The sequence below is a fragment of the Melanotaenia boesemani genome, chromosome 18 (assembly GCF_017639745.1).
Source record: "Melanotaenia boesemani isolate fMelBoe1 chromosome 18, fMelBoe1.pri, whole genome shotgun sequence".
Classification (NCBI taxonomy): Eukaryota; Metazoa; Chordata; class Actinopteri; order Atheriniformes; family Melanotaeniidae; genus Melanotaenia; species Melanotaenia boesemani.
The window spans coordinates 33,428,434-33,500,522 of record NC_055699.1 but is presented as its reverse complement, the minus strand read 5'-3'; the positions used below and the strand labels follow the sequence as shown (position 1 = coordinate 33,500,522).

Here is a 72,089-nt window from a genome sequence, read left to right as displayed (position 1 = left end):
AGGTTGTGGAAGGACTGCTCTACTGAAGTGAGGCTGAGCTGAAGAACAGCTGCTGCAGCTTGTGGAGGGGGGCCGACTGAATACAAAATGGTGTCATCGGCGTACAGGTGGATCCGGGAGCTGCCAGCAGCTTTTGAATGGAGAAAAGGGTGGGGCCCAAAATAGACCCTTGAAGCACACCTTTAGAAATAATGAGTGGTTCTGACATGATATTTTATGCTTTCACCAACTGGGCACGGTCAGAAAGGAAGCTGGAGAACCAGTCACAGCAGGAGATGGACAGATCAATATTGGAGAGCCTTCATAGAAGGATCTTATGGTCAACTGAATCAAAGGCCTTGGCAAGGTCGATAAAGATGGCTAAGCAGACCTGCTTAGAGTCTAGCGCTGTGATGACATCATCCAGGACCTTCACAGTGGCTGTTATACATCCATGGCCAGGCCGAAAGCCAGACTGCAGATCAGACAGAATGTGGTTTGAGTCAAGGAAGCAGTTTAGTTGTTTGAGCGCTACCTTCTCCAGGACCTTGACTAAACACGGAAGTATTCAGATGGGTCGGTAGCAGATTGGTTCAGTGCCAGAGCCACCTTTGAAAAGTGGAAAAACCATGGCTGATTTTCAGTCAGAGGGGAGGATAGAGTACTGTAAGGACCTATTAAACAGACTTGTGACAGGTGCTGCAATAATGTGAGCAGCTGCTTTCAGGAACATGGAATGAAGACCATCAAGGCCAGCAGATTTATTTGGATCCAGCTTAGTGAGCTCATCCTGCACTTCCGAGATGGAGAGAGGTGTGAAGGAGAAAGGTGTGTTGCTAAATGGAGAAGGCTGACAATCTAATGAGGCTGAGTCGGCCTCACTTGCTGAAGCCAAGTCTGGACCTGAGACAGGGGAAACTTGGGTTGCATTGACAAAGTGATGGTTGAGAAGTGAAGCCATACGAGCCTTATCAGTAATAACAATGTCATTGAATATCATAGAGATTGGAAGCTGAGGGGAGGCAAGTTTATTCTCCATGATCTTGACGGTTTTCCAGAACTTCCTTGCATCAGAACCGCAGGTGGAAAATTTCTCCTTAAAATGGGAGATTTTAAGGGTCCTGATGGCCTGTGTTGTTTTATTCCTGAATTGCCGAAAGGCAAGCCAGTCAGCCGGAGATTGTGTGGAGCGGGCTTTCTGCCAAAGGGTGTTCTTATGATGGATAAGCTCAGCCAAGTCATGGGAAAACCAGGGGCTATAATGATTCTTGATTCTACATTTTCTCAAAGGAGCATGTTTATTGATAATTAGATTGAATATATCTTTGAAAAAGCACCATGCCTCATCCAGGGAGGGAGCAGAGCCAACTCTATCCGAGGTCACCGCCTCAACATCCTGAAGAAAGGCTTGCATATTAAGATTCTTGAGAGAGCGCTTGGTTACAATGACTGGGGGTCTTTTAACTGAACAGCCAATGCGTACACAGGCAATAGCACAGTGATCGCTTATTTGGCTGAAAACACCAGACTGATAGTTCGATGGGGTGTTGGTGAGAATGAGGTCAATCAGCGTGGAAGATGAGGGAGATTTTAGATTTGGTCTGGTGAGCTCAGATATTAATTGAATAAGGTTTATCTCTGCTTCATCCTCCCTCTCCTTCTCTGATCCCTTCTCCTCCTCCTCTTTCTCCTCCCCCTCCTCTTCCTATTCCTCCTCCTTCTCCCCTATTCCTTCTCCTTCTGTTTCTCCTTTATCTTGCCCTTCTCCTCCTTCTAGTGTTTCTTCTTTTATCTGTTCGCTTCCTCTTTCTCCTTTTCCTGCTCCCCCTTCTTCTCCTCTTCTTTCTCCTCCTCCTCTTCTTACTGTTTCTCCTCTTCCTCCTCCTCCTTCTCCCCCTCCTCTTTCTCCTCCTCCTCCTCTTCCTATTCATTCTCCTCTTCCTCCTCTTGCTCCTTTTCCTCCTTTATCTTACCCTATTCCTCCTTCTACCATTTCCTCTTTTATCTCTCCTTCTCCTCCTCCTCCTTTATTTTACCCTACTCCTCCTTCTACTATTTCCTCATTTATCTCTCCTCTTCCTTCTCCTGCTCCACCACCTCCTCCTCCTCCTCCTGGTCTCTCTGCAGTGCTGGGTCCAGCCAACCCTGCTCCTTTCATCCTGCAGCCGGCTCACCTGACCGGTCAGGTAGGTGCTGACAGTGAGGAACAGGTGAGAGTGGAGGGAACGGACAGATGTTCATTCTACTTTATCCATAAAGATGCTGATCAATGATGAAGATTTCACAACAACTGGAGCTAAATTCATTAAAATAAATCAATAAATCTGGTTTGTAAGAGCTCAGAGGTCAGGTTTAACAAAGTGTTAAATGTAGCAACAGATAAAATTAAATTCAAGTAAATCAACTTGAAACTAAAACAATAATTTAATAAACAACAAACTTGTAGAGCATCAAGCAATAAATGAATGAAGTCGGAAAAGTGACAAAAATAACACTAAGGTAAAAAAACATGGTTTATTTAAAAAGATGAATAATTTGAAACGGTTTTGGTGATAAAGAATCATCTAGTAGCTGGTTAGATGAATCCGATCAAACAGGTGAACATGTCTCCTGTTCCCACTCTTTCCTATAATGGATGAAAGTGTGTATGTGTGTGTGAGCTGGTGGGTGTACGTCACCACAGCAGCTTGTTTTACATCTGTTCTGTGTGTTTGTGTCTACAGGTGAACTCTCTGCCAGTTCTCTGGCTCGTTGATGGGCAGCTAGTGGTCCCTCCTGGATACCTGTAAGTAAAAGACAAATCCTGATCAATGTTTAACATCAGCAGCTGAGCCTCTGTTTGTATGTCCACACCGTCTTCCTGCTGTTAAATGTGTGTGTCTGTCTCTGCAGGATGCCGGTGCACGACCCCCGCCCCGCTGCAACCACCCAGAGCGCCTGCTGCTCACAGTAAGTTTTCAATGGATGCTTTCACTCCAGATCTTCTTTTTTTCTCTCCTGATCTGTGCCAGTGGACCAGGTTTCTGCTTTGTTGCCTCAATATTTGTGTCCCATGGAAAGTTAAGGTTCTTGAGATTGGAAGGATGTATACCGAGGCTATTCAATTCGGTCCTACGAGGGCTGCAATCCAGCAGGTTTTCCACATATCCCTGTTTCAACACACCTGACTCAAATTAATTAGTCATTGTGCAGAACTTGATTGGCTGTTAGATCCATTAATTTGATGCAGTTGTGTTGAAACAGGGATCTATGGAAAAACCTGCTGGATTGTGGCCCTCGTAGGACCGAATTGAATAGCACTGATGTATACCATTCCAGACTAAAATCATAACAACAGATTGATTTTATACGTTTATTTTCGACCAGTCACCAATGCAATTTATCTGGGAAGCCATGCTGTTCCCCAGTAGCAAATGATGCTGTAACAAAAGGGGTCCTGTTACATCAACAAGGGTCCAGTAAAAGTAGTCCAGTGAAATAGTTGGTCCACAACAAGTCTTTTATCCATAAAAACTCGTTGTAACCGAAACCTGAAGGATTTTAAGGTGCACTTTTTCCCTTACTCTGAGTCACAATGGAAACACGAGTTCTCCTCTGACTGGTTTTTATTCTGTTTTGTGGCTGCAGGAAGAGGAAGCGAGATGACCACAGCGCACCGCCATACGTTAAGAAGCCACCCAACGCCTTCATGCTCTTTCTGAAGGAGCAGAGGGTGAGTGTGGTGGCTGAACTTGGCCACACCGGGAGCGCGGCAGTGAACACCATCTTGGGGGAGAGAGTAAGTAAACTTGATCTGCTAAGCATCCTGTGTTGATGCTGGTTTCTGATCTGAGAGGCTGACAGTACTTTGTGGTCTGTCCACAGTGGAAGTCCTTGTCCACCAAGCAGCAGGCCAAGTACTACCAGGAGGCCGACGCAGCGAGGCGCCGCCATGAGCAGCAGCACCCCCAGTGGTCCAACAGGGACAACTACGTACATACGCTGTGCTCAGACATGATCACCTCACTGCACTGATGCTGATGAAACGGTGACAGCAAAGAGTTTCTATCAGCTGGTATCAGAGGAAAAATCAAATGTCTCTTTTTCACTTTTTAGGGCCAGAAGAGGAAGAGGAGGCGTCAGGGGAGCACAGCTCCCAGCAGCTCTGGAGGTAACACAAGACTTCACAGCATGTGTCCCATAGGTCCAAAGGTCCCAGATTGTTAAAACGTTATTGTTGAACAACAGAGACGCACGTTGAAGAAATCAGCTGATTAAAACTTTAAGATGAAGATCACAGTCAGGGTTAGAATTAAAATCTTTCTTGAAGTTGTCTCAGAAGGCTGATGGTGTTTTTGTATTTGTGTTGCAGCTTCCTCTTCTCAGCCTGAGGGAGGGTCTGCAGCACCTGCCTCTGATGTCTGAGGTAAGCCACAGATGTATTGATATGTCTCCCTGGACATACAGAAATTCTCTGTCCACTGCTCATCGGTAGAATTGAGAACAACCTTTTCCCGCTAGTTATCAGCTTTGCTCCGGACCAGGCGGACGGTGAGGAGTTCAATGAGCTGCAGCAACGTCTGAAACAGAACACGAGTTACAATAAACCCGCCGTCTGAAATATTTACTTATTGTAATCTGCTCAACACAGACAGTAGAAAACCATCTGAAATGTTTACTCATAACACACGTATACAATCGGCGCATGTTTAATAAGTTAAACTTACACGTCGTCTCCTTTGTCTGCGGCAGATCTCCTGCCGCTGGATTCTTCATCTTCTGACTTTTAGGAACCTTCCAGCCTCGACGTGAGACGCCTCGTTGTATCGTCCATCAGTAACATCTCCATCAAGCAGAGCATGAACACTACGATCTCTTCGTTCTCCATATTAGCTTACAGTGTTGTTTTGTTTTTAGCGGGTTGTTTTGTTGTTATGTGGCGCTAAAGTTACACGTTACTGTCGCACACGTATGCGTCACATCGGTCCCGCTACCGCCCCCAACTCATGTGCGAATGCAACATGAAACAGTTCCCCTGGAGAAGGTAGTTCCTAGAACTAGGACTGTTATTAGAACAGCATTCTTAGAACTTCTCTGTCCGAATGTGCCTCAGGATTAGTTCTTTAGTTCTCACATCAAACACGTCTCTAGAGCAGCTATCTTTCATTTAGCATGCCATGCCATTTTTATTTATATAGCACTTTTAAAGAGTGCTACACAACAGGTAAAACACAGGACAGAAATAAAACACACTCTACAATTAAAAACTATATAAACACTAAAAACATAGAAGATACAAACAAACTGAACGGACGGTAAAAGTAACGTCAACCTCTCATTGAGTTAAAAGCCAAGGAATAAAAGTGTGATTTCAAACTAGATCTAAAAACATCAACTGAGGAAGCTCGTTCCAGAGCTTCGGGGCCACAACAGAAAACCTTCTCAGTTTCCAGCAACATCTGCTCAGCTGACTGCAGGGAACAAGGAAATGTGTAGGTGCAGCAAGTTGGACAAAGATGAGGGCGCAAAACCATAAAAACAAATAAATAAACTTTAAAATTTACTTTTAAAATGTGAAAACTGAAATTTATCTCAAACATCTGATTGTTTCTTATTTCCAGTCGTTCCCAAAACACTGACAGACTTGCAGTACATAAAATTTCTTGAACTAGAATGGGTGGCAGGGCTTTTAGTTTTCATCCCGCTTTCTGTCTGTCTGGGGACAAAATGCTGACACACTTTCTGTTTTTAAGACAAAACTAAAAGTTTGCGTCCTTGATGAAGCTAATGTGTAATTTATTAACCTGATTGTTAATCAAATGATTGATCATAACATTTAAAATTCACTGAAAGTGTTTAATCATTGATGTTTCTTCTCTCTTGTGGGCAGACGAGTGGCCGTGGTCTTCCAGTGTGGTCCAGAACGTAAACCAGAAGTTCTGGGACAAACAGACTGAAATCCTCCTCAGAGCCTCTTCATCCATTTTTTTCTTTAAATTTCACGATTAACTTTTGTATATAGTTCTGTTTATAGTTCCATGTAAATAGTTCCATTTAAGGTTTAATGTTTGTTTTTCTCTTGTTTTTGTTGCTCTACAGTGCTGACCATCCAACTGTAGAACATCCACCTTACATCTCCACCTGCAGCCAATAACATCAGCTTGTGTTAACATCCACCTCAAGTCTCCATCTGCAGCCAACAACATCGGCTTGTTTTAACATCCACCTCATGTCTCCACCTGCAGCCAACAACATCGGCTTGTGTTAACAGCCACCTCATGTCTCCACCTGCAGCCAACAACATCGGCTTGTTTTAACATCCACCTCATGTCTCCACCTGCAGCCAACAACATCGGCTTGTGTTAACATCCACCTCATGTCTCCACCTGCAGCCAACAACATCGGCTTGTGTTAACATCCACCTCATGTCTCCACCGGCAGCCAACAACAACAGCTTTTTGCCTCCACCTGCAGCCAACAACATCGGCTTGTTTTAACATCCACCTCAAGTCTCCATCTACAGCCAACAACATCGGCTTGTTTTAACATCCACCTCATGTCTCCACCTGCAGCCAACAACATCGGCTTGTGTTAACATCCACCTCATGTCTCCACCTGCAGCCAACAACATCGGCTTGTGTTAACAGCCACCTCATGTCTCCACCTACAGCCAACAACATCGGCTTGTGTTAACATCCACCTCATGTCTCCACCTGCAGCCAACAACATCGACTACCTACCTACACCTGCAGCCAACAACAACGGCTTTCTGCCTCCACCTGCAGCCGACGACATCGGCTTTCTGCCTCCATCTGCAGCCAACAACATCGATGTTCTGCCTCCACCTGCAACCCAAAAACATCGGCTTTCTGCCTCCACCTGCAGCCAGTAACATTGGCTTGATGCCTCCACCTGCAGCCAACAACATCGGCTTTTTGCCTCCACCTGCAGCCAACAACATTGGCTTGTGTTAACATCCACCTCATGTCTCCACCTACAGCCAACAACATCGGCTTGTGTTAACATCCACCTCAAGTCTCCACCTGCAGCCAACAACATCGGCTTACGTTAACATCCACCTCAAGTCTCCACCTGCAGCCAACAACATCGGCTTGTGTTAACAGCCACCTCATGTCTCCACCTGCAGCCAATGACATCTGCTTTCTACCCCCACCTGCAGCCAACAACATCGGCTTGTGTTAACATCCACCTCATGTCTCCACCGGCAGCCAACAACATCAGCTTTTTCCCTCCACCTGCAGCCAACAACATTGGCTTGTTTTAACATCCACCTCATGTCTCCACCTACAGCCAACAACATCGGCTTGTGTTAACATCCACCTCAAGTCTCCACCTGCAGCCAACAACATCGGCTTATGTTAACATCCACCTCAAGTCTCCACCTGCAGCCAACAACATCGGCTTGTGTTAACAGCCAGCTCATGTCTCCACCGGCAGCCAACAACATCAGCTTTTTGCCTCCACCTGCAGCCAACAACATCGGCTTGTTTTAACATCCACCTCATGTCTCCACCTACAGCCAACAACATCGGCTTGTGTTAACAGCCAGCTCATGTCTCCACCGGCAGCAAACAACATCAGCTTTTTGCCTCCACCTGCAGCCAACAACATCGGCTTGTTTTAACATCCACCTCATGTCTCCACCTACAGCCAACAACATCGGCTTGTGTTAACATCCACCTCAAGTCTCCACCTGCAGCCAACAACATCGGCTTGTGTTAACAGCCACCTCATGTCTCCACCGGCAGCCAACAACATCAGCTTTTTGCCTCCACCTGCAGCCAACAACATCGGCTTTTTGCCTCCACCTGCAGCCAACAACATTGGCTTGTGTTAACAGCCACCTCATGTCTCCACCGGCAGCCAACAACATCAGCTTTCTGCCACCACCTGCAGCCAATAACATCGGCTTTTTGCCTCCACCAGCAGCCAACAACATCGGCTTGTGTTAACAGCCACCTCATGTCTCCACCTGCAGCCAATGACATCTGCTTTCTACCCCCACCTGCAGCCAACAACATCGGCTTGTGTTAACAGCCACCTCATGTCTCCACCGGCAGCCAACAACATCAGCTTTTTCCCTCCACCTGCAGCCAACAACATTGGCTTGTTTTAACATCCACCTCATGTCTCCACCTACAGCCAACAACATCGGCTTGTGTTAACATCCACCTCAAGTCTCCACCGGCAGCCAACAACATCGGCTTATGTTAACATCCACCTCAAGTCTCCACCTGCAGCCAACAACATTGGCTTGTTTTAACATCCACCTCATGTCTCCACCTACAGCCAACAACATCGGCTTGTGTTAACATCCACCTCAAGTCTCCACCTGCAGCCAACAACATCGGCTTATGTTAACATCCACCTCAAGTCTCCACCTGCAGCCAACAACATCGGCTTGTGTTAACAGCCACCTCATGTCTCCACCTGCAGCCAATGACATCTGCTTTCTACCCCCACCTGCAGCCAACAACATCGGCTTGTGTTAACATCCACCTCATGTCTCCACCGGCAGCCAACAACATCAGCTTTTTGCCTCCACCTGCAGCCAACAACATCGGCTTTTTTCCTCCACCTGCAGCCAACAACATCGGCTTGTGTTAACAGCCACCTCATGTCTCCACCGGCAGCCAACAACATCGGCTTTCTGCCTCCACCTGCAGCCAATAACATCGGCTTTTTGCCTCCACCTGCAGCCAACAACATCGGCTTGTGTTAACAGCCACCTCATGTCTCCACCTGCAGCCAATAACATCTGCTTTCTACCCCCACCTGCAGCCAACAACATCGGCTTGTGTTAACAGCCACCTCATGTCTCCACCTGCAGCCAACAACATCGACTACCTACCTACACCTGCAGCCAACAACAACGGCTTTCTGCCTCCACCTGCAGCCGACGACATCGGCTTTCTGCCTCCACCTGCAACCCAAAAAATCGGCCTGCTGCCTCCACCTGCAGCCAACAATATCAACTTGCTGTCTCCATCTGCACACAATACCATCGGCTTTCTGCCTCCACCTGCACCCAAAAACATCGGCTTTCTGCCTCCACCTGCAGCCAGTAACATTGGCTTGATGCCTCCACCTGCAGCCAACAACATCGGCTTGATGCCTCCACCTGCAACCAACAACATCGACTACCTACCTCCACCTGCAGCCAACAACATCGGCTACCTGCCTACACCTGCAGCCAACAACATTGGCTTTCTACCCCCACCTGCAGCCAACAACATCGGCTTGCTGCCACCATCTGCATCCAACAACATTGGCTTTCTGCTTCCACCTGCAGCCAACAACATTGGCTTGTGTTAACAGCCACCTCATGTCTCCACCGGCAGCCAACAACATCAGCTTTCTGCCACCACCTGCAGCCAATAACATCGGCTTTTTGCCTCCACCAGCAGCCAACAACATCGGCTTGTGTTAACAGCCACCTCATGTCTCCACCTGCAGCCAATGACATCTGCTTTCTACCCCCACCTGCAGCCAACAACATCGGCTTGTGTTAACAGCCACCTCATGTCTCCACCGGCAGCCAACAACATCAGCTTTTTCCCTCCACCTGCAGCCAACAACATTGGCTTGTTTTAACATCCACCTCATGTCTCCACCTACAGCCAACAACATCGGCTTGTGTTAACATCCACCTCAAGTCTCCACCGGCAGCCAACAACATCGGCTTATGTTAACATCCACCTCAAGTCTCCACCTGCAGCCAACAACATTGGCTTGTTTTAACATCCACCTCATGTCTCCACCTACAGCCAACAACATCGGCTTGTGTTAACATCCACCTCAAGTCTCCACCTGCAGCCAACAACATCGGCTTATGTTAACATCCACCTCAAGTCTCCACCTGCAGCCAACAACATCGGCTTGTGTTAACAGCCACCTCATGTCTCCACCTGCAGCCAATGACATCTGCTTTCTACCCCCACCTGCAGCCAACAACATCGGCTTGTGTTAACATCCACCTCATGTCTCCACCGGCAGCCAACAACATCAGCTTTTTGCCTCCACCTGCAGCCAACAACATCGGCTTTTTTCCTCCACCTGCAGCCAACAACATCGGCTTGTGTTAACAGCCACCTCATGTCTCCACCGGCAGCCAACAACATCGGCTTTCTGCCTCCACCTGCAGCCAATAACATCGGCTTTTTGCCTCCACCTGCAGCCAACAACATCGGCTTGTGTTAACAGCCACCTCATGTCTCCACCTGCAGCCAATAACATCTGCTTTCTACCCCCACCTGCAGCCAACAACATCGGCTTGTGTTAACAGCCACCTCATGTCTCCACCTGCAGCCAACAACATCGACTACCTACCTACACCTGCAGCCAACAACAACGGCTTTCTGCCTCCACCTGCAGCCGACGACATCGGCTTTCTGCCTCCACCTGCAACCCAAAAAATCGGCCTGCTGCCTCCACCTGCAGCCAACAATATCAACTTGCTGTCTCCATCTGCACACAATACCATCGGCTTTCTGCCTCCACCTGCACCCAAAAACATCGGCTTTCTGCCTCCACCTGCAGCCAGTAACATTGGCTTGATGCCTCCACCTGCAGCCAACAACATCGGCTTGATGCCTCCACCTGCAACCAACAACATCGACTACCTACCTCCACCTGCAGCCAACAACATCGGCTACCTGCCTACACCTGCAGCCAACAACATTGGCTTTCTACCCCCACCTGCAGCCAACAACATCGGCTTGCTGCCACCATCTGCATCCAACAACATTGGCTTTCTGCTTCCACCTGCAGCCAACAACGCCTGCTTTCTGCCTCTACTGGCAGACACTACCGTTGCCTTGCTGTCTCCACCTGCAGTCAACAACATCGGCTTTCTACCTCCACCTGCAGCCAACGGCCACACATTTCTGCCTACACCTGCAGACTCTACCATCTGCTTCCTGCCTCCACCTGCAGACTCTATTGTCGCCTTGCTGTCTCCTCATACCTCATAATTACATGTAATTACCATATTACCATGTAATTACCATATTAGCATGTAATTACAAAGTAATTACCATGTAAATACCATTTAATTAAATATAGACATATATACATATATATATACGTAGACATATATACATATATATCTATATATATATATATGTATATATATATATATATATATATATATACATATATACCAGGGTTCAAATCTTGGCTGGGACAACTACCAACACCCAAACAGAGGGCAGTAAATGTGAAGTCATTGATATATTTAAATATACATTTTCATATATATATACTTATATATACATTTTTATATATTTATTTATATATATATTTATATTTATTTATATATTTATACATATATGTCTATGTATAGTTATACTTGTATAGTATACTTGATGTGGAGGAGCAGCGGCTCTACTCTGAGCCCCTCCCGGATCACCGAGCTTCTCACTCTATCTCTAAGGGAGAGACCGACCCGCCTGTCGATCTCCTGCTCCATCCATCCCTCACTCGTGAACAAGACCCCGAGATACGTGAACTCTTGGGGATGGACCCTATCGCAGACCTGGAGAGAGCACTCCACCCTTTTCCGGCTGAGGACAATGGTCTCGGACTTGGAGGTGCTGATTCTCATCCCAGCCTCTTCACACTCGGCTGCGAATCGCTCCAGTGAGAGCTGAAGCTTACGGCCCGGTGCACATGTGGACACTCTTATGTCTGAACAAGGTGTTCGTTATGGACAGTCCATGACGAGCACAGACGTCCAACAACAAAACACCATTCGGATTCAGATCAGGGAGGCCTTTCCTCCCAATCACGCCCCTCCAGGTCTCGCTGTCATTGCCCACGTGAGCATTGAAGTCCCCCAGCGGAACAAGGGAGTCCCCAGAAGGAGTGCTCTCCAACACTCCCCCAAGGACTCCAAAAAGGGTCGGTACTCTGAACTGCTATTTGGTGCATAAGCACAAACAACAGTCAGGACCCGTCCCCCCACCTGAAGGCGGAGGGAGGCTACCCTTTCGTCCACCGGGGTAAACCCCAACGTACAGGCGCCAAGTTGGGGGGCAATGAGCATGCCCACACCTGCTTAGCACCTCTCACCGGGAGCAACTCCAGAATTGAAGAGGGTTCAGCCCCTCTCGAGGGCAGTGGTTCCAGAGCCCAAGCCATGCGTCGAGATGATTCCAACTATATCTAGCCGGAACTGCTCAACCTCGCGCACCAGCTCAGGCTCCTTCCCCGCCAGAGACGTGACATTCCACGTCCCTAAAGCTAGCTTTTGCAGCCAAGGATCAGACCGCCAGGGTCCCCAGCCGCCCAGATCACAATGCACCCAACCCCTATGGCCCCTCCTAAGGGTCATCTGAGCCGCACTTCGTCTGGTCCCTCCCCTAGACACCTGTTTGCCATGGGTGACCCTACCAGGGGCATGAACCCCCGACAACATAGCCGCTAGGATCGTCAGGACGTACAAACTCCTCCACCACGATAAGGTGGCGGCTCATGGACATACATATATACATATATATAAACACATATGTCTATGTATAGAGAAAGAGTGAAAGAGAGAAAATTTCCACCAACAATAAAGAAATAACTTCCTCTCTTTGACGGCCACATGTTGAGCACACCAGTATTACCATTTTTAAATAGTTGTGTTTCAAAGTCTGAAAATGTAAAATTTCTTTTAAGACTGTCACTACTGAACATGTCATTTCTGCTACTAAAAACTTTTTTGTATTTATTAATAAAACAGTCACTACCGTAACAATATAGTAAAGTTGCCCCTGCGACCTGATTGTTTCGGTAATGACAAAATTAATTATGTCAATTATTTTTAACCAAAGAATACTTTAAGTTTTCAAAAATAGAATATTTTTATTTCTGTTTTATGTAGTATTTTCCTTGGGTGAAATGAAACATGAAAATCCCTACCGAAACAGGAAAAGGGGGGACGGAGTGATTAAGAGGGTACAGGGAACAAGTAAGAAATGACCCACTGAAATACCAAGGATATTTTAAAAAGGAAAGAGAAAGAAATCAGAAATGAAAAGAAGGAAAGCTGAAATCCATCAATGAATTATCAGATAGAGAGAAAAGAAGGGTCAGGGCGCAAGGGAGGAAAATACAACAGGATCACCGGAGAGTACGGGAGAGATTGAGAAAATTTGCCTGGCTTCTAGAGATGTGACTGTTATGACCCCTTTTAAAAACTAGGGGAATCGGGGTCAATAACAAAAAAGAACACCAGACTCAAACTAAAAGATATACCAATATTTATTTACAAATCCCAGGTTCAGGCAAATAAAAATATCTATACACATAAAATTAAACAAACAAAAAGTGTCCTAGGTACTATCAGTCCGGTTTTCAATTATCAAACAATTAACAAAACAAATAACAAAAGGTGTCCTTATTTCAAGGTTAACAGTTTACAGCCTAACACAATCTAGAGCTTTTATCTAGACAAAACAACCAAAACAATTAACTTTATAAACAAAAGGTCTTATCTCCAAAATACCAACAAAAGATCTCCTATTGAGACTATACTTAATAAGCACTACAAACTTAAATCGGCTACTCAAAATTATGAGAGCGTCTCTTCTCAATTCACTACAACAAAACACAATCGGGTATCCAAACTAACGAAGGGAAATCTAAAGGCTTTAACCACCAATTTCCACTAACACAGACCAGCGTCTCTCCAACAATCCCAAGGCAAACTGTGGGCCACAATGGATCACAGCTGCCACGAATGAAGCCTCATTCAGTCTTTTAAAGGTCCAGGTGTTCTTGGATTGGTCTTGAGGCAGGAAGTGCGGGAGTGGCAGCGTACAATCCTGACGAAGGAGGGTTGGTCTGCAGACGGAGGAAGAAGCAATCAATCACAAAGGAGGATGGTGGAGAGGGTGTTAACTGGTTTGACAGCCAATGGACAACGTGTTCCTGTACAGCCGGCTTGGCATGAAACACGTTCTCAGGCCAAAGGCCTGGGGACGTGACAGTGACGTTCATGAATGAATCGATTCTTTTGAAGAGCTCTTTTAAATGAACAATGGGAACCGAGTCACAGCTGTGAGCGGTTAATTTGTGAGTTAATTTTCCACACCGCCTTCATCACATTTTGTCTGATGTCCAACACGTTCCATTCATGTGAAGCATCTATGGGCAGAGAGAATTGTTAGGATAGTAGATTTTATATAGGTACATATTTTGATTGTTTGTCATTCTTATATATTGTGAAATTTTGTAAGATATTTTGAGAACAAGCCAGTCTGGCAGCATTGTAGCAGCGTTGCAGCAGTGTGTTGCAGCAGTGTTGCAGCGTGTTGCAGCAGTGTGTTGCAGCAGCGTGTTTTAGCAGAGTGTTGTAGCAGCGTGTTGCAGCAGCGTTGCGGCAGCGTGTTGTATCAGCATGCTGTAGCAGCGGATTGCAGCAGCGTTGCGGCAGCGTGTTGTAGCAGCATGCTGTAGCAGCGTGTTGTAGCAGCGGATTGCAGCAGCGATGCGGCAGCGTGTTGTATCAGCATGCTGTAGCAGCGTGTTGTAGCAGCGTCTTGTATCAGCATGCTGTAGCAGCGGATTGCAGCAGCGTTGCGGCAGCGTGTTGTAGCAGCATGCTGTAGCAGCGTGTTGTAGCAGCGTGTTGTAGCAGCGTGTTGTAACAGCGTTGTAGCAGCGTGTTGTAGCAGCGTCTTGTATCAGCATGCTGTAGCAGCGTGTTGTAGCAGCGGATTGCAGCAGCGTTGCGGCAGCTTGTTGTAGCAGCGTTGCAGCAGCGTGTTGTAGCAGCGTGTTGTAGCAGCGTTGCAGCAGCGTGTTGCAGCAGCGTTGCGTTTTCTTTCGGGCCGCTGGCTTTGATGACAGAAACATGGCGTCCATGTCTCTCTTCCCTGCTGCAGCGGTGCGTCTGACGTGATTGGGAGAGAGCGGGTTTATTAAAATAAAGAGATGTTTTCTGTCTGGAACAGGAAGAAGAAAAAAAAGAACCAACGTTTCTCTTTGTAAAATACATGCAGATGGACAGAACATCGTAATTTTTGGACGGGAAACTTTTTTATTATTATTTTCTTTAATAAATGTGGTTTTAATTTATGCAAGACAGCAAAGGTAAGACATGCTTTCTGACTTTTACAAACGTGCAGCATAAATCGGGTCTTCTTCTGCCTCTGGTTCGGTGAATCTTGGTCATATTAAGATGAAACTTCCAGCTGTGGAATCTGTGAGATGTGAACTTTCTGTCATGATCTGTGGTGTGGGGCTCAGTTTTTCCAGCTGCCCTGAACGCCTCATCTCCACCAGCTCTTGATTAGGGCTGATGCACTACACCTGTACCAAGCCCTATATATACAGCTCTGTGACATCCCTCCAGTGCCAGATCGTCTTGGTTCTTCCCTGCACGTTTCCAGCCTGTATATTCCTGCCTTCCTACCCGCCTGACGTTGACCTGATTTTGGACCTGGATTTTGGTTCTGCCTGCTCCCTGTCTGGTACTCTGCCCTGATTTATTATTTGGATATCTTGGCTTTCTGACCCCTGGATTGTCTTTAGGATTGGATTTTGGATTACGGACTGAACTATCTGCACCCCAAGACAGGACTAGCCATCCCGGCCTCTGTGTCCTCTTATTCTGGGCCCCTGCCAGAAACCTGTATCCCTCCTCTAACCTCTCCTCTGTTCAGCAGCTTTTCCTCCCGCAGTCAACCTCCCGGCGGCCCTTCTCTGTTCACTGGATGAAACATTCTGTGCCCTGTTGGATTCCACTGCTGGTACGTTACCTCATACTCCCTCTTTGAGTTCTCATCAGCAGCCTGCCTTCTAACTGCCGTCTTGTGTGTCCACAGACCCTGAGCAGAGAAAAGCCGGAGCGCACATTTTCAGTATTCATCTCTGTACAATAAATATCTTAAACCCATCCCTGGGAAACTGAGTATTTTTGAGTCCACCCATCCGAAGCATGACACTTTCAGTAGAGGAGCCGTTTGTTCGTGTTCATGCCGTGGGGTGGACACGGGGAGACATCATTTGTGTTTACATATTTTTGGACTTTGTGTGGCTGCTCTTTAAATAATTTGTTGTCTTAATTGTGTTTGTTGGTGATAGAAATGGTTTTACTGAGCTGGTAGCTGAGATTCTGGTCTTTCTGTGGATACCACACGTTTATAGTTACATCTACAGACCTGACGCTACACCCGGAAACGAGATGTTAACCCCTTAACTCCCGGTAGCGGAGACTGAAAATCAAAGTTTAGAGAAATTATATCCAGAAACCTGGATAATGAAGCAGTGAAGGTGCATGGATGGAAGTTATTGTGCATATTGTGAATATTTCTCTCTCCTCACCATCTAGAAGCTGTGAGATTCTCATCCTGCTTTCTGTCTGTTCACCTGATGCTGATATTCATCACATATTGTTCCTTCTGTGTTTAGAAGGAAGCAGCTTCACAGCTTTAAATTCATCCTGCTGACTTTTTACCTTTTAGTTAGTAAATCCTGAACATTTCATCATTCTTTGTCATAAATATGTGATTTTATAAATATATATAAAGAAATATTTTAACTGCTGCTGTTTAAAGAGAAAACTGCTGCTAAACCTGTTTATGTGTTTAGTGCAGGGGTCTGCAGCCTTTCCAATCCAAAGAGCCATTTTTCCCTCAGCCAGCTAAATAAAACTACTTTAGAGACGCAAATGTTACCAGACTTTTCAAAAAGGCCAGTTAATATATATTTTAATGAAGAGCCACCATGTTTGTTATTTTTGAAGAACCACATTTTTATTTCCATTTTTAAGGTTTTAAAATAAAGAAAAACATAAAAACCTTTATAAAATAAGAGGATAGACAGACTTTCTGCTAAGGAATGTAGATATTTGTGGAAAATTATGTAAAAGAAAGGAAAAAACGTCCATGGTTTCCAACCTAATGACAAGAAAGATAGATTTAAAAAAAATATTTTAGCCATGTATTTAGATGCATTGTAGAAGGTCCACACAGCAAATTCAAGAGTGTTAAATTTCTTTTAGAGTGAGGTGTTTGGGATTCATAGTTGATTCCAACACAACTGACTCTGTTGTGGTGAACAAACATGGGGGTATTATCACGGTGCAATAACGATCAATACCCGTGGGTGTTGATTGGAATATCCGGGCATTTGGAAGAATTATTTGACAGGCGCGAAGGAATTAGAAATCAGCCATTTTCTTTCACTCGCTTCAAGCATGCAGATGAGTGGACGGTGGGTATTTAATAAGTTTTGTTTTTGTTATATAGATACTTTAAATAAGTTTGTGCTGGGTAATTATCTCGAATTTTGTGGACAAAACGCGACTCTGTTGTATTATATAAATGTCACTTTAACGTGTTTAGACAAACTGAGATTAAGACAAAAAAAAAAAAAAAACGTTACTCGAAGACAAAAAGGCTAACGTTAAGCTATGTTAAATGTCTGTTTAAGTGACACAGATGGTCGCCACTACTTATAAATACAATCTCGGGCGACACAACAACCTTAAGTTTGACTTTAATGTCGTTTGTCCATGTAATAGATTAACTGTGTCGTGGTCAGTCAAGATCAATTAAGACTTTTCTCCCGCTTATTTCGGCATTTGAATTTGTCGCAGCAGGCATAATTGTGAAAGTTTATGCTGTAATTTAAACCATTTTTGTTTTCAAATTAATTTGATGTCTTGTTTTGACTCGTGGCAAACACCAAGATCAAGAGAATAGCCATTCAAAGTGTCAAGATTCAGGTAAGTGTTTTTAGACACACTACTTATATGTAATTGTGTGTGTGTCTATCTATCTATATATATATATATATATATATATATATATATATATATATATATATTAGGGCTGGACATGTAACGTAACGCGTTAACTCATTAATTAACGCCATTATTTCTTTTTAATCGTGCAGTAATGCAGGTGTTTTTTTTTGTTTTTTTTTTCTTCTTCCGCCCAAACTTCGTGCTCACTGGCCACATGCGGAGACTGTACGTCTGGTCCTGCTGCAGCAGTGCGTCTAATGAGGAGAGAGGGGATTTATTAAAATGGAGTTTTCTGTCTTGTACTGAAATAAGAAAAAAGAACGGACATTTCTTTGTCCAATAAAACCCATGCAAATGAGCAAAAAAAAAAAAAAAAAAAAAAGTGATTTTTGGAGGGCAAACTGTTCCCAAAAGACAATAAGAAACTTTTTACTAAATGTAGTTTTATCTTGGTGGATTTAAGTTTTGAGGCCAGACAACAAAGGTAAGACATTTTTTGACTGTTTTCTTAACATGAAGCATAAATCGGGTCTTCTTCTGCCTCTGGTTCGGTGAATCTTGGTCATAGCGAGATGAAACTTCCAGCTGTGGAATCTGTGAGATGTGAGCTTTCAGTAGAGGAGTCGTTTGTTCATGTTCGTGGTGAGACATCATTTGTGTTTACATATTTTTCGGACTTCGTGTACCTTGTCTTTAGAATTGTTTGTTGTCTTAACTGTGTTTGTTGGTGATAGAAATGGTTTTACTGAGCTGGTAGCTGAGATTCTGGACTTTCTTTGGATATCACACACGTTTATAGTTACATCTACACACCTGACGTTCGACTGTAAAACCGGATGTTAACCCCTTAACATAGCGAAGGGTGCAGGTGCAGAGATGAAGCTAAACAGTCAAGCTAAGAATGCAAAGTTAGAGAATTTCTAGGCCAGAAATCTGGATAATGAAACACTGAAGGTGCATGGATGGAAGTTATTGTGCATATTGTGAATATTTCTTTCTCCTCACCATCTAGAATCTGTGAGATTCTCATCCTGCTTTCTGTCTGTTCACCTGATGCTGATATTCATCACATATTGTTCCTTCTGTGTTTAGAAGGATTTAGTGTTTGTAAACCAAAATTTACTGCATCATGCGCGTAATCGCGTTTTAAACTTTTTATCATTGCCCAGCACTAATATTATATTTAATAACACAAATCTTGAGTTTTTCTCTCAAGACTGCAGACTGAGGACAAGGCACAATTCTGTGTGTGTGTCAGTACGTTAGTTTCACAGGATACAGAGATATCATACTCATCATAAGAGGTGTGAAGAGCAGTATGTAGAATTCCAGACCTGTCAGGCAGAGAGGGAGAGTCTGCCTATCCATCAGCTTCAGTGCCAGTATATTTTGGTCCCTCATATAGCCTTTAAGTTTAGTGAATGTTTTAAGGCGCTTATTTCTCTTCAAATAGGATTGGCATTAAATGTCTTGTTCCTTTCTTTATAGGCTAGTGGAGAGGACAAAATGATTGTAAAGGTGCAGTATCAAAATCGAAGGAAGTATATCAAACTGCAGGCTGCTGATTTAGAAGAATTTGTTTATGAGGGTAAATGTTCCAAACGACAAGTAACTGAACGTAATTGGAACTTCTTGTTTTAATAAAATAATACATGAATTTGCATGTTAATTTGTTCATTATGCTTGTGATATAGTGAAAGACAAGTTCTCCATTCCAATGGACAAAATATGTGTGGAAGATGACTCTGGCACCGAGGTAGATGAAGCTGTGTTTGCTGAACTATGTGCAGTGGAGGGGATCAGCTTTGTCATTAAGAGTGGCCATGGTAAGTATAAAATAAATTTCTTTGCAGTTTTCAGAAATAAATATAAAATTGCTTGAGTTTCTGTCTTGGTTTCGGGTTATTGTTTACATTGCTGGTGTGGGGCTCTGTCGTTAGCACCTTCTCTCTTCAACCAGTTGAGGCCATGACGCGGGTCACACCCACTGTGTACTGCTCAGGGCAAAGCAGATAGAGGCGGTGATTACAATCAAGCAAAGTGTGCTCAGCTGTGTCAGCTCCAGGTACTTTTCCACACATGGTGCGCTGAAGCGTCAGCCTTTGTGTCAGCCCACGTCGGGTTAAGACCACTGAGGGTAAAGACCTACGAGTCTACCTGCGCGAGTCCCCTGAGCAAGGGCACGAGCGTAAACCTCCTCACAACTATATTAACGCACAATGTGCTTCAAACCCATCCCTGTCAGATATGGGTACAGACCAAGGCGTGTCACCTATAGACACCGCAATCCGCAAAACCTGTCCTTTCCAATGGCATGCACATCAGCCACACCCTCTGTTACCTTTGGTCTCTGGAATTGTCAGTCCGCAGTTAACAAAACAGAATTTATCAGTTCATTGATAAATCTCTCTGACATTCAGGTCCTAGCCCTGACTGAAACCTGGATCCGTCCAGAAAACACAGCTACACCAGCTGCCCTTTCTGTCAATGCAGAATTTACCCAAACACCTCGCTCAGCTGGACGAGGAGGTGGAACGGGCATTCTTATTTCTAAAAAGTGGAACTTAACTTCTGTCCGTCCTATGGCTAACTGCTCATCACTTGAGTATCACGCAGTAAAGGTCTCTACACCCATCACTGCATACATTCTGGTCATTTACCGCCCTCCGGGTGGCAGTATAGCTGAGTTTGTCTCTGAAATGGACATGATTCTCTCTGACATTCCTGATGATGGCACACCACTAATTGTCATGGGAGACATGAACATTCACATTGACAAACCACAGGCAACTGACTTTCTGGCTCTTATCTACTCTTTCAATCTCAAACTGGTACAGACTCCTCCAACACACAAAGCTGGCAATACTCTTGACTTGGTGCTGACCAGAAACTGCTTCACAGCCGACCTGTCTGTCACCCCACTGCACCTCTCTGACCACTTCCTGGTTAAATTCTCTGTCTTCCTTCCTCATGTCACTCAAGCGGCTCCAAAAATGGTGTCCTACCGCAGAAACTTGAGATCCCTCAGACCTACACAGCTGTCTGATGAGGTTTACTCTACCCTCCCTTCACACTCAGACTTCTCCTTACTGTCTGTTAATGAGGCTACAGAAACACTCTGCTCCTCTCTCGCCTCCTCTCTGGACAAACTCTGTCCTCTGGTGTCAAAACCAGCCAGACAAAACCCTCCCAGTCCATGGCTCACAGAGGCTCTAAGGGATCACAGAGCCGGACTCAGGGCGGCTGAAAGAAAGTGGCGCAAATCAAAAGAGCACACTGACTTGTCTGAGTACCAGCAAAAACTTGAAACTTTCACATCCAGCCTAAAGGCAGCCAAGATAGCCTTTTATCAGAACAGGATCCGCAATGCTCCCAACACACGACAACTGTTCATGGCGTTTAACTCTCTTCTATCTCCACCACCTGCTCAGCCTCCCACTATGCTGACTGCAGAAATGTTTGCTTCCTACTTCACTGAAAAGGTTGCTACCATCAGCAACCAATTCACTGAGCCTGACCAACTCAGCCTTACCAAACCAGCTACTGGTGCCTCACTCTGCTCTTTCCGCTGTCTGAATGAGGACGAAGTCTCTAAACTTCTAGTCAGCTCAAAACCCACAACCTGTCCTCTTGATCCTGTTCCCTCTGACATCCTGCAGAGCATTTTACCTACAGTCAAATCTGCAGTAACTCATATTATCAACTCCTCTCTTAAATCCGGTGTCTTTCCTTCTGCCTTCAAGCAAGCTCGGGTTCCCCGCTGCTGAAGAAACCCACACTCAACCCAGCCCAGGTTGAAAACTACCGGCCAGTCTCATTGCTTCCATTCATGTCTAAACTACTAGAGCGTGCCGTCTTCAGTCAGGTCTCACAGTTCCTCCAAGACAACAACCTGTTAGATCCATATCAATCTGGATATAGGCAAGGTCACTCTACTGAAACTGCTCTCCTGTCAGTTACTGATTCCTTACGGCTTGCCAGATCCACTGGTCAATCCTCAGTCCTTATACTGCTGGACCTGTCGGCTGCCTTTGACACGGTCAACCATCATTTACTGTTCTCCAAACTCTTGGAGCTTGGCATCTCAGGATCTGTCCTCTCGTGGTTTACATCCTACCTCACAGGGAGATCATTCAAAGTATCTTGGCGAGGGGGCGTGTCCAGATCACATGGGCTGACAACAGGGGTGCCTCAGGGCTCGGTGCTCGGCCCTCTTCTCTTTTCCCTATACACCTCCTCACTCGGTGCAGTCATTAGCTCTCATGGTTTCTCCTACCACTGCTATGCAGATGACACTCAGCTTTTCCTTTCTTTCCCACCTGATGACACAACTGTCTCAATGCGAATATCAGCATGCCTTGCTGATATCTCTGCATGGATGAAGGATCGCCACCTTCAGCTAAATCTGTCCAAGACTGAGCTTATTGTCTTTCCAGCCAGTCCTTCTTTACCACCACAGATAAGTGTGCAGCTTGACTCAATCACACTAGTGCCTACATCTTATACCAGGAATCTTGGTGTCATGGTAGACAACCAGCTGACCTTTAAGGACCATGTTGCCTCGGTTTCCCGGTCTTGCCGATTTGCTCTCTACAACATCAGGAGGATCAGACCCTACCTGACTGAACACACGACCCAGCTCCTGGTCCAGGCTCTGGTCATTTCACGCATTGACTACTGCAACTCCTTACTGGCTGGCCTGCCTGCATGCTCAGTTAAACCTCTGCAGATGATCCAGAACGCAGCAGCACGTCTGGTCTTCAACCAGCCCAAAAGAGCTCATGTCACTCCACTGCTAATTGCTCTTCACTGGCTTCCAGTTGCAGCACGCATCAGATTCAAAGCTCTGCTTCTGGCTTACAAAACAATAACCCAAACGGCTCCGGTCTACCTTCACTCCTTAATCCAGAGCTACACTCCCTCTCCACAGTTACGCTCTGCCAGTGAAAGACGCCTAGTGCTCCCACCACAACGTGGCGCAAAATCAGTAGCTAGACTCTTCTCCTCTGTTGTTCCCCGGTGGTGGAACGATCTACCAAACTCCGTCCGATCCGCAGAGTCCGTATCCACTTTTAAGACCAAGCTAAAGACTCAGTTGTTTAAGGAGCATTTCCACATTTAGCTTAACTAAATGAGTCAGAAAGATTTGTCCAGCTTTTTGGCTCAACCAAGTACTGAAGAAGCTGCTTCACTTATGCCCAAGTTGATATTGTGTGATGAAATCGTGATCCTGTATTTAAATAAAATGACTAAAAAAAAAAAAAAAAAATTATATGCACTGCACTAGCACTACATGACAGCACCTGGGTCCAACTGGACTCAAAAGCGGTCTGACTATCACTTAATTATGACGTCCCATCTTGTTTGAATTCATGCTTGTGTTGTTCTTCCTCTCAAATGTAAGTCGCTTTGGATAAAAGCGTCTGCTAAATGACTGTAGAATAGAAAATTATATTTTTATATATATCATCTCCCTTCGGAGAGAAGGGAGATGATTGCTTAACGTTATGTTACGTGACACAAACATTTCAGAGGGCGGGTGCAGCTCTTACAGCTCGTGTGTGTCCAGAGGATGATGCAACATTTTATTTCAAACAGTCAAAGTCCACAGATAGTTTCCTACATCGTTCAATAAGCCTGCAGGCTGCTCTGATCTGGTGTCTGCTGCCCGGCATCTGAGTTTCGTTGTCACGGTTACCAACTACTGTTTAGTCGGCGCAATAATTTACAACAATAAGTCTGTTTGACCAGAACGTCTTTCATAGGGACACCTTCCAGCCAATCAGAATCGAATATTCGCCCAGTCACCCAGTATTATCGGCGTCACTGAATTGTATTGTATCAAGTTCTGGGGAACATTTGCCATGAAAATAAAATTGTGTTGAAAAGACAGTTGGTAATTTTTTAACAAATAACCTTTTTTGTCAAGTATATTTCAGGTTTGTAAGGAACAGCATATTTTGTCTGGTATACAGCAAAGAAGTCTGTTTGATTCAAGGTCTACCCACTACTAGTACTACTCTGCTACTCTGTTGTAGCATGTGTGTAGTGCATATGTTTGTCTTAATGAGATTTCATTGTCTAAATAAAGGGAAAATAATATTTACAATTTCTAAAAAAAAGAAATGACCAATATTTGAAATTTCAACAACTATGCTACAAAAACATATTTTTGCTTTTTAAATTCAGGCTCATCTGAGACATCACTTCCATCCACACCTCTATCCTCCTCCAGTGGGAGCTTGCCATCTGTGTCCAGTGGTTGCAGTGACAGTGAGACCTATAAACAACCCAAGTGATGAGAAGTGGAGAGCTCATCAGCCAGAGATGTAAGTTTTACTTATTACCTCTAGTTTGTGTCATGTATAAAACATCCATCCATCCATTATCTTGACCGCTTATTCCATTTCGGGTCGTGGGTGAGCTGGAGCCTATCCCAGCATTTTAACAGGTGAGAGGCAGGGTACACCCTGGACAGGTCTGTATAAAACATTAGTCATCATAATTATGTGCCAAGTTTTTTTATTTTTTTTATTTGGGTTTTTAATTTGGCCAAAGCAAAAACGAACACTTTGAAAGCTAAATATTACATTTACTTAATACGTTTTTTAATCTTGATGTTTATGAGTTTGTAGCTTAACAAATTAAATTATTCTGATTCCTTTGCAAATGGATTCCTTTTGTACTAATTTTTCATATTGAAATAAATGTCAGATCGTTTTGTTTAAAACTATAACAGTTGACATTTAACTATTCAGCTGATAAAGGGGATACTTGAGGCAAAACCAGGAGGTTCAACAGTACTACAAGAATATGATGAAACTGGGACACTGAGTGACAGCAGACGAAGGCAGATGGTCAACGTTCTTACAGCACACATGGTTGAGAGTGAAGGGTATGTTTTGGGAAAACCAACAAATTTTGTTCAAATTCATTGTTAGTGATCATTAAATATTTCATCTAGATTAAAAGGCTTTGGGAATCAGTTTGGGACTTTTAATCCATAGGACTGTTGCCAGACTAAAAAAGGAACAGTGATAACTTTAATGAGCTTAGATGAAAGTATCAATTAATTAAATCATTTAATTGCTGCTTTTTTTGTTTGTCTCCTAACCTTTATTTAAAAAGATCATTGTCTTTGCAGGAGAGTCCCTCAGCGAGTCACCAAAGAGAATTATGCACTTGGAATTGTCACCTTGTTCCCTTCATTAAGAGATCCTTTCTCCAGCAAATAATATGTAAGTGCACCATTTGTCTTTATCATAACTTCTAAAATCAATTTGTAATCAGACATTTTGATTTGGCTATGATACTGTAATTAATCTGTGTTCCACAAAGATTCTATTATATAGCATTGTTCATTCAACTTTTATTCTTTCACTTATTTTGGATGTTGTGTGCACTTCTTGTATGCTAAGAGGTATCTCTGACATTAAGTCTAACCTTATAATCTAATGAGGCAGGAACCAAAAGTTGGGTGTACCTCAAAATTTAACACAATACAGTTCTATGCAGTTACAAAATTCTGCACCCATAATGACCAAAATTTTATACATTTTTCTAACAGGTTGTAAAACACGTGTTATGGTTAAGTCAGAATTTATTGTAAGGACTTGAATTATGACAATGTAGTTTTGGCTATTGTAGTCACTTCGTGTAGCAACTAGGTAAGGGACATGGTATCTTTCAAAGACTGAATTGAAACAAATATTTCTCTGTCCTTTGCAAGGAACATTTTTATGATGGACAAAGTGGCTCTGGATTTCTGGCATGGCGACTCAAGACGATTCAAAGGAAGACTAAGTTCATATTTAAGGAACCAAAAACACAGACAGCAGTTGGAGGTGATCCAGAACAGCAGAGAGACCTTCCTCAGATTGATGATCAGCTGGATGAAAGGCATTGTGAAGAGGCCATATCCTTGATGAACCACACCAATGACAAAAGGGTCATTTTCCAGAAGATGAAGGAGACCTTTGAGTATCGACAGTGCCTCATCCACAATCCCGATAGATCACATACTGTGCTATCAGTGTTTCCAAGGCTGCTGGATACTAAAGGACTGGTACATAGTAGCAAATGTTCTAGCAAATGAAACGTCAGAGCTGTAAGTTGAACCAAAAAGTTTGTCAATTTCTCAATTGCCGCAGATACTTCAAGACTTTACTCTCCTATTTGGACCAGAAACGGCAGCTAAACTGCTTGAAAAGTGGCAGACTTCCTTCAGAGGAAAGGTGATCAGAGAAGCAGAGAGCCTTACTACCACCCCGCTACTCCAGAGTTTGTTGACGTCTGCGAAGAGCCAATATACTGAGAAGTCTTCAGAGGATCACCAAGGTATTCCACTACAGCCTAAATTACTCTTAAATGTAAGATTCATTTGTCTTGTGCTCAAGAGTATTGGTTGTTGAGTTACAAGACAAGTCAGGAGTAAGTTTACCTGTTTAAGTCTGGAGTGAAATTAGACATTGTCTTATAGACCAAATGTACCGTAATACTTGTGTTAATTATATTCACTGACCAATAAATTGAATTTTAAAAGAAAATGGGAATTAAACAGGATTTTTTCATTGCAGAGTGGGACAGTGACATGTCATCTTTACTGCTACTCCTTCATATCCTACCACCTCAGCATACCAGAAAGAAAACACAGAAAATCAGCGCAGCTCAGGCCATGGACCATCTGATTGTATTTCACAAGGTATGTACCAGTTCATGGCTTTCTGCTTTTGTGTTTTGTTAGTGAAATGTGTAATGGAGATGCAAAACTGTACAATGGTAAACTGATATGTAACTTTCCACACAGTCCTGTAGAAGCTTGGAAGAGTACCTACAGAAGGATAAACATTGCCAGCCGTACCTTCTTGCCTCTGGAACTTGCAAGCAAGCAGTCAGCGCTTACTACATTGTGATGGACAAGAAACTCATTCCCTGCCAGGGAACTACATCATTGGCAGCCTTTGATGAGCTCTTTAAAGTGCACTTCACATTCAGTGTAAGCTATGACAACTCTCTGAACAACATGTACACATTCCTGCAAACAGCAGTCTATGGGATTGATGTTGACAGTACGAAAGCAAGTCCCAGAGTAAAGGAGTTGAGAGCCAAGTTCATGAATGCAAGCTAAGAGCTGCGTCTCTAAAACAATGTATACATGCTACACCTGTAGGTTATTGCACTGTGCACATAGTGCATTTTTTGAACTTTTGTTTTCATTGTTCAGATGTTTGTGAAGAGAAACCAAAGCTAAAAGAGAAAGCTAAAAACCATCTTGAAAAATGTACAGGTGTCACATTTGTAGATCATTGCATGATGCACCCAGTGCATTAATTCAACATTTAAAGTTTTTTCATGGGTTATATCCTGGCAAAAATTTTGTTGTTTTTTGTGCTCAAGAAGGGTGTTCATTGGAGTTTAAAAGTTATGCAGGTTTTAGAAAGCATTTAAATAGTTGTCATAGTACAGGGAACATGGCCTCAGACAGTGAAGTTGATATCCAACTACCACATCCGTCAGAATTGAATGGACAAAACTCACATGAATACACTTCTGATATGGACTTGGCTCAGCCTTCAACATCTTCTATGTCAAATGATCAGGCAAAAAACATGTGTGCTTCAATTGTAGCAAAATTGCAAGGTGGGGGTGTTGCAAACAGTGTTGTGTTGTCAGTAGTTGAAAGCATGGAGGAGTATGTCAATGAAGTTCATTCCAATCTTAAAGAACAAGTACTGAGTGCAGTACCAGCTGATAATCCCAGCAGAAGTTCAGTGGAAGAAATATTTAATAATACTTTTAATCCATTCAGTGAGTTGAACACAAACACAAAATGGACTAAATATTTTAGTGAAAAATGGGGTGTTGTTGAACCAGCTGAGATTCATTTAGGAGTAAGATATGATTTGAGAAGAAACAAAGTATCTGGAATATATGAGCAGGTACCAGTAAATGACACTTTCATTTATATACCACTCTTAAAAACTTTAGAGTTTATTTTCAAGAATGAAACTATATACTGCCACTTTAATAAACATGATGCTCTAAGTGACTTGTATCAAGATTTTTGTGATGGAAAATACTATAAAAATCATCCGTTATATTCGAAATCAAAAGATGCATTGCAGATCCAAGTATATTACGATGATTTTGAAACGTCAAACCCACTAGGATCCAAACGAAGCATCCATAAACTTGGTTGTGTATATTTTTCCCTCCGCAATTTACCACCATGGGCAAACTCATCTCTGATGAATATCCATCTCGTTTCTTTGTTCCATTCCCAAGATGCAAAAAAATATGGTATAGACAAAATACTTGATCCTTTTGTAAATGATGTAAAGTTATTAGAGCATACTGGAATGAAAGTGTCATTTTCTGAACAACCTCTCTATGGTACTATTGCACAAGTAACAGGTGACAATTTAGGTTTGAACTCTATCCTGGGTTTTGTGGAATCCTTCAGTGCTAAATACTACTGCAGAACATGACTTATTGATGGTGCATCGGCTCAGTCAGTCTTCAGCGAAAATGATCCACGAATTACATTGCGTACAAAAATAATCAGTGAGGAACATTATAATTACCTTGTTGATAATCCAAGGGAAAATTCTTGTTTTGGGATTAAGCGCAATAGTATATTTAATTCATTGTCATACTTCAGTGTTTCAGATAACCATGTCTTTGACATAATGCATGACATCTTAGAAGGTGTAGCACAGTGTGAAATACGATTATTATTTGAATATTTAAACAAAAACCTTATTTCTCATGAAAACATACTCCAGCGTGTATATGCATTCAATTATGGCTTCATGGATAAAAAGAATCATCCAGCACAAGTAAACCTGTACTGTACAGGCAGTGGTATTGGGCTCAATGCCATCCAAACTTTATGCCTCATTCGAAACATCCTGTTGCAAATATTTTATAAGCATTTTGATTCATTTACTCATTTAAGCATTCTTATTCATTTATTCATTTACATTTTATCCTTAGATTTTAGTAACATGCATTAGGCTCTGCTTTTAATTAATAGAACTACATTATATAGTGGTGCTGAGGTGAAAACAGCTTAATTATTACTATTCCTTCACAGCTCACAGATAATGCATTCACAAACAGGACACAAACTCATATAGGGTTACTGAGTTCAATACTGAGAAAAGAGCTAAGAACTAGCGGCCTTGACAATGTTCTGGATGGCCAGTAGGGAGTAATCGTAAATATTGTTGCATCTCTTTGCTTATCTATTCACTCCTAGCAGAACGGAATGCACAGTAACTCAGAGAAATTAGTAAGAAGGTAACCTTTGTGAGAAACTGTGAGAAACTGTGAGAAAAGGTAGAAAAGGGGAGTCAGCGCAAAGAAGCAGACAGATAACAGGGCAGAGCATAGTATCTTTTTCCTTTCAGCTCTGATGCACCTCAGACGGAGGACCTGGAGGAATCAAATTCCCGGAAGAAGGAAGGACCACCTTGCAAAATACACATTCACATGAAAGCGCACCACATGCACGCACATAGCCACAATGCTTTGTATCAGTATAAATGAGGAGGATAATTTAGTTAGGCGGGTCTTTTGGCTTAACCGAAGGGTCCCGACACTTTGTGTATTAGTTGACTAGAAGCTAAGCTAACAGGCCTCCTTCTCGAGAAGATATGTATTGTTTTCTTATTACTGGCTTAACAAAGAATTGTCAATTCTACTCAAACTCTGGTGTTTTTGCCTTCTTTTAAAAATGTGGATTTTTGAACACTCTTCCTTCTGATTTACAGGTGGTTAATAAATCTTTAAAGCCAACAAAGAATATTTTAAAACTTCAATCCCTTTAATATTTGGTGATGTTGTTCCAGAAGATGACAAAAATTGGCATTTATTGTCACTTCTACTGCATATAATCAACATAGTAATTTCCCCATGTGTTACAGAAGGAATGACGGTATTTTTAAAACATCTTATTGAAGAGCATCATAAATTATTTACAGAACTATATCCTGAAAACAGTTTGATCCCAAAACATCACTTTATGATCCATTACCCTGGGTGCATTCGCAAAATTGGTCCTATAGTACATTTTTGGAGTATGAGATATGAAGCCAAACATAAATTCTTTAAGTCCAGCTTGAAAAACTTTAAGAATATAACAAAGTCCCTTGCCAAAAAGCACCAGATGGCTGTTGCCTATCATTGGGAATCATTGTCTGCCCGAGGTGTTGAGTGTGGGCCAATCAAATCCAAAAAACTGACTGACGCTGAAAATGGTGTTTTAATTTCTGAGTATTTTAGGATTGATATGTTAAGTGAAGTAAGTTTTACCACTTGGGTTAAACATAAAGGTGTTGAATATCATACTGGCCTTGTAGTTTGCACAGATCTTATTGATGCGATGCCAGTATTTTGTAGAATTGTTCAAATTTTTCTAAAGAATGAAACCTTTTTTTTGGTATCTCAAATGGAGACTGTATTTGTTGAGCATTTCCATGCCTTCCATGTTATTGATACTTATAACATGTCATTTGTCAGACCAGGTCACTTAAGATACTATAAGTCTTTTGATGTCCAAATGTCTTATGGTACAGACTTTTTTTCTTATGTTGTTCCAAATGGCTGTTTTGTGTAGGTCAAATGTTATGCTACCTCATGTTTAGGCTGTATTTTGCAAGAGCATTTAGCATTTTTTTTTAATGCCCTTGTTATGTCATGGTAAAAATTAAAACCAGATTTTGTTTTTGCAGTACCTTTTGACTAATTATTGCACATAGATTCCAACAAGGTCATATGCACAACATAAATACATTTTGTGTGTGTATGCACATATACACACACTTCTAAAAGTGTTGTTTTAACACTTATGGAGTGAATGATTAATACTGTATAATTAACCCCAGTTGGTGAACAATTAACACGGATTTGGTGTTCTTGTTACCTATATTGATGTCAAAGATTAACACTACAAGAGTTTGTTATTAACACTAACTTAGTGTTGTTATTGTGAACACTTTGAAAAGTGTTAATTTAACACTTTTCAGTGGTTCCCATATAAACCCTGGGAAAGTGTTAAATTTTACTCTGAGGGTGTTAAATTTGGCATTTCGAATTTGCTGTGCAGAGAGACACAGCTCCAGAGTTGCAGGTTGGAAACCCCTGATGTCGTGTTTGTAAACCAAAACTTACTGCATTTTCTTTTTATAGCTGTAGGCCTTTTTTTAAAGGAAAGACATTTTGCGCGTAACAATGCGATTAATCGCAGCATGTCATGCGATTAATCATGATTAAAAATTTTAATCGTTGCCCAGCACTAATTTTAATACCAGCCAACATTTTGTGGTTATGATTGTTTAGGTGTATTTCTAATTTCACCTATAAAAAAATTCTGAACACAATATAATCAAATTTAGAAATTTTACAAAGAAAGATCATGATTAAATCCTAAAATATTGACTCAAATTTATTTGGTTTTAAAAAACCTTATAAATAAATTGTAGAAAAATAGTTTGTACAGGGGAAGATTAAACAAAAAATGTAAAAGTAAAAATAAGAACAAAGACTTTTGTTCTGAATAAAAATAAAAATTTTGGTAGCAAGAAAATTTGGGACAGTTGAGTTATTATGACATAGTAATACACTGAAAATCCTAAATTAAAATTGAATGTTCTTTTACTAAATATGTATCCCTTAGATATATAGTAGAAGTTTTCATAAAATAGAATACAAATTTTAAAGAAATTCCGACTCTGAACTTGACCCAATTCGGTAGAATGAACCTGCTATTCCACTTCATTGTATCTCTTATTACAAGGCCTTATGTGTCAATTACTATAAGCCCCTTATGTTTGTTTGTTTTCTTTTCCTTCATGTGTTATTTTATATAGTTCTCTTCATCTAAGTCTATATTTGCATATTGTATTTCAAGTCTGTGATTTCCCAAGGAGACTTTGTACCATTGTTCTTTGTGAAAAAAAAATTCCGAAACTTCATTTCCGACATTAGTTAAAAAAAAATAAAAAGAAAGAAAGAAAAAAAAAAGAAAAGAAAAGAAAAAAAAATCCAACATTCGTGACGTCTTCACTTTCAGGCCCAACGGTTGGTCGTTGAATCAGGTCACGTGGTGTTCCATGTCACTGCTCATTGGCTGCAGTTTTAAATCTCCTCGTCGTGATTGGCCAGAAGTGTCGCTCTCTCATTGGTTCATTTCGCGAAGCCTGAACTTTAAAGCCGTTGCTTTCTGTAGCTGCTGCACCGAGAAAGAAAGCAAAGATCGGGATATTATCACAGGTGAGAGGGGAATTATTCCACCGCGTTCTTGGGTTTAATGTGAGCAACATACAACGATGTTTACGTTGTGACAGCTGCGTCCAATTACGCCGACTGATTTCCGGTCATAGTCAGCTGTGGTCACCGACTTGTTTAATGCTCAGTTTAATTAGAAATAAAGTAAGACCAACGCATTGATGCTCAGCTAATGTGAATTCCTGTTTGGAAGCAAGCTGCTGCGATGTTAGGAGTAGATGGCGATGCGCAGCTGCAGTGCTGCGTGACGGTGGAGCACCTGAACAGCTGCGGGCAGGCCACTCGGAGGCAGGTGGTCCGCAAAGCCTCCGTCATCCTGGGCCGCAACGAGTTCCACGAGATTATCCTCCGAGTGCACGACGGGAAAGTGCCCCAAAGTCATCATTTAAAAGAGTTCAGACTTTTCACCAAGTTCGCCAGAGAAGGGAAGTGCTCAATCAAGCTGCTCCCAGAAAACATCCAGGTGCTCATGTCCAACTGCCCGCCTGACCGTCTCAGGCTTTTCCTGAAAACCCTGAGCATCAAGCATCAGGCCTGGCAGAGCAGCAAACCTCTGAGCGGCCGAGAGAAGCTGAAAGCCGCTCTGCCCCGCAGCTTCGAGCCCATCAGCCCCCTGCAGCAAAAAGACATCCAGAAAGCCAACAAAGCGGCTTCCAACGGGCTGACTGAGCGAACCAACACTAGGTCTGCAGCGGGTCCAGGACAGCAGGCCAAACGGCCCAGAAGTGACACCAGCTTCAGCCCGGTGAGTCATACACCTGAAAATAGATGATGGTCCACAGGGGTCCACAGGGGTCGGAGCAGTACTGGCCGGAAGGCAGCAGCGTCGCTTAGACCAGTTTAAGGGTCCAGATTTCAGGAAATGATTAACAGATTATCAAAACTGTGAGTAAAATAGTCAAATTTATTTATAAAGCTTGTTTCACAGATTCATTCAGTATGTCTGTAAAGGACTAACTGCAGAATCCATCTGCACCAGCTGTATGTGAACACTTCATCTTGTTTATGATGTTGATGTTGTTGATGAAGAAATATATAACTAGCAGCCAAGATTTTTTTTCTAATCCCCAGAAGCTTCTTTAAATCGGTGAATTAGTTTTACTGGCTTGTGTTAAGCTAGTTAATTTTTTTATGTAGCCTGGTTTTAAACTATCATATCATATACATAATTTGTAAATTCTAGTCTTATATTTAAAAGACACCAGAATTCCTTTTATAATTCATGATTATTTTAATCTAATTTTGTTTTATTGTCCTTTACAAAATAGTTTTATTAATATAATCAGTTATTTCAGTAAGTAATTTATTTTCTTCGAAGGGGTGCACAGATACCCCTTTTTTACAGAGTGCAAGTACAAGTGCTTAGATGTGAGTACTTAGTGATACAGAGTACAGATACGAGTACTAATAACTCCTGTTACAGTTCACCGGAGGAGCGTGGACCAGATGCGACAATGTGATTAATTGGGTTATATCATGGGTTGTCCTGCAGCATGTCAGACTGGAAACTGTCAGAACCCTCATAAATAAGGAGTATAACGTGGTTTTTGGTGGATTCTGTTCACTGCTCTGACAAAGCACCGACATCCCCAAAATAAGGTTATTTCGCTGTGATAATACCAAGTTCAGATTGTTAAAATGGCATGAGTAATAATTTTGTGAAATAGAATGAAATACAGGTTAGGTGGAGGAGAAAATTTTAACTAAAAGAAAAAGTTAAATAAAAAAGGAGAATATTAATAATGATGTGATTACCACTTCAGTTTAAGGTAGCTATAATCATGCATAGCAAACACTGATCATCTCCAGGTCCCATTAGATTTTAACCCCAGAGCTGATCCAGTAAACAGTCCAGAGGGTTTACCACATGCTGGGATGAACTGCCACCGAGACCGGATTCAGTGGGTGAAGCAGACGTTTCTAATAGAACTGCATAGGTTGGACCTTCAGGTCCTCAGAGAGCCTGATCAGCTGAACATTGCAGCATGTGCTTCTCCCCTCCAGGCCAGTTAGGTTAGCCTTTAGCTTCCTGTTATCAGTTAGAAGCTGAGTGCATTACATTTCTACTTCCTCCATCTGTTGTGGTGGCTAGCGACGGTGGCTAGCAACAGCTGTTTGGACTCGTCACCTTTGTCTAGTTTTTGGAAGGACATCTTGAGCTCGGAGAGCGCCGCTGATCTGTGGTCAGCTAGGACTGCTTTAATGTCACGTTTGCTAACATGACTCGGACTTTTCACCTGGTTCAGTGGTTTTTAGTGATTTATGTGTTAATGCATAAAAAAAACACCATAATCATATTTTCAGTTCCACAGATGAATCTCTTTGCATCAACGTGTTAAGGTTGACAGCACTAGTTTTTTTCACGTTGGTATCGGTTTTGTACTATCGGAGAACTTTTATGAATACAGAGTATGAATACGTGCATATGGTATCAGACGATACCCGATACAGGTGTCAGTGCATCCTGACTTTGCTGGGCTCGGTGTTGCTATATATAGCATCCCAGTTTTTAGTTTGAAGGTGTTGACTTGGTTCGTAAGGGTTTTGTTACTAAGAGCTTGTCTCTTACATGGATCCGGTGCTTTTTGATCTAGTTTGTAAAAAAATACAGTCAGATCATGATCTGAGAATCTCACTATATTCTACCTGAATTACATCCAGTATTTTGAACGTTGGCTATTATAGTAATGATTAACTTATGATTGATTAACTTCTCAGTAAATCATATGTATTTATTGATAGTTGGATAGAAGCATGAGGAGTAGTTTTTATTTGATCTTTTGATAGGTCTATTAAAATCATGTCTGATGACACTTTATCTGATTTATATGAAGAGATTCTCAAGTGGTCTCTGACTGTTTCATAAGCAGTCGGGTGGTCAGTATATTACTCTGGTGATGAGACTTGCCCATTTGTTTTCTACTTGAAGAATTAATGACGCGGAGCGATCATCATCATCTGTAGTCGTGTCCAAAATTAAACTTTTTGACTCACCGGCCAAGTTGGTCAGTAGATTGAAAAATCCATCGGGCCAAACATATTTTTTTACTGGCCAAATGATTTAATTATTTTACACACACAAACCTCTACTCACATGTTATTTTCTATAATACTGTGTTGTATCCAAACTGAAAGTGGAAGTCACAGCAACATTAAACAAAAGGCAACAAGAGAATGGCTTGTATTTGATAAAATGTTAATGTCTGAATTTATTAACTAAAACCTGATCAGACTTGTCCCTTTCTACCTCTCGTCTGGCCTCCTAACAGTCCTTGTGCTACAGCATTACAGCCTTGGTGGATCATACTCCCTGATTCTTGCTTTTTATTTTATATGTAAAAAATAAACTAGACAAAATTTGATAATAAATTAATTTAAAGCTTATTGATCTGATTCATGAGAATCAGTAATACAGTCGGCGCGTGAGAATCGAACGAAACGGGGCCGTGCAGCAGACAGAAGGCACCACTCTATGCAAACCATCACTTTTCACTGAACTTTCTGGTTGGGCGGTAAGCAGCTGATTTAATCCTCCAGCTCACCGTGCTTTCTTCTTCTGAAAGCTGTCCGGGCTCCTGCTAAAAATCTCCATGTATTTACCGACTTCAGTAGCCTGAGCTAAACGGTAAACAGAACTGAAACAGTGCAGCGTATTCTCGTGTCACAAAAGGATGTTTGCGTCAGTGCACGTCGTTCATACATGCAGACAGCAGAGCAACATGAAGAAGAAAATTCACCAAAAGGAAGACTGAAAAACATGACTAATTGGTACAAACATTTACTCTCCATTTGGCGGATAGCCCTCGAGATTTACTAACCAAATTGAAAGATTTACTCGCATTTGGCGCTGGCGAGTGTTAATTTCGGACCCCTAGTCGTCACATGTTGCTCCTCTGCTGGATAAACTACAGCTTCCATAGAGAGAAACCCTACAATTTACCAGGTTTATTTTTGAAATGCAGTGAGTAGCCATCTAATTTGTAAATGTGTAAGAATGTTCGTTCATCCAAGTTTCACAGCAAGCAATGGTAGAACTATTCCCTTTGCTTGCAGCTCATCGAGGTGTTTCTAAGACTTCTAATATGTAAATACATTAAAGAGAATGAAGTCACTCTTGTTCTTGTTCGCTACCCTCACTTTTTTCTTTACAGCACATTGTGTTCTGCGTCCTGATTGGCTGTAGACCATTGTCAATCTCCTCCGTGCCGTGTCTCCTGTACAGTACAGAATGCTTTCAGCTTGCCAGATTTACATAAATCTTTCACCGCTAGCAGTCTGACTGAAGTTAAACAAGTGAGAAAAGAAAATATTAATGTCTGAGAAAAGTGTATAAAGTATAAATCCAAATAATTCCTTCATGCTAACATACTAATATGTACTGTGTGATAGTCAGATTTATTGTAGAAACAAAAGCTGTCACCAGGGGGCAGAAGACATGTCTCAGATTGTATATAACAGAGTTTGGAGCATATGGTGATTATTGTCTCAGGACCGTATATATCAGATGCATACCCAGAGGTTTTTAAGGATCTTTTATTCTACTTTTCTGTCAGTCTCTTGCTCTTTTAACAAATCAATCTAGATATTTGTTAATGATTTCAGGTAAAGACCAACCCCCAGCAAGAAGCCTATCCTGTCTCTGCCGTCCCAGAAGCATGAAACAAGGAGCAGGCGGCTGTTCTGAGCGCAGTGCGAGTGGAAAGAACGTTTTCTTCACTGGAAGTGCCGGTAAAGACACATAGGCCTGTCACGTTAACAAATTTTGCTGTGTGATAAATTTTCTCATAAATTATCGTGATAAACGATAATATTGCGTAAAGCGAGTAAAGTTGTCATTTTGAGACCATTTTCAACTAATATAATGACAATGCCATAATAATGCAAATACACCCTTTCAAAGATCAATAAACTTTTATTTCTAAAGAACATTTTACACTGGAACTGTAAGAAATTTTAAATAACATAATTAGAACGGACTCTCAGTCTCGTTAACAATGAATGAAAACCAAACACAACCAAAAACAATAAGTATGATAGATAATAAAGTCTCTGTTCTGTAAACAAAACTGCCCTTCAAAAAATATATAAAAATTAGTGCTGGGCAACGATTAAAATAAAATTTTTAATTGCGATTAATCGCATCGTTACGCGCAAAATGTCTCTTTCCTTTAAAAAAAGACCTACAGCTATAAAAGAAAATGCAGTAAGTTTTGGTTTACAAACACGACATCAGGGGTCTCCAACCTGCAACTCTGGAGCTGCAAGTGTCTCTCTGGACCTTCCACAATGCCTCTAAATACGTGGCTAAAATATTTTTTAAATCTATCTTTCTTGTCATTAGGTTGGAAACCATGGACGTTTTTTCCTTTCTTTTACATCATTTTTCACAAATATCTACATTCCTTAGCAGAAAGTCTGTCTATCCTCTTTTTTTTTTTTTATAAAGGTTTTATGCTTTTCTTTATTTTAAAACCTTAAAAATAGAAATAAAAATGTGGTTCTTCAAAAATAACAAACATCCTATGGTGGTTCTTCATTAAAATATATATTAACTGGCCTTTTTGAAAAGTCTGGTAACATTTGCGTCTCTAAAGTAGTTTTATTTAGCTGGCTGAGGGAAAAATGGCTCTTTGGATTGGAAAGGCTGCAGACCCCTGCACTAAACACATAAACAGGTTTAACAGCAGTTTTCTCTTTAAACAGCAACAGTTAAAATATTTCTTCATATATAAAATCACATATTTATGAGAAAGAAGGATGAAATGTTCAGGATTTACTAACTAAAAGGTAAAAAGTCAGCAGGATGGATTTAAAGCTGTGAAGCTGCTTCCTTCTAAACACAGAAGGAACAATATGTGATGAATATCAGCATCAGGTGAACAGACAGAAAGCAGGATGAGAATCTCACAGCTTCTAGATGGTGAGGAGAGAGAAATATTCACAATATGCACAATAACTTCCATCCATGCACCTTCACTGCTTCATTATCCAGGTTTCTGGATATAATTTCTCTAAACTTTGATTTTCAGTCTCCGCTACCGGAAGTTAAGGGTTAACATCTCGTTTCCGGGTGTAACGTCAGGTCTGTAGATGTAACTATAAACATGTGTGGTATCCACAGAAAGTCCAGAATCTCAGCTACCAGCTCAGTAAAACCATTTCTATCACCAACAAACACAGTTAAGACAACAAACAATTTAAAGAGCAGCTACACAAAGTCCAAAAATATGTAAACACAAATGATGTCTCCCCGTGTCCACCCCACGGCATGAACACGAACAAACGACTCCTCTACTGAAAGTTCACATCTCACAGATTCCACAGCTGGAAGTTTCATCTTAATATGACCAAGATTCACCGAACCAGAGGCAGAAGAAGACCCGATTTATGCTGCACGTTTGTAAAAGTCAGAAAGCATGTCTCACCTTTGCTGTCTTGCATAAATTAAAACCGCATTTATTAAAGAAAATAATAATAAAAAAGTTTCCCGTCCAAAAATTACTATGTTGTGTCCATCTGCATGTATTTTACAAAGAGAAACGTTGGTTCTTTTTTTCTTCTTCCTGTTCCAGACAGAAAACATCTCTTTATTTTAATAAACCCGCTCTCTCCCAATCACGTCAGACGCAGCGCTGCAGCAGGGAAGAGAGACATGGACGCCATGTTTCTGTCATCAAAGCCAGCGGCCAGAAAAAAAAAAAAAAATACTGCGCATAGTTGCTGTTTGTGAAGCTGAAATATCTCTCCTCTCCACAGTGTGTCAGACTGATCTATGAGCAGCGACTGAACCACGCGCTGCTGCAACACGCTGCTGCAACGCTGCTGCAACACGCTGCTGCAACACGCTGCTGCAACGCTGCTGCAACGCTGCTGCAACACTGCTGCAACACTGCTGCAACACATTGCTACAACACTGCTGCAACGCTGCTACAACACGCTGCTGCAGTGCTGCTGCAGCGCTGCTGCAACACGCTGCTGCAGTGCTGCTGCAGCGCTGCTGCAACACGCTGCTGCAACTCTGCTACAACACTGCTGCAACACATTGCTACAACACTGCTGCAACGCTGCTACAACACGCTGCTGCAGTGCTGCTGCAACACGCTGCTGCAACACGCTGCTGCAACACGCTGCTGCAACGCTGCGCTTTTCCACATACGCCGAGACACCGGCCCAAAAGTAATGCAGCCCACTGGGAATCCCCCAGAATCTCTTGATTAGCCAGCATTGCTCTTTATGTGTATTCCAGCGTGAGAAATCAGAGGTTTAGCATGAGAAGCCACTCAAATGCACGAGTCTCACAGGCTGAGTTGGCAGACCTGTAAATAAAGGCTGCATACCAGCTCGTACAGGTTAGTGCTTCACCACGGTCTCGTGCTGCAACATACTGCTGTCAAGTGTGACACGAGAGAGATCACTCTGCAAGAAACGAGTGTTCAGTTGAGATGCTCCACACTGAAACCTGCTGTCATACACAGTCACATGGTAAAGTAAGATAGAGAAAAAGGGGGGAAAAAAATGATTGCGGCTGTGTTGTAGGTTGTGTGACCAGAGTGGCAGAAAGATGGCAGCAGGCAGAGGTCTTCCAAAATGGCAAGAATTTATTCACCAAGGTGCATGTTTCAACAAAACTATATACGGAAAAAAGCAAAGAAACATAATGTAACTTAACAGTTAACTTAACCAACATAACTGAAATCTAAAAAACCAAACTTAAAGTAGACATGCACCCTGCATCATCATGGTGCCTCCCTAACACAGACTAAAGGCCAGCCTTATATAAGCTTGAGTTCCATCCACAAAATGGCTTCCCTGGGCTCCTCTCACTTAACAGGTGAGTCTATTCATTCAACATATATTCAGCATACAGTTTAAATGGCTAAATCCCAGTCAACTTAAATAAACCAACACAATTGGTAATAAATGAATCCTGGTACCACCCACAGAACTAGGTAATAGAAAATCAAACATTTCCTGTAACAAAACATAATCTTAAACATAATACTTAAACCCTTCCAGTGACGTCATTAAATCAGGGCAAACCCTTTAAATACAGGAAGTGATTTTTCTTCCTTTTGCTCCTGGAACACATGGTAAGTATGGCGAGAAACATTCAAATTACATATTTAACAAACAAACCAGTGGTCTGAGTCTTGCTTTAACAGATGTTTATGTATGTTAGCTAAACTCAAATAGGAAGCAAAACACAAACAAGCCGGGATCGTTGGTGTCTGCTGACCACTGAGCAATGATGAAGCTAACATTGTTAAAATCAAACAGGTATGGTTGAAATGATGTGAAACAGTGGCAAATGGTGGGAACTCACCCACTTTGTCACAGGCTGGTAAACTCATTGCATTCATTTTTTTCTTACCGTGCAATTAATTGACTTATTTCTTATCGTGCCAGGCCTAAAGACACGTTTGTCCTCAACCTGTCCCTGACAAAGTGATAATTCTGTTATTTTGTTAATCATAGCTGTTGTCCTCAGGTACAGGAAAGTCCTTCCTGCTGAAGAGGATCATTGGTTCCCTCCCTCCGAAGAGCATGTTTGCTACAGCCAGCACAGGAGTGGCAGCATGCCACATCGGAGGAACAACGTTACACAGCTTCGCAGGTCAGTCAAGCGTTTTAAGGAAGACTAACATTTTGTAAAAGCCTTCTGTTTGGGGGGGAAAAATAAGCAGCTTGTGAGAGACATTCGAAGATTATTTTTCTCACAATATCAACAAAGTAGATTACACTAATTACTGGTCAGTTTTCAGGTTTAGCGTGTCCTAAAATTAGAATGTTGGAAAGTTTATTAAAATGTTCAAATAATGGGAAATGAAGATTAGAGTGTCTGCTTTGTGCTTACAATTACTTTCTGGTTTAATCTTTACAGTATATTTTTAAAAATGTGAACGCAAAAAGAAGAAGTCATCGTCCTGCTTAGAAATCGGTTTTGATATTGGATGGAAGATGCTAAAGATTAATGTTTAAGTGTGTTTTTTTTTTTTCCTTTGCTTTAACACTCATTGTGATTTTATATGTAGTTGTTGCAGCACTATTTTCTGTAAAGGATTAATAAAGTATCCACCAGTCCAAGTTCACCATAAATGAATTATTTTAGCTTTAAATACAAGGGAACTCCAGCTGTCTTGGGCCAGTGTCCTGCAGGTTTTAGATGATTTCCTGTTGCAACACATCACTTAAACAGCACTTTTCTAGTCACATGTTGGCCACTCAAAGCACTTTTACATCACATCACCCTCATACATCTCTTCTACTGTTACACACTTTTGTTGAATTGAATGGAGTTTGACTAAACCAACTCAGATTGCAAATTATTTTGACTATTTTGTCAAGTTTTCTAAACTAGGAAATGGATTTTACTGCTGATTCTAGCTCAGAAGAGCTAATGAACAAAGCATGAAGGATAAGATGTGTTTTGGATTTCACTAGGTGAGCAGGTGGAAACGTTGCAGGTGTCCTGGCCTGATGGTGGGTTGACTGGTACTCACAACTTGGATAACAGGGTGTTGAGATTATGTGCTACACACATTTCTAAACCCATATGTCATTCAGTCCATAGATGTCTGATTAGTGGTGTGTGTTCAAAACTTTGGAAGGAGGGTAAGATCATTCCTATGCCCAAAGATACAAAATCAGGTTTTTGGTCCGAATAGTGGACCTATTATTCTGCCTGGCCTCAGTAAATTGTTTATAAGCAAGTGCAAGATTACTTTTACAATTATGATTTCACAACATTATTCCAACATGCTGGCCATTCCACCTGCACTGCAGTGACGGACGGATAGCTGGTTAATATCAACTGATGACTCAGTGTTTGTGGGTACAGTATTGCTCGACTTCAGTGCAGCGTTTGATTTGATTGAAATTTTGATTCCCAAAAGTATTTGTTATGGTTTTAATTCCTCTGCAGTTCACTGGTTTAAGAGCTATCGGTCTGACAGGTCACAGAGTTTTTTCCAATGGTGTATTATCTTTCAGTAAGTCCCTGGACTGTGGAGTCCCTCAAGGAAGCTGTGTGGGGACCTCTGTTATTTCATTCTTTATTAATGATATGCCATATGTACTCAGTAAAACTAAACTGACTATGTTTGCTGATGATACTGTTTATTACCTCTCCCCCACATGTTCAGAGCTTAATCACCTGTTGTGTGAAATTAGAATATTAAATAATTGGATTAAGACAAATAAACATATCCTTAATATATAAAAAACGAGTATGTTTGGTTCTAAGCAGAGGTTATCAGAGAATCCTCAAATTAATTTACATGCGGATGTCAAACAATACAACAGGTAGAAACTTGAAAGTTTCTTAGACTTTGACTTGATTGCACATTGTCATGGTCAGATCACATCAACAAAATTGCTGTCAAAATGGGCAGAGCTATAGCCATTATGTGTAAATATGTACCAATTCACAGTTGCTACGTCAAGTGGTTTGTTCATTGGTTTTGTGTTGTTTGGATTACTGTCCAGTTGTATGGTCTGCTGCATCAGACAGTCTAAGGCTGCAAGACCGGTTCTTGGTTGTTCTCCAAGGTATCATGTTGCAGAAATGCATGAACGCCTCACCTGGCTGAAGGTCAACAACGGACTACCTGCTAACAAACTTACATACTTTCTTAGGATAATTAACACTCAGACTTCTAAATTTCATTATATTATTTATTGCGCAAATACTCGTTCATATTTTACTCAAGAGGTCAATAGCAGAGGGATTACCTTACCCCTATCTAGGACTGACTCTATGAGGAGGACAGTATTCTATAGGTCAGTTGTGTTGTGGAACATAGGGCTGGGTGATTAATTGATTTAATCGATTAATTCAAATTTGCTGTTTATGAAGATTTTAATGAAAATCGAGATAGTTTTTTTTGCCCCCACCAGCACCTTTTGGGTTTCCGTAGATCATAGTGACGTCAGCGCACTCCTGCTGGTTTCCCACAGAACTGCATAAACACATCAAAATGGCAGCTAGAAAAGAAGAGCTTGTTCCCAAGAAAGGCACAGTTTCCTCAATTATTTGGAACTGGTATGGTTTTGCGACCTCAGATTTGGAGCAACAAACGCCACGTTGCAAAATCTGTTTAAGGGCTGCTGCTACCAAAGGTGGGAGCAAAACAAATATATTTCAACACCTAAAACAGAGGCACTCCGCGGAGTGGGAGAAATTGTGCAGTCTACGACGTACTCAAAATAACAACACCCTACAAAACCCCACCAAAAGACAATCCACGGTAGGGGAATCATTTTCACACTGTGTCCCCTATGATAAGACTGGGGCCCGATGGAAAGCGTTCATGGATGCAGTCACATTGTATATCGCCAAAGACACGGTGCCTATTTATACAGTGGAAAAGCTTTATTAACTTGCTACAAACTTTAGACCCCAGGTATGTGCCTAGTAGCAGGAAATATTTTACCAAAGTTGCCTTGCCTCACCTGTACAACGGCACACATGAAAAGATCACAAGAGCTGGATGGTGTGCGTTTTTATTCTGCCATAACAGATCTGTGGTCTAGCCAAACGGATGAATTGGAGTCGCTGTGAGACCACTAAGAGACTCGAGGCAGATGGAACATGATCTAACCTGAACCAAAACAAATGCTGTTATCTTCATTTGGCTCCCTGTACTGGCCTTGGATGGCTGGTTATCAAGTTCTCCTGGAAATGCCCCATCTTCTCGGGCTGTGGACCTTTCCTGGATCAGCTCCCAAGGTCGCCCCACTATCATCTGGTTCAGAGACTGGAGAAAGGAACTGGGAGAAAATTAATAGGCTCACTTACTTATACTTACTATGCACACATGCACATACACTACTACAGACACACCTCCCTATGATTTCACTGCCTTGGTTTGACCCTTCCCCCCTCCCTCCACTCCCGGGCGGCAGGTTGATTGAGGCTGTTAGACCACTCCAAGACTTTCCTATATTAAACTGGTACTCCATTTGTTCAAAACTAGTCTCCTACAGCCAGTGGAGGAAGACACTGATCTCACCAAAACAATTAAAAAGAACATACCTTAATGATAAATACAGCGACCATGTGAAAGATGAACTTTTGGACATGGCCTCACTGATGGACCCCAGGTTCCAGACAACATACATTAATCCAGACAGGGTTGAACACATCAAAAAAAGAGCTCTCACTGAACTGACGTCTCTGCCTGCTGAAAAAAATGCACCCCACAGCTTCCTGGTCCAGCTGTGCAGGTGTGCAGAGAAGAACAGGCTCCACCCATAAGAACATGACTTCGGCTGCCTTCTTCAAAAAAGTGTGCCAGTGCCATCTCTTCAACAAGCAGAGTCAGACCCAGAAACTGATCCACTTAAGTGGTGGAAGCACCATGAACCGAGCTTTCCAAGTCTCAGTAAACTGGCCAAGAAATATCTCTGTGTCCCTGCAACAAGTGTCCCATCAGAGAGGGTTTTCGGTGTGGGAGGGGCATTGCCACATGCCACAGGGCATGTCTGAAGCCAGATGCAGTAGACAGGCTTGTCTTCCTTGCCAAAAATGTGTAGTTTAAATGAAAGACAGCAAGAACGTAATAATGAATGTATGTTTAAAATATAGCTTTAATTAACATTCAGTGATTACTTAAAACAGTGTTTTGTATAAAAGGGGTTGATTTTCTTGAAACACATGTTAAGTGTAATGAAACTTTAATTTTTCTTACTACATTCCCAAAATGGGAAATTGTTTTGGTTATTTATTGTCAAAATACTCTAAAAACAGTTACTATTCTTCCAAGAGGAGGCACTTTTGTTTATTAATTTATATGCTAGAATAAAGTTACACAAGTGAAGTGAGGCCTATTCTTAAATGTATGCTCAAAACTTAAAAAACTAGCTCATTGGGGAATAGCACTAAGTGCAAACATGTGTGTTATATGTTCATTGTTTACAGCGGCAGCGCCTGCCATCTCATTTTACAAGTTTGTTTCACAGCTTGTTTAGTTGCACTTTAAATTCAAGTAAACTTCTAGGTTGACTGCAATAAAAACATTTTTGAAAAAGAATCATTTTTGCCATTTGTAATTTTTTTTTAACAGGAAGGGGTAAAAATCAATTAAAATTGGATTTGTTTTTTTTTTTAGCTTCAACATGAGGTCAAAGAAATTTATAGAAAGCCTGCTTTTAAAAAGAGACTAAAAATATATTTACTAACACCTCCAACAATCTTGCTGATACTGAGTGAGGTTTTGTCATGTGATACATGAGTAAAGCCAGGTGAGGCGGGGGACATTGGACCGAGTGGGCTGTGTTCCGTGCCTCTGTTGTTGAGGCAGCCAGCTGGAGCTGTGGCCATAAGGTCGTTGGTGCCTGTCATGGTGGAAACCCCCAAACTCGTTGGTGGACACCAGCGGTAAGGAATGCCGTCAAGCTGAAGGAGTCCTATTGTACCCTTTTGGCCTGTGGAACTCTGCAGGGAGCTAATGGGCATTGGTAGGCTAAGCAGGACGTGGCTTCAGCAGTCGCAAAGGCAAAAACTCGGGCACGGGAGGAGTTTGTTGTATAGTGGGGGTGGGGGGCTGCTGACTCGGCTCGGGACATTGTGGAGGTGAAGGGAGTACTTCGAAGACCTCCTCAGTCCCACCAACACCTCTTCCGACGAGGCAGCAGAGTCTGGGGACCCTGGTGTTTGTTGGTGTGGAGAGGAGGGTCCATCGGATAGTCGAACCTCGGATTGAGGAGGAGCAGTGTGGTTTTTGTCCCGGTTGTGGAACAGTGGACCAGCTCTACACCTTCTTCAGGATCTTGGAGGGGGCATGGGAGTTCTCTCAACTAGTTTACCTCTTCTTTGTAGACTTGGAGAAGGCATTCGACCGTGTCACCTGGGGACTCCTGTGGGGGGTACTCTGGCAGTATGGAGTGCCGGCCCCCGTTGTACGAGCTGTCTGGTCTCTGTACGACTGGTGCCAGAGAGAGGTCCTCGTTGCAAATCAGATTAGCTTCCAGTGCGGGTTGGACTCCACCAAAGCTGCCCTTTGTCACCGATTCTGTTCATAACCTTTATGGACAGAATTTCTAGGTGCAGCCGAGGTGTTGAGGGGATCCGGTTCGGTGGTCTCAGGATTGGGTCTCTGCTCTTTGCGGATGATGTGGTTCTGTTGGCTTCGTCGGGCCGTGATCTTCAGCTCTCACTGGAGCAATTTGCAGCAGAGTGTGAAGCAGCTGGGATGAGAATCAGCACCTCCAAATCTGAGACCATGGTCCTCAGCTGGATAAGGGTGGAGTGCTCTCTCCGGGTCTGCAATAGGGTCCTGCCCCAAGTGAAGGAGTTCACGTATCTCGGAGTCTTGTTCACAAGTGAGGGAAGGATGGAGCGGGAGATCAACAGGCGGATCGGTGCGGCGTCTGCAGTGATGTGGACTTTGCATCAGTCTGTCGTGGTGAAGAAGGAGCTGAGCCAAAAGGCAAAGCTCTCGATTTACCGGTCGATCTACGTTCCTACCCTCACCTATGGTCACGAGCTGTGGGTAGTGACCGAAAGAACAAGATCACCAATACAAGCGGCCGAAATGTCTTTTCTCCGCAGGGTGGCCGGGCTCTCCCTCAGAGATAGGGTGAGAAGCTCGGTGATCCGGGAGGGGCTCGGAGTAGAGCCACTGCTCCTCCACATCGAGAGGAGCCAGATGAGGTGGCTCGGGCATCTGGTTAGGTTGCCTCCTGGACGCCTCCCTGGCGAGGTGTTCCAGGCACGTCCCACCGGAAAGAGGCCCCGAGGAAGACCTAGGACCCGGATGAGCTGGTGAATGTGTCTGGAGAGAGGGAAGTCTGTGTTTCCCTGCTTTGGCAGCTGCCCTGCAACCCGACTCCGGATAAGCGGAAGAAGATGGATGGATGTCAGTCTTAACTGTTACATTAGCTGAAATGACTTGTGCTTAATGTCTGTTTTCCAGGTATTGGATCTGGTTCTGCTCCGTTGGAGCAGTGCATTGAGTTGGCACAGCGTCCTAGCGTGCTGCAGCACTGGACCAGCTGTCGACACCTTATCATCGATGAAGTTTCCATGGTGGACGCCCAGTTCTTTGACAAACTGGAGTCAGTAGCCAGGTAAGAAGAATGACTTAAAGATGGACGCCATGGGCACATTCAGCATATATCTCAATCTTAAAAAAAAAAAAAAAAAAAAAAAAAAAATCTTGATTATTTTCTTGTATACAGTCAGTGAAGTTTTGTGGATTGTTTTAGATTTTTATTTTGGTTCTTTCACACAACTCTTATTACATTGTTCCTTTCAGTATACAACCATTTCACAGTGACTAGGTACAGGGGAGTTTGTGTAGTATTTACTATATGAAAAGGAGACTAAAAGTAATATTAAAATGCTGTAGACAGTAAGATTGTTGTAATCATACATCCTTCTTACAAAAGTTGGGTAAAGCAAAGATGGTAACCTCTTGGTAAAATATTCAACTAAGAATATTCTTGCTTTTTAACCAACCAGCTTTTTCATGAGAGTGTAAATGTTCATGTATATGCGGAGGATTCCCCAAGAGAACTCATAGGTATGGAGGTGTCCATGTAGTGATGATCAGCTTGATCATTACCAGGTTTTCACTCAGCTTTCATAAAGCCACTTTTCTTTTTTTGTGGTATGTTTGAGTTTGTGCTGCTGGTTGCAGCAGCTGTTACCCGTTTCCTTTCTCTTCTACAGGGTGTGCAGAATTATTAGGCAAGTTGTATTTTTGAGGATTAATTTTATTATAGAACAACTACGTTTGCAATGAACACAAAAGACTCATAAATATCAAAGCTGAATATTTTTGGAAGTTGGAGTGGGGCTTTTTTAGTTTTAGTATCTTAGGAGGATATCTGTGTGTGCAGGTGACTATTACTGTGCATAATTATTAGGCAACTTAACAAAAACCAAATATATACCCATTTCACTTATTTATTTTCACCAGGGAAACCAATATAACAACTCAAAATTTACAAATATACATTTCTGGCATTCAAAAACAAAACAAAAACAAATCAGTGACCAATATAACCACCTTTCTTTGCGAGGACACTCAAAAGCCTGCCATCCATAGATTCTGTCAGTGTCTTGATCTGTTCACGATCAACATTGCGTGCAGCAGCAACCACAGCCTCCCAGACCCTGTTCAGAGAGGTGTACTGTTTTCCCTCCCTGTAGATCTCACATTTGATGAGGGACCACAGGTTCTCTATGGGGTTAAGATCAGGTAAACAAGGAGGCCATGTCATTATTTTTTCTTCTTTTAGACCTTTCCTGGCCAGCCACGCAGTGGAGTACTTGGATGTGTGTGATGGAGCATCGTCCTGCATGAAAGTCATGTTTTTCTTGAACGATGCTGACTTCTTCCTGTACCACTGCTTGAAGAAGGTGTCTTCCAGAAACTGGCAGTAGGACTGGGAGTTGAGCTTGACTCCATCCTCAACCCGAAAAGGTCCCACAAGCTCATCTTTGATGATACCAGCCCATACCAGTACCCCACCTCCACCTTGCTGGCGTCTGAGTCGGAGTGGAGCTCTCTGCCCTGTACTGATCCAGCCACGGGCCCATCCATCTGGCCCATCAAGACTCACTCTCATTTCATCAGTCCATAAAACCTTAGAAAAATCAGTCTTATGATATTTCTTGGCCCAGTCTTGACGTTTTATCTTGTGGGTCTTGTTCAGTGGTGGTCGTTTTTCAGCCTTCCTTACCTTGGCCATGTCCCTGAGTGTTGCACACCTTGTGCTTCTTGGCACTCCAGTGATGTTGCAGCTCTGAAATATGGCAAAACTGGTGGCCAATGGCATCTTGGCAGCTTCACGCTTGATTTTCCTCAGTTCATGGGCAGTTATTTTGCGCCTTGTTTTTTCAACACGCTTCTTGCGACCCTGTTGACTATTTTGAATGAAACGCTTGATTGTTCGATGATCACGCCTCAAAAGCTTGGCAATTTTAAGAGTGCTGCATCCCTCTGCAAGACATCTCACTATTTTTGACTTTTCAGAGTCCTTCAAATCTCTCTTCTGCCCCATTTTGCCAAAGGAATGGAAGTTGCCTAATAATTATGCACACCTGATATAGGGTGTTGATGTCATTAGGCCACACCCCTTCTCATTACAGAGATGCACATCACCTGATATGCTTAACTGGTAGTAGGCTTTCAAGCCTGTACCGGTTGGAGTAGAACAACATGCATAAAGAGGATGATGTGGTCAAAATACTCATTTGCCTAATAATTCTGCACACACTGTAGTGTATTAACTTATTTATATCTCACTGCTGTAGATATTTTGTATACTAGCCTTATATACATATTTGTCCACAAATGTGCTGTTTTTGTTTGGATTTGCTGTTTCTTTCAACTAAAACATCCAATATAACAATGTGTGTGGGGTCCCTGCCTGCATGGTTTCCAGTAGGAAGATCTGGTCGCTCTGCGCAGCGCTGTAGCGTTCCCCAGGGACAGACACAAAGTCCCCGCGAGGTGCTACCGAAGACTCGCCGTGGGCGCTGCGCTGGGTCAAAAGTTCAGGAAAGGAATAGGCGATTCAGACTGAATCATCATGGAAACATAAGATCTCTTCCCCACAAGATGGATGAGCTGGTAATGCTCATCCATCTTGTGGCCATTTGTGGCAGCATGGCTCAGTGGGTAGAGCGGTCGCCCTGCAGCCCAGGGGTTGCCGGTGCGATCCCCAGCCGGAGAGCTCATATTGAGGTGTCTGAGCAAGACACCAAACACCTAATTGCTCCTGATAGTTGAGCACCTTGCATGGCAGCTTCCGCCATCAGTGTGTGAATGTGTGTGTGAACTCATAATGGATACACAATGTAAAGTGCTTTGGGGGCCTTGATAAATAGCGCTATATAAATCTAATCCACTATTATTATTATCAGTGGGAGTACAGAGAGAGTAGCATTCTTCTGTTTACGGAGACCTGGCTGACTCCGCTTATTGCTGAATTTACGGTTTTATTTGAAACCTTTATTGCGGGCGGACAAAACGGAGACCAGCGTTAGAGGAAAGGAGGGGACTAGCTGTGTTGGTGAATGTGAGGTGGTGTAAACCAGGACCCTGCACTGGTAAAGAGCAGCTGTGCAGCAGACATTGAACTGTTGATTGAACGGAGTTGACATGTTATTGTGATAGCAGCGTACGTGCCACCTTCTGCTAATGCAGCTTCTGACACTCTACTCTCGGTCACCAGCAGACTGCAGACTCAGCACTTACAGGCCTCTTGCTCATTTCTGTGGTTTTTAATCACGACTCTCCATCATCTGTTCTACCAACATACACAGTATGTCACCTGTCTCACCAGAAACAATAAAATACTGGACCTGTTTTATGCCACCACATAATACACTATACATCTACAGCATGTGTATAAATGGCAGGCTGTGGTCCCACGTACAGCGAGGAGGTGGGCAGTAAGGAGAACATTAATTCTAGCACAGACTGCATTACAGACTACATAAACACTGTTCCCTGTGGATTACCCCTGATAATAAACCTCCTAAAGGAGCAGAAGAAAGCTTTCAGATCAGGAAGCAAGGAGGAGCTCAGGAGAAAGATCTGAGAGGGGGAGGCCAGTTACAAGAAGAAGATGGAGGAGCAGCTGCAGAACATCACTAGGGTGGAGAACCCTGAAAACAATCTCAGGTTTCAGGGCTCAAGACTAACATTTTTCACGAGGAGCACAGCAGCCCCTAACTTAAATTTTTAGGAGCGCAAGCAGAAAATTTAGGGGCGCACACTGAAATCGCCTTGCATAGCAAACATTCACATTTCCTCTCATTTTCCATTAAAATACACAGTGATAATAACAATAAATTCAGAAATGACAGTGTTTACAATTTTTATGTAGTTGACTTAACATTAAAAAAAAAATCTTACTGGCCGCACGAATACAAAACAAGTAGACATAGAACTTGTCAAATAAAATCTGATTTGATTTTCACTTTGTAATCGAAGCAGAACGACAACTTTGTCCCCATCATCCCCCACAGGACATGGTATGACTGGTCCATGTAGTTCCTGGTAACAAACAGCTTCAGGGACTGATGCTCCTCCAGCCGCTGTTCCCACTCCTCAGTAAGAACAGCAGCTATTGGCTGTCCTAGAAGTCGCTAATTAGCATCATCAGCCTGGTACATGTAGTTGTAATGGATGCTGTTATAAAGAGGGATGTCGTAGGAAAGACAAAAATTGATAAAAAATAGACAACCTAAAAATTCTTAGAACAGCAAAATAAAAACAAAAATGAAAAAAGAATTCTGTCAATATTATCTTTATTTTTTAATAAAAAAAATAATTCTGTCAATATTATCTTTATTTTTTAATAAAAAAAAATAATTCTGTCAATATTATCTTTATTTTTTAATAAAAAAAATAATTCTGTCAATATTATCTTTATTTTTTAATTAAAAAAATAATTCTGTCAATATTTTCTTTATTTTTTAATTTAAAAAAAATAATTCTGTCAATATTTTCTTTATTTTTTAATTTAAAAAAAATTATTCTGTCAATATTTTCTTTATTTAATTTAAAAAAAAATAATTCTGTCAATATTTTCATTTTTTAATAAAAAAACAATTCTGTCAATATTTTCTTTACTTTTTAATTAAAAAAAATTCTGTCAATATTTTCTTTATTTTTTAATTTAAAAAAAAATAATTCTGTCAATATTTTCTTTACTTTTTAATTTAAAAAAATTCTGTCAATATTTTCTTTATTTTTTAATTTAAAAAAAAAATAATTCTGTCAATATTTTCTTTATTTTTTAATTAATAAAATAATAATTCTGTCAATATTTTCTTTATTTTTTAATTAAAAAAATAATTCTGTCAATATTTTCTTTATTTTTTAGTTCTGTTTTTTATTAAGTGTATTTTGTTTTTTAATTAGAAGTCTGGAACATGTCACAACACTTTAAACTTTTTAAATATTTCCTCCACACTCTTCATTAACAGATGTTACTGTGACGGTAAACCAGCAGGATCCTCCAGCAGCAGCTTTTACGTTTCATTTCCAGCCTGGTCATGAAACAGAGGTGAACGTCGTCTGAATGCAGCTGCTGCTGCTGCGAGAAGACCAAGCCTCGTATGAGAGGGTCTGCACAGCACCGCTCCTCGTTGGGAAGATAAACTCCCTTCATTCACCTCCGTCTCCAAAAGTCTCCAATAACACCAGAAAAACTCGCTAGTGGGTCTGAAAACTCGCTAAATATAACCACAAAGTTGGCAACACAGGAATAATTCCCCCAAGACTCGCCTCTTTCCACACATAAGCAGGTGGAGATGATCTGAGCTTTGTGACATGGTGCATTATCCTGCTGGAAGTAGCATCAGAAGATGCTCCACTGTGGTCATAAAGGGATGGACATGGTCAGCAACAATACTCAGGTAGGCTGTGCTGGTTAAACCAGGCCATGTTGGTACTAAGGGACACAACATTTTTCCCGTTTTATCATCCTACACAGCCACACTTGTCTTTGTCTTGTAATTTGGATGGAACAGCTCGACCCCATCGATCTTAGAAACTCTTCTTCTAAATGCTGGCTGGAAGCTTCAGTTTTGCCTTATCTGCAGCAGTCCCTATAAAGTATTTGTATTATCAGCATCTGGACCAGAGGGCGTGAACACAGGCTCCCCGTTTGTTTCAGGGTGGATTTTAAGGTTCTTGTAGTTGTTTATTAATGTCTTAATGATCTTGGGCCTTCTTATTTATCAGACCTGCTTTTAAATTATGAACTCTTGTGGACCTTGGGATCCTCTGGTACTAGCCTTTTAGTTGTTCCCAAAGTCAGAACCAAGACCTCTGGTGAGGCCTCGGTCCACCACTACTGACCTGGACTGTGGACCAGCCTGCCAGAGAACCTGCAGAGACTGTTGATGTTTCAAAAGACCTTTTTAGCTTTTTAGCTTATACCTAAATTTATTTATTTCATTTTGTTTAGATTTTCACTTATATAATCATATATTTCTCTTTATTTTAAATTCAAATTATTTATGTGGCTCTCCGTTTTATTGTTTTGTATTACCCAAGTACACAGTTTTTATGGACGGCTTTAATTTTTATCATTTTGCTGAACTCTTATCTGTATTTTTATTCCTGTGGCTCTTATCAGTTCTTATTATTTCCAAGTTTATTTATTCTTGTTTTTACCGTTTACCTCCAGTGTTTCCTCTTGGGGATCCTTCACATCGGTAGCTCTACCTGCTCTGTCTGCAGGTTGTTGCCATGGTGACTGACCTGGTCTGGGGGGCTGGGGGTCCTGCACTGCAGCCCTGTGGCTGTGATGTGGACCCCGGCCTGTCCTGACCTGGGTGGTTCCTAGGGCTGGGCAATTAATCGAATTTTAATCGCAATTATGATCTGGGTTTTGAACAATCATAAAAATGAAATGGTCCGATTATTTTTTGTCCTTCGATTTGTGCTGTTTTCAAATTGAGCGCAGCTGTCATTGCAGCGCTTTGCTGCAGACTCCTCCCACAGCTGCAGACTCCTCCCACTGCTGCAGACTCCTCCCACTGCTGCAGACTTCTCCCATAGCTGCAGACTCCTCCCACAGCCACTTTAGTTTGATTCAGAACGAGTTGCAGACACCTGGACACACGGGAGGCGGAGTCGCTCCTTCTCCATCATTTTCTATGTAAACTTGCGCGAGGAAGCGAAAATCGCTGCCCTCCTCCAGCCAAGCAACAGGCGACAGTCGTGCATGTAAAATGTTGCGTTCGTGCACACAGACGTGCACACGGGGGCTTGCGACGCAACACAAAAAAATAGAAAAATGTTCAATTTTTGTGAGTCGCAACTAAATAATCCACCAGCTCCCAGAGTCACAGAGAGACAAACGTTATAAACGAACAGAACTTTTTTCTCAATTATCACAGTGAACAATCCGGGATTTAAGAAACTCATCAACACTTTGGACAAACGGTATCACTGCCATCTCACCACCATGTTAGTGGACTGTCTCTTTCTTCCCTGTATGATGAGTGTAGTGAGGGTGTGTGAAAGACGTGGTGACAGTCCGATGTTTTGCCACCGCTACGGACCTGTGGTAAAGCCGCACCAGAGCCGTATAGAAATGTCGCGCTACATTTTATTGACGCGGATTTCAACGTGAAAACGAAATGTCTCCAGACTATTTTTTTCCAGATCACACCAGGCGGAACAGAGCTGCTGGTCTGAGACAAACAATAGCTACGGGGACCTGGTGGAAAGAAACTAGTCTGTATTACCACAGTAAACACTTCAAATGCCACCCCCCAAACCTCTTATCTATAATCCTGTTAAATAATCGAGATCTCAGTTTCAATCAAAATAATCGTGATTATCATTTTTCCCATAATCGAGCAGCCCTAGTGGTTCCTGTGGTGGCGCCCTCTGTGGTCATGGGTGGGCTGGCTTCTGGTGTGACTGGATCCCCAAAATCCCGTTTCCTCCCAGCAGCGTCGGCCAGATGTTTTCATTCTACTGATGTTTTTATACCTACATCCAGTTCAGAGACAGTAGCTAGGGATGGAGGTCATGTTGGTACAGGATGAGGTCTGGGCGGGTGGGGGAAGGGTACATGTCCTTTGTTTGTGTGTGTGTGTGTGTGAAAGAGACTACTATGAGGTGTGTTTTAATTTCCTGTTATACTGTGGTGTGTGAAGGCATTTACATTTTGTTTCTAATATACAGCGTTTATGTAAAGCACTGTGTGTTGCTTTGTGCATGAAAAAGGGCTCTATAAATAACATTTCACATGATCTTGTACTCTCATCGTAGTTACCCAGAGTGGTTAAATCATTTATTGTGTACCTTCCAGCTGCTTTGTTCCCCCTTTTTTTTTTTTTGTTTTTTTTTTTTTTGTTTTTAGTTTTAGAATCTACGACTCGTTTCCTTCAAACTAAACATTTGCACTGTACTGCACATACAGTAAAGCAGGACGGCCTATCATAACAAGAACAGGCACTCTAGAAACGATTTTGGTGCATGCACAGCTCGCCGAGGTAATAGTTATGACAGAGGTATGGTGGTCTAACCAATGAAGAGCAGCTGTGATTGGTTTAACTTGGTTTTCACTGCCCCAAAGTGTCATGCAAAAGCTAAATGGAGAGTAAACCATTAAGGAAATGCAGTTACAAAAAAAAGGCGTTAAAATGCAGAGGGGGAAAGAAAATGGAAAAGGTAATTACCTTTTTAAATGCATGAAATGGCAAGGTATTTATAACCAAATTTATGAATTGTTATTTATTTCTCCTTTTAGAAATAGCATTTGAAAATACACATCACTGTATTAATTAAGAAATTATTATTTTAATATGTTTTCCTTTTTAAACATTTTTAAAAGAAATATTGATCACAACACAATCAACAACACGACGACAACCACTCACTCCCAGGGAGAATTTAGAGACCAGTTAACCTAACATCATGTCTGTGGACGGTGGGAGGAAGCTGGAAAACCTGGAGAGAACCCACACCGAGCCGAGGGTCGAACTAGTGCCCTTCTTGCTGTGAGGCCACGGCGCTAACCACCACACCACAATGTTGTAATTGTAGAACTTTTTTAAATTTATTGTAAGCAATGTATATATTTTTTATTTTACTAGTAATGACTCAACATCATAAAGCTCTTTCAAAGACCCCCCTGGTCCTCCAGAAGTTAAATGTGGAGCTGAAAGTGAGTGTACACTTCTACAGCCTGTTCTCTGTTTCCATCCATGTCACACGTTCGCACACTATAGACCCATCAGAGGAAGCCTGGGGTTAAAGCTACTGAAATTTTCTCACTGTGGCTCCCCCTAATGACAGCTAATCCAGCATAGTCTTCGTACTGTCTCTTCTCAGAGATCTCCACAATACATTTCTAATGCTGGAGAAGCTGATTGTGATTTTTACAGTAACATAGATGTTCATCCTTTGACTCGTAGGTCTGTAAGGAGGTCTTCTCAACCGTTTGGGGGCATCCAACTGATCGTATGTGGAGACTTTCTTCAACTACCTCCAGTTTCTAAAGGAAAGGAAAAGGCCAGCTTCTGCTTTCAGGTCAGTCCACTGCTAATCTCATGTCTGTCTTTGGGTTGTAGAGTTTAAATATTTTCTCTAAATTCAATCTGTGTAATGAGCAGGGGCGCTGCCAGCAATTTGGGGCCCTATGAAAGACATGACATTGCCCCTCCCACATAAATATTCATGTCAAGATTGAAAGCTGCCATAAAGATGTACTGAAGACCATTACTTACTGTTGCAATGTTTTGTTTTTTTTATCGTAAAATTCCGATATTGGAAATTAAATAATTATAAAATAATTATTCACTAGACTGCAAACATTAAAGTAGATTTTTTTTCTTCAAGCTGCTCAAGTAAATAAACATTTACTAGCACTGATTAAATGTTGGTTAAGACTAGAATTCCCAGAGCAACAAAAGTTTTCATCAGACTGACGTCCTTTAATGAGGTGATCAATACCTCAATCAAATCTGTTCTCATATAAATTGGCTCTATTTTTATTCATTTCATGTAGTAATCTCATTTTCTGAGATGTTGACTTCTGGGTTTTCAAAAGCTGTAAGCCATGATCATCAAGATTATAACAAATAAATGCTTTAAATATCTCACTGTTCATGTAGTGAGTTTATATATTAATTCCCCTTTTTAAGTGACATTACTAAAATAATAACCTTTTGCACAATATTCGCGCGGGGAGGTCGGTTTCTCGCGGGGAGGTCGGTTTCTCGCGGGGAGGTCGGTTTCTCGCGGGGAGGTCGGTTTCTCGCGGGGTGGTCGGTTTCTTGCGGGGAGGTCGGTTTCTCGCGGGGAGGTCGGTTTCTCGCGGGGCGGTCAGTTTCGCGCGGGGAGGTCGGTTTCGCGCGGGGTGGTCGGTTTCTCGCGGGGAGGTCGGTTTCGCGCGGGGTGATGTGATGCAGCAGTGCAGTAAATGTATTTCTGTACCAGTAAGAACGGTGAGGATGGTGTTTTATGTAAATCATTACAGTCTTGTCCATTTACTCAACCTGCTGTCTGTCTTGTGATCTTTGCCTGAGGAGTTTTAGTGGATGTTGTTGGAAAAATGTATGTATAACTGTGAACCTTCAGGCCAGAAGTTGGCATAAAGTCATCCAGGTCAACATGGAGTTAACAGAAGTACGGAGGCAGACGGACCAGGACTTCATTTCTCTCCTGCAGGCAGTGAGAGTGGGCAGGTAGGACGGACTCTGTCCACCTCCTCAGCTATTTTATCACCTTGGTTATTCCCATAAAGCCACATTCTAGTGTGGACATAATTAAAAATGGCTTTGTGTCAGATGAAGTGTAATATGTGACTGTTGCATGAATACTAGTACAAGCTAGCAGCCCTTTTCTTCCTCTATTCTCTAAAACATTTGGCCTTTAGCTTTTTTTATTAAAAGGAAATGTTCTGTGTCATTCAGGGTGACGGCAGAAGTCACAGCGAAGCTGATGAACAGTTCCTACCATCAGATTGAGAGGGATGGTATTTTAGCCACCAGGCTCTGCACACACAAGGATGATGTGGAGCTCACCAATGAGAACAAACTCCATCAGCTGCCAGGTATATATTGTCTTTTTCTTTTTTACTCAGTTCAAACAGATGTTAGTTTAGTTTAGTTTGGGTCGTGATTATGCTCTCATCAGTCCTGAATGGTGACCTCAATAAAACCACTACCCTCTCCAGAGCTGTTTCCTGTTTCAGAGACTCTTTGTTTTGGAAATGGTTTTTACGCTGACTTTTGGACCTTTGCATCAGCAAACTGGATGATGTGACATCTTGAGGCAGAAGTCAATCTTATTGGACCGTTTTTACAATTTTTTTTTTCTAACACTTTTTGGATTTGAAGTTAAAAGGTTTTGATATATTTATAATGCCAATTCCAAAATAAGTAGGTAGGAACTGTGTATAAAGTGGAAATTAAAAACAGAATTCAATTATTTCCAGACGTCATCAATCCTTATTTAGGAAAAATTACTGAGTCTGGGGCAGGATTTAGAAGCTGGTGCTGCAGCAGGGTGGAAGCTGCTGGAGAACCAGCTCAGAGCTGCTGGTGATAATCGCAGCTACTTTACAGGTAGCAGAGTTGTTGGTGTCTGACCACAGCTCCATTTCCCCTCAACCAGACCTGCTGCTCGTCGCCTCAGTGAGTCTGACTCACGGCCTGATGGAGGACTTGGAAACTGTCCGCAGGAGTCGGGTTGTTTGGTTTGATTTCAGCCTTTTATTTCTGCACAGAAGATGACAAAGAACTAACGAAAATAACAGAAAGAAGAACTAGACTGACCAGAGGAAGGCCTGAATGTTTCTGATCCCCACTATTACCAGTATCATGATTCTTTTGTGAACCCACCAGAGGAAGTACGAGCCGTTCTGTAACTGTGTGCTTAAACTGCATACATAGTTGCTGATATGCTACAACTTCAGAAGTCATACATATGGGGTTTGATGGAGAATATTTAAGATCAGATGTGTGAACAACTCGAGTTCATGTCAGAAATTATAAATTGTTCACATCTATCAAACTTGCAGCCATTATGTTGTCTGTGGGACCATAAACATCAAATTAATCATTTACTCAACATAAATTCACTTTTTTGGAAGGGGTTGTAGATTCTCGACCTACACAAATGTGTTTTTACTTTATTGTGGTAAATGTCCAGCTTGCTACCACTTTTTGCCAAGTTCTCAGTTTGTGTTTAAAGTGTCGTTACAAGCTACGCAGTCCATTATACACACACATTTTTACCCGGGTCTTTTAAGTCACGTTTGACCCACCAAAACCCGTTTTTAAAAGAAATTACATACAAATTTTAACAACAGTACAGGTGGTTTTCATCACAATTAAGTAACAAAAAGCCCATCTTAGGATGCGCTACCCTTTTAATGCGTTTGTGTCTTTCAGGATCAGTGCGTGTGTTTCAGGCCGTGGACAGTGACCCAGAGCTGGTGAAGACCATAGATGCTCACAGCCCCGTCAGCAGAATGATTCGGCTCAAAGTGGGAGCGCAGGTGTCAAACTATGTAACTTCTGCAGTTCCCTGTGAAATATTACTGCTTTGATATGAAGTTGGTGCTTAAAAAGAAAATGCTCTTTAAAAACTTTTATTAGGTCATGCTGACAAAAAACCTGGATGTTGCGGGAGGGCTGGTGAACGGAGCTCGAGGAGTCGTGGTGACTTTTGATTCTGGAAAACATGGTTAGTGTTCCACTTTTTTATTCTTTGGTGCATTTACTCAGAGAAACAATAACAAATTACAATCCAAAGCCCATTAAGGGATTTTTGGGCATTTAAAAAATGTATTTGTTCAACTAGAGTTGGAGAACGTTGGACGAAGTCATACGGCTGGGGGCTCTGCCTGTAACCATGACGTAACCAGAACCTTCTCCATTAGTCATGTTTCTGGTCTTTTCTGGTCTTAGATGTCTCCCTGCTACAACACACCTGATTGTAATTCGTGGCTCATAAGCAGACTTGTGCAGAGCTTGTCAAACGTGTTCCTACTCCAACACACCTGATTCAAATGAATGAACTTCTTCATCCAGTTCTTTGCAGCCTGTTAACGAGCCATTCATTTAATTCAGGTGTTAAAGTAGGGTTACTTCTAAAACATGCAGGGCAGGGGGCCCGAGGACCTGGATTGGGAAACTCTGGGTTAATTGGTGACTCTATATTCCCCCTAGGAGTGAGTGTGTGTAGCCCTGTGATGGACTGGTGACCTGTCCAGGTGTACCTGCCTCTCACCTGCTAAATGCTGGGATGGGCTCCAGCTTACCCGCGACCCATCATGGACTAAGTGGTACAGAGAATGGATGGATGGAAGCTGTTAGCATGGTCAAAGGGACTAAAGGGATTAAAACAACTTTATCAACAAATATTTACCTCAACAATGTTCTGTGTTTAATTACAACTTGACTAGAATACTTACAGGCAAACTTTTTCTGGCCATAAAGGAGAACATGAAAATCTTCTTAACTTCCATATTCTGTCTGAGCTGACTACGGAAAGACTGAAGGGACAAAACACACTGCTTAGATAATGCCACATTATAGTGATGTTTCTTTATTATTATTTTCATAATTGAAAAATAAAGTTCAATAATGAAAATACATAATGTTGAAAATAAAATCACAGTTATATTTAATGAAGTAATAACATTGTTTACATGTGAATGGGGTTTGTTGATATCAGGACATTCAGATTGATTTCTGAAATTATACATTTTCTGAGATACTCAGCTTGGGGTTTTCCAGTCGGTCCATCTGATGTTCTGGTTGACTGTGTCAGAAGTGGTGCTGAGGTCTAACTGAACCAAACCAGATTTCTACTTTTCTGCTGGCTGCTTGGCAGATCCGAGGCTAAAACCTTCACTTAGGAAAACTGTAAAACTAATCGAACATTCAGAAAATACCTCGTTGACAAGATGATGGTAATTGAATGGTGAGATCGGTGAAGATGCACAGCCCTAATGACACCTTTGTGCTGATATAAAGAGCTGCAGTGATTCATGCTGCTGTTATTCCTCCTCATTAAAAACAGTATTATTTTTTTACTTTGAAGAGAATCTTAACGTCTTTGTTGCTGAATCTACCAGTAAGGCAAAAAGAACGTGAAACGAGATTTTGACACAACACAGGGCTGTTGTCTCATAGTGACTCATCCATTGTATCCTCAGGGTTCCCACATGTACGCTTCCTGAGCGGTGTAACGGAGGTCATGACGCCGCAGCACTGGGCGTTTAAGGCCAGTGGAGGGATCCATTTAAGTCGAAAGCAGCTCCCACTAAAACTGGCCTGGGCCATTTCCATCCACAAGAGCCAGGTGAGGATGGTCAGATCAATCCGCATGCTGGTCACTACTGGCTGTCCTAAACTGGAACACATGCTCCTCATGGATCACTGACCGTGACTTTACTGTCTTTGTACAACCTCAGCATACCAGCAGCTGTTTCTGCTGTTTACGCTCACATGATACTGGTAACGGTGGGGAGCAGAAACATTCAGGCCCAGGCTCCTCTGGTCAGTCTGGTTCTCCTTTCTGTTCTTTTTGTTAGTTTCTTGTTGTCTTCTGTGTAGAAATAAAGGCATAAATAAATTAAACGACCCGACTCCTGCGGACAGTTTCCAAGTCCTCCATCAGGCCGTGAGTCAGTCTCACCAAGGCGACGAGCAGCAGGTCTGGCTGAGAGGAAATGGAGCTGTGGTCAGACACCAACAACTCCGCCCCTTCGCCGTCCATTTTTTAAACTCTTCTTGAAACCCATTTTTATTCTTTAGCTTCCGACCCAGCAAGATTTAGTTTTTGTTTTTTGTTTGTTTTTGTTTTTTTAATAGGTTTTTATTGTGTTGGGTTTAGCTGTTCATATGTCTCGTGTTTTTATTTTTTTATATTTTGAGTTTATCTGTGTGCAGCACTTTGTTTCAGCTGCATGGCTCCTGTGAAGTAGCTGATCATCGCCACCCATAACTCAGCTGTTTCTCCAGCAGCTTCTATATATGATTTTAGAATTTGGATTGTAAATATACCAAAACATTGAACTTTAAATCCAAAAAATGTTAGTAAATAATGGAAACAAATAGGAAAAACAGGCCAATCAGATTGACTTCAGTCTCAAGATGCCTCATCGTCCACTAAGGTAAAAACGTCTGAGTAAAAACCATTTCCCAGAGCAACGAGTCTCTTACCGAAACAGGAAACAGTTCTGGAGAGGGAAGTGGTTTTAATGAAGCCACCATTCAGGGCGGATAAGAGCATAATCTCCACCCAAACTAAACGCCTGCTTGCAATGAGTAAAAAGTAAATATATTAAACAGCACCTTCAGGATTTCGCTGCACGTTTTGTGACTGTTGCGGACTACATCGCTGGATTTTGCAGCAGCTTTTGTGAAAAGTTACAAAAAGATTTGCAGTGATTTTTTTTGCAAAAGCATGTGAAACCTTCATTGAAATCTGTTCTTGTCAGAGTCTGTAACAAATAACAGTAATTATAGAATAAAATAATTTCTTTTTTATATCTTCTTTTTAAAACTGAACAGGGGCATTAAACTAGAGCAGACAAATAGATGCAACCCTGTTTTCTACTAATAATGAATACAAATAAAATTCTGCCAAATAAAAAAACATAAGTGTGCAGATTCTTACAGTAAATGACTGTTTAAGATGAACACAGCAGATAAAAAAAACTTGGATTTTGTGTTAAACATAGATTAAGAGGTGCAAGTATTTTGCAGCTGCATGCTTCTTTGCTTTCACCGTAAGTAAGCTTCCACCCAACATGAACAGAGCTCTCAGCCCTCCATCCTCTCTAACCCTGGATCCTCAGCATCCATGTGTCCAGCTATAGAAACAGCAGGAACAAGTATTTACAGATTATTCAAATGTAGTTTCTAAGCTCTCCAACAATGTCTAACACATAGAAATCCAAAAACATTTGAAGAAGGTGTGGCCATTTGAATGTTGGCATCCCCCAAACTAGTTTAGTTAGAATTCAGGCCTCAAAGTTTTCAATTATTAACACCAACCTGGGAGCCAGGTGTGGGGGTGTAACAAAAGCTGTCCTCATTTGCATCTGAGGTGGCCTTCTTTCTGGTTCTTGATGCCATTTTGATGTGAACTACATGAAGCATGTGATGTGGTAAAAATAGTTGGAGGTGAAAACTTGATCCTTATACATGTTTACACAGAACATTCCCAAGCTGACTTCTGACAAAGCTATCTGCTTACAGCTGCAATTAATGTTCATGTTATCACCTCAACCACTTCTTCAACTGACAAGAGAGAAATACAGATATGATGATTTGCCTTTTGTCAAGATAGAAGCTATTATTATTATTATTATTATTATTATTATTATTATTATTATTATTATTATTATTATTATTATTATTATCCTCAAAAGTAAATAGCATTTTAGGGGATCTGAACATGCTGAAACACATCTCATTTTGCCTACCCTCCCAAAGGAATGCGTAAATTTATGTATAGACAGCAGAAAACAAGTTGGTGATGATGTCCAGTGAAAACTGTTGATCTACGCTGCAGGGCGAGACCGTGTCGCCATGGCGAACTTCGATAAGACGCCATGACATCATAAATCAGTATAAATCCCTCTATTCTGATCCAATCCCCATCAGACTTGTATGGATTAATCAAGGTCTGCTCCTGAACAGATATGTGTAACTACTTCTGGTCTTGGCCTAAGCCCCGCCCACTTGAAACAGGAAGTGCCTTTTTCAGACACCAGGGTCCATCTCCTCAGGAATGAAACTTACACACTTGAAAGTGTTTCACAACAGGTCAAACCCTTTTATGATACCACAATAAAAAAAACTCAAGTTCCTTCGCCAAACGTAACCATGGCGAATAGTGGTCCGGCGCCATCAAACAGGAAGTACTTGTAACTGACCCATTGTAACGTTGATCTCCACCAAACTCGACAGGGTGGAGCACGGTCAGGTCGGGAACTCAGCCACATACACATATGCTGGAAAAATAGCAATATGGCTCTATAGCGCCCCCTACAAATATTTAATTGATCATAACCGCCCACTACATTGACCGATATGGCTGAAATCCGGCATATTGATAGAACGTGGAAGGATGTACAAAAAAGCCTCTTGGACCTAAATGACAACTTCAACAGGAAGTCAGTCATTTTGAAAAAAGTGTCATTTTTGCAGTCATTTTTGCATGTTTCTTTGCCTTGCATTTAAACAAACTCCTCCTACAGATTTTATCGTATTTACCTCAAAATCAGTCTGAACACTCCAAAGCAGGGGTGGGCAATTAATTTTTACAAGGGGCCACATGAGAAACCTGATTTGTGTCAGAGGGCCAAACCGACAACTTGAACTTAATTTTGCTCTCCGTAGTAAAATTCACTAAATTATATATTATGAATAGCTGGTACTGCTAATCAGAAGCATAAAACTATTCTGTAAATATTTATATCAGCCTATCTGAACTTGTGGTGCATAAGTCAAATAAGAAAAAAATCACTGAATCAGTGCAATTTAATTTTGGCTTGTTAATCCCCACAGACAATGAAAAACAACAAGTTTATAGAAATGCAACAATACAACAACTTGTAAAGTTTTCCTCTTCAGTGAGAATAATCCAGTCTGTTCTGGGCTTGAACAAGGACTTTGAAATCTGGCTGAATGTCTGAGGAGGCTATGTGACGGACAGCTGAGAGGTGGTCATCAGTGATGGAGGATCTGTGTTTGAATTTGTTAACTTCACTGAGAATGTCTGTTCACATGCATAAGTAGATTCAAAGAGGACTAGAATCCTCTGAGCATGCCTCGTCTGGTGTGGAAAGTTCTCTTCTAGAGCAGCATTAACAACGTGGTTCATCTTTAACTGTCTTACACAACACTTCCTGATGTATAACACAATGCAAAAAGTCCGTTTCTTTATCCTGCATTCTCTTTAAAAGACCAACATTTCCCCACTCAGATGTGGACAACCATCTGTTGTCCCACCTGCCAGGTTGTCCCATTTCAGTCCTAACTTGTCTAACATGCATTTACCTCTGTGAATAATCCATAACCAGTGGTCGTCCCTTTCATCGGCTGCATGGCTGCCAGCTTTTCTGTGACTTGATAGTCTGCAGTTATTCCACGTAAGAAGATGAGAAGCTTGGTGATTTCACGCACATGGCAGCTCGCATCCAAAGCCAGAGAAAAACAAAGTCTGCAGCTCTGTTCTTCAGCTGAAGCTCCAAGTTTCAGCATGTCCTCAACCCGCCTCGTCACAGTGCGTCGGGAGAGCGAGACGTTCTCAAACTCGTCCTTTTCCTCCGGACATATCAGTGCAGCAGAGTCCAATAAGCACTCCTTAATAAACTCTGTCAGAAAATGCTTCACTTTTTCTGCTGATTTTGTGAGAAATGACATAACTTGTCCCAACGGCTGCTTCTCTGTGGTGTGAAGTTTGGTAAAAAGTCCTTGTTGGGTTGCAGGTTTGCTCTTTTTCAGACAGATTTTTGTATTTATCTTCATGTTTGGTCGTGTAGTATAATTGTAATCTTTTAACACAGCGACCTGTGTACCACAAATCCAGCACACAGCTTTACCTTTAACTTCTGTGAAGAAGTACTTGTCGATCCTGTTAAAAACACGACATTCATTATCAACTTTTCTTTTTTTTTTTTTTTTTTTTTTTTTTTTTAGCGCAAGTTGACATCTTGAGGGTAACCTGGTTAGCATCACTTGTCGCGGTTCACCTTCACTCAAAGCTCACATCACGCACAAACGTCAATACGGAAGTAGTGTAACGCAGTGGCGGCTGATGACAATTTTTTTTAGGGGGGGCGCAAATTTTCTTGGAAAGTTGACACTTAAAACTTAGCCACTTTAATTTCAATACAGTTACAGAGTTAGGAAGAAAAGAAAAACGAAGTCTGTGTATGGCTTGTCTACAACGTTTCGGTGGTGCCGACACTTTCAAACAGCAGACAAGGGAAGCAGAAAAAGGCGTTACTCACGGCGCAACCGGCAAGCCAACTCCGTTTTTCATAGTAAGAGCGGGAAAAAGCCCGGGTATAAGCTCTTCCGCGGTCGCCGCTTTGTTGCTGTGCTTGCAGATCAGGCTGGTCAGCCCCGAGCTCCTTTATCCTCTTTTTCTCCTCGAGAGAACATCTTGAAAATGGGTGCTCTTGTAAATATTTTACAGAATTAATTCGCTCGGGAATTCCGGTTCCACTTTCACATGCCATCTTTCTAATCGTACGCTACTACAGACTCGTCTCCAACTCACTCTGCTACTACGGATGTACGTCACACTGGCTTAAAATACAGGAGTGTATAATTGACCATGACATTGTCCAAACACACTGAAGCAACATAATTCAACTATTCTAATTGGCTGACGATGAAAAGTGGGCGTATCCGGGGCGCACCGAGCTGCGCCACAAGCAGATTTTTAACGAACCAATCAAAACGCAGCCTCCAGTGACGTTTTAGTCAAAAGTTTGAGGCTGACAATAGGGATTCATTTGACCGGCGCCCCCGCAACCAGGAAGTGTTGTTCAATGAAAAATCATTAAAAAGAAACACTGTGTAATGCGCTTAACATGCACAAAAAGCTAAAAAAAAAATACATTATTTTACACATATCTTCATCCGAAATTATTCCTAACAGTTTGTTTTTTTTAATTGTGTAGTAACCAGGAATATGGACTCTTTGTAGGTGAGGGCGGTGCCCCAGCGCCCCCTGCTGGCCAGCCGCCACTGGTGTAACGCTTTTCAAAGTAAAAGCAGCACAGTTGTATTGAAAACACAACATAGATATTTCTATAATCTATGTTGTAATTTATGATTGACCTCATGCGGGCCGGACAGGGACGCACAAAGGGCCTGATGTGGCCCGCAGGCCGTAATATGCCCAGGTGTGCTCCAGAGGCATGTGAGGTCAAAAGTTATCAAAAATTTTCTAATAGGAGGTGGCGTTCAGCGGCGGCGCCTCATCAAGTTTTCGTGTTTCGCCATCAAGCACGGAATCCATTATTTCTGACATACAACACTCATTCTGCACCAAACTGCACATGTTTCACTTCGGTTCCATGCCGACAACATCTACATGTCCAGATGTTATCTGGCCATTGCTCACGCAAGACCGTGGCGCCATGACAAATTTGGATAAGACGCTGTGACATCATTAATTAGTATAAATCCCTCAATTTTCATCCAATCCCCATCACACTTACAGTGATTAATCAGGGACTGCTCCTGAACAAATACATGTAACTACTTCTGGTCTTGGCCTAAGCTCCGCCCACTTGAAACAGGAAGTGCCTTTTTTAGACACCAGGGTCCTTCTCAGGAATGAACCTCACACACTCAAAAGTACTTAAGATCAGGTCAAACCCTTTCATGATACTACAGAAAAAAACTCAAGTTCCTTCGTTAAGCAAAACCATGACGAATGGCGTCCTCCGCCATGAAACAGGAAGTACTTGTAACTGACCCAATGTACTCCTGATCTCCACCAAACTTGGCAGGGAGGACAGCGGTCAGGCCTGGAACTGATTCGAATAGACATATGCTGGTTATATGGCTCTATAGCGCCCCCTATAAATATTTAATCTATCAGCTCCAACCACTGCTTTGACTGACATTCATGAAATGTGACATATTTATATAACATGCCAGGACAAACAAAAAAGCCTCTTCATGTCCTGATGTTGTCAAAGCCATAGCCCCGCCCCCTGGGAACAGGAAGTCCCACCATTTTAACCCTTTAATACCTGTAAAACCAATTCAAACTCATTAATATCATCCTGTGGATAGAAACTCTGAACAAGCAGAAATTTATAATGCAAAATATTCTATTTAGTGGCCAACATTAAGATCTGGTCTTTTCGCTAAACTTAATAAAGGTCTATTTTACTGAATAATTTCTGAGATTTTATGAGATGAAAACATCTGTTGGCAGACAATATTGTCCACACCAGGGTGCAAACTACTTTTATCACATAGAACAAGAAATTCACTGCTTATATTAAAAAACCTAATGAAACCTGGAAGGCGAATATGACCATTAACAGATAGAATTATACAGTGATAAACCATTGTTACCCAGCTCCAGTCATTTTGACTTTTGCTAATTGTAACTGCATAGAGTTTGTGATGTTAGAGGAAATGTTCGTTATTGTCATTTTTAGCCAGGTCTAGAGTCTGCTTTGACCCGCGGTCCTCCTCGGTCAGGTCTAAAGTCTGCTTTGACCCGCGGTCCTCCTCGGTCAGGTCTAGAGTCTGCTTTGACCCGCGGTCCTCCTCGGTCAGGTCTAGAGTCTGCTTTGACCCGTGGTCCTCCTCGGTCAGGTCTAGAGTCTGCTTTGACCCGCGGTCCTCCTCGGTCAGGTCTAGAGTCTGCTTTGACCCGCGGTCCTCCTCGGTCAGGTCTAAAGTCTGCTTTGACCCGCGGTCCTCCTCGGTCAGGTCTAGAGTCTGCTTTGACCCGCGGTCCTCCTTGGTCAGGTCTAGAGTCTGCTTTGACCCGTGGTCCTCCTCGGTCAGGTCTAGAGTCTGCTTTAACCCGTGGTCCTCCTCGGTATGGAGGCTGCTTTGACCCGCGGTCCTCCTCGGTCAGGTCTAAAGTCTGCTTTGACCCGCGGTCCTCCTCGGTCAGGTCTAGAGTCTGCTTTGACCCGCGGTCCTCCTCGGTCAGGTCTAGAGTCTGCTTTGACCCGCCGTCCTCCTCGGTCAGGTCTAGAGTCTGCTTTGACCCGTGGTCCTCCTCGGTCAGGTCTAGAGTCTGCTTTAACCCGTGGTCCTCCTCGGTATGGAGGCTGCTTTGACCCGTGGTCCTCCTCAGCCAGGTATGGAGCCAGTGCTAGTCACTAAAAGCCTTTCACAGCTACAGCTGCTAACTATTGTTAAGGCAACATGAATACCAGCTTTTAGTGAGGGGAACATCTCATAATCCTGAAGATTGTACACTGTCAACATATCTTGAAGAGCACCAGTCTCATTCTTGCACTTCAAAGAGTTTTTGGTAACCATCTCTTCCTCTGACTTTAGTTCAACATGGTGATGCAGTGCCAGCAATGGCAGATGAGGCTCAGACAAGACCTGGTCTGATCTTGGACTGCAGACCTGAATTAAGCAAGTCCTGATTTACACCATAAATTTTAAAAATTTCAGAGATCATTCTGTTCCTTTTGAGCTCTTCTGATTCAGAGCCACAGACTTCACTACCTGCCACACAAGTTGACTCAAAAACAAATCCATCTATTCTTTGTCTTCCGTCCTGGTCTAAAACGCAGCTGCTAGACTATCTGGTTTGCTTCACATATAGCCTTACGTGAAGATGGATAGCAGTGGCATCACAGCATCTTTGTATGTCTGTGCTTGGGTAATATCTATGGTGTCCTTCTGTGTAAACCGGCTTTTACAGACAGTAGTTCATTGAACACAGCAAATATACTGAGGAGAATTTCCTGAGTTTCGCCATGGCTGTGTTGGTAGCGGAGAGGACTCGGCAAAGGCAGGGACACTGTTCAGCACTGCCATCCCTGAACGAACCTGGCATGCTCAGCCTGTTTGACTACTGCACGAGTTCCCGTTGCTCCAATCCTAATTTCTTCTGAGTGTCCACGAACTTATCATGGTTCGCAAGTGAAAAACTGAAGAAACAACAGACACTTACAAGCATGTTGAAAAGCTCTGTGGCTTCAGAAACAGCTCTGCATGTGACAGGATGACATTCAACTTGTGCGTAGCAATGCACATGTATTGCCTCAGGGAGCTGCTTTTAAACTTTTCCCGTCTTTCCATCTCTGGCCTCATCAGCCATAATACATCTGCAATTCCCTCATCTCACCAACACTAGTTATTGTTAAACAAAAACAAACATCAATTTTAGAGAAAAAATCTGTTTTTTTGTTGTTTTGAGGATGTTCAGTGCATCTCCCCTCTATGTCTGGAGTATCATCAGCTGCAAGAACCGGTTTTAGCTAGCTGTACTGTGCTTCCCTTTCTTTGAGCTTTATCACTCCTACGTGTTTCTCTTGTAGCTGGTGAAACCAGGAATGGCTCCTCCATTGATCACCTTTTCCTTCAAGAATTTAATCTTAGCAGGGTGAAATATTATCTGCTGTGCAAGTAGCATCCTAGTCCCCACAAATCTGTGGAACGGGGTAGGAAAAAGTAAGGTGTCAAGATAAGATGCTGTTAATTTAAAAAGGACCTTCCTCCACAGAAAGGCCTTCTTTTTACTCTTGTCCCATGGCTTTCATTACATGTTTATACATCTCACTTAATCATTTTAATAATTCCCCTTGTCAGTTCCTAATCATAAACACAGTCATGGACACAGACAAGTAATCTTTTCTGTTCTATTTGTCTGGCGTGACTTCAACTTCTGTATTAAATCAAATTTCCAGATTCGCAGCAGTGTCGCGGTCCAGCCTCTGCTCACTGATCAGACTGGAGAGATTCCAGCTTCATTTCAGAGTGTTAGACCACAAACTTCCTTAAACATCAGCGAATCAGAACACAAAAGCAGAGGTCATGAGATTATGATGAGGCTACCTAACAAGGAGAGGAGGAGGACACTGGGCCAGACTAGTGGATTCATTGGTTGTTACCACTGTGAGAGCAGAACCTCCAGTAACTGCATCTGCTATCTAGCATAATTTATTTTTTTGTTTTTGTTACAACATGATCAGAGGCTCGAACAACAAAGCTGGATTTTCTCTTACCAGGTCATTTCAGGGTTAACCTTCGGTTTTCTGTACTATGAAGTTGGTTAAATCGCCATGGTAACCTGCTCTGGAGTGGGTTATGTTATGGATCAGAGATCGAAAACAAAAGCTCCACCTGCTGACCAATCGGTTCTCTTGGAAAATGTCCTGCCCATTTTTTTTTCTTTAAGAAGATCCCATTGACATTGGTATGCGGATCGTGAGAGGAGGCTTAGGAGGAGTTTTTTCCTTCCTGGCTGTTGCTATGGCAACAGTGTTGCTTCTGGTCTGGATGATGTGTTGTCTGCTCCTCCTCTGGAGTAGCATGTCTGTGATTGGTCAGATACTGCAAACTCTGCCCTTTTTATGTCAATGTGCTCTGATCCAGATGGTAAACCCTGGGTTGAATTACCAAGTTGAAAATCAGCTTCATAGAACCACTGATCAGGATCCTGAATGTCTGGGTGGGGAAAGTCCACCCAGGAAACCCGGGTCCGTTGGTCCCGCTTGGTCATACAGGCCTCAGGTTTTACTACCAGTTTGTGTGCAAACTGGTAGTAAAACTGCGTCCTTAAGTGAGGCGTTCTTTGGGTCACTGTGTGAAACAGTAAATGACCTTGGTCTGCTTTTCAAGGGCATGACGCTGGACTGTGTGGAGATCTCTCTGGCACGAGTGTTTGAGAGCGGCCAGGCCTACGTGGCCCTGTCTCGAGCCCGGAGCTTGGAGGGCCTACGGGTCATGGACTTTAACCCCTGTGTGGTCCGAGCAGATCCAGATGTTCTCCTCTTCTACAAGAAACTGAGGAAGGAGCGGCTGCTCATGCAGGTAAGAACTCTGACCTGAGGGTACTGCTGAATCATGAGTCAATATGTGTACCTGTGCTCTCAGAGCGCACCTCCGGGCCTCGAGGCCCGCTATCCTGCAGGTTTTTCAACACACCTGATTCAAATGACTGGGTCATGAACAGATTTTTGCAGACCTTGACAAGCTGATGGGGAGTCAAGTGTATTGGAGCAGAAACATCTAGAACCTGCAGGACAGTAGCCACATTATTCCTTCCTTCCTGTAAACGAGAATCTTCTGTCTCCACTGTTCTCTGCAGGCCTCCATGGATGGTTTTTTTGGCCATGACAAAGAAAACTCTTGAAGAGGATGAGGATGCTTCTTCATCTTAGACTGTGTGTATGTGTTGTTTTTAACTTTGACGTGACTGTTTAAGACTGAAAGCACAGACACTTTAATGTCATACTGCATTCATCTGGTCAGTACTGCAATTTTAAGAGTTATTTTTTTAATTATCCTGCCTTTTTTAACACTTCTGTCTGTGTCTACATAAAGATTTCTCCAACCTATTTTTGTTTTTTTGATCAACTTTTTATTGCATATTAGTATAACACACAAATGAAAACACTTTACATGTAACACGGTCATACTTTAAATTTCCCCCATACTTAATATGTGTGTAACTACAAGGCGTAACTTTGCAAAAGTTGAAATGTCTGCCAACAAACAGAATAACACACATAGTGGAGAAGAAAAAAAAAAAAAAAAAAAAAAAACTAACTCCCCCACCCCTCCCCATTGGCGACAACCCCTCCCCCCCACCCCACCCCACCTCACCTCACCTCACCTTGGATCTCATACTCGTACCCCTAAAGTAGAGAAAGGGTTAATGTTTGACACGCTGCACCATCTCCTTAACTAAATTATAGGCCTCCTCCCACATTTTAAGTGTCTTAAGGCTTGCCCCATGTAATCGAGCTACTGACCACTCCATCAATACGAGTTCAAAAAATGAGTTGGCCCACTGCCGCCAAGCTAAGCCATTTTCTTGGCTGCTGTGAGGCCAGCAAATAGAAGGCGTTTCTGTTGCAAGGACAAATTCAGGGAAGAATCATCATTGAGTAGAAA

The 72,089-nt window shown here is 42.2% G+C and overlaps 2 protein-coding genes and 2 long non-coding RNA genes across 5 annotated transcripts; all 4 read left to right on the top strand.

Moving 5' to 3' along the window:
• The first annotated feature begins 3,938 nt into the window (after positions 1-3,938).
• On the top strand, positions 3,939-4,385 carry LOC121628445. The gene is made up of 3 exons (XR_006008176.1): positions 3,939-3,951; positions 4,075-4,129; positions 4,331-4,385. It is a non-coding gene; the product is annotated as an uncharacterized LOC121628445 (long non-coding RNA).
• A 20,140-nt stretch (positions 4,386-24,525) lies between these two features.
• LOC121629375 lies at positions 24,526-25,662 on the top strand. The gene is made up of 3 exons (XR_006008368.1): positions 24,526-24,614; positions 24,864-24,957; positions 25,449-25,662. It is a non-coding gene; the product is annotated as an uncharacterized LOC121629375 (long non-coding RNA).
• A 691-nt stretch (positions 25,663-26,353) lies between these two features.
• LOC121629374 lies at positions 26,354-28,624 on the top strand. Of its 2 annotated transcripts, none has more exons than XM_041969102.1 (2): positions 26,354-26,420; positions 26,526-28,624. In XM_041969102.1, exon 2 carries the CDS (start codon positions 26,998-27,000, stop codon positions 28,204-28,206), a length of 1,209 nt encoding a protein of 402 aa, XP_041825036.1. In that variant the 5' UTR covers positions 26,354-26,420; positions 26,526-26,997; the 3' UTR covers positions 28,207-28,624. The 2 variants fall into 2 exon arrangements, with proteins under 2 accessions (XP_041825036.1, XP_041825037.1); XM_041969103.1 differs by having other exon boundaries at positions 26,364-26,420; positions 26,545-28,624.
• Positions 28,625-31,893: 3,269 nt separating this feature from the next.
• On the top strand, positions 31,894-71,645 carry pif1 (PIF1 5'-to-3' DNA helicase homolog (S. cerevisiae)). The gene is given in 13 exon segments (XM_041968948.1): positions 31,894-32,753; positions 36,611-36,698; positions 36,701-36,736; positions 40,497-40,622; positions 46,924-47,077; positions 55,911-56,025; positions 57,076-57,182; positions 57,411-57,550; positions 58,893-58,999; positions 59,100-59,187; positions 60,665-60,810; positions 70,812-71,003; positions 71,281-71,645. Coding segments are annotated over 13 exon segments (1,884 nt in total). The 5' UTR covers positions 31,894-32,213; the 3' UTR covers positions 71,326-71,645.
• Positions 71,646-72,089: the final 444 nt, after the last annotated feature.

Bases quoted from the DNA above. Each gene is read 5' to 3' on its own strand.
- LOC121629374 (XM_041969102.1), top strand. From the start codon at position 26,998: ATGTACAGGTGTCACATTTGTAGATCATTGCATGATGCACCCAGTGCA.